The 71,137-nt window shown below is 54.0% G+C and overlaps 3 protein-coding genes across 5 annotated transcripts in view; all 3 read right to left on the reverse strand.

Annotated features, from left to right (window-relative positions):
• Positions 1-6,203: 6,203 nt before the first annotated feature.
• Positions 6,204-34,881, reverse strand: LOC148834079 (uncharacterized). The gene is made up of 12 exons (XM_088917805.1): positions 34,540-34,881; positions 32,796-32,907; positions 28,898-28,991; positions 27,249-27,303; positions 26,648-26,788; positions 15,397-15,557; positions 15,181-15,279; positions 14,668-14,813; positions 13,875-14,046; positions 11,310-11,422; positions 7,119-7,203; positions 6,204-7,009 (listed from the first exon to the last, which is right to left on the reverse strand). The coding sequence occupies exons 1-12, from the start codon at positions 34,655-34,657 to the stop codon at positions 6,953-6,955; spliced, it is 1,353 nt and encodes a 450-aa protein (XP_088773931.1). The 5' UTR covers positions 34,658-34,881; the 3' UTR covers positions 6,204-6,952.
• Positions 34,882-40,335: 5,454 nt separating this feature from the next.
• Positions 40,336-52,184, reverse strand: LOC148834080 (sulfotransferase 1C2-like). Its single transcript, XM_088917810.1, has 8 exons — positions 52,068-52,184; positions 51,441-51,711; positions 51,033-51,161; positions 47,909-48,006; positions 45,172-45,298; positions 43,374-43,468; positions 41,396-41,576; positions 40,336-40,775 (listed from the first exon to the last, which is right to left on the reverse strand). The coding sequence occupies exons 2-8, from the start codon at positions 51,640-51,642 to the stop codon at positions 40,663-40,665; spliced, it is 945 nt and encodes a 314-aa protein (XP_088773936.1). The 5' UTR covers positions 51,643-51,711; positions 52,068-52,184; the 3' UTR covers positions 40,336-40,662.
• A 17,932-nt stretch (positions 52,185-70,116) lies between these two features.
• The window catches only part of LOC148834081 (sulfotransferase 1C2-like), a 10,142-nt gene continuing 9,121 nt past the window's right edge, over positions 70,117-71,137 (reverse strand). For all 3 annotated transcript variants that reach the window (XM_088917813.1, XM_088917812.1, XM_088917811.1), the window contains exons 7-8: positions 70,912-71,092; positions 70,117-70,637 (exon numbers count right to left, since the gene is read on the reverse strand). In XM_088917813.1, the coding sequence (XP_088773939.1) occupies positions 70,525-70,637; positions 70,912-71,092 (294 nt within the window). In that variant the 3' untranslated portion in view covers positions 70,117-70,524. The remainder of the gene's footprint in view (positions 70,638-70,911; positions 71,093-71,137) is intronic.

The following is a 71,137-nucleotide window of genomic DNA, read 5'->3' on the forward strand; positions in this document are numbered from 1 at the left end:
TGAAGGCTGTCTCAGGGGTAGTGACAGTGTGTGTGTCTGATTGCTGTGAAGGCTGTCTCAGGGGTAGTGACAGTGTGTGTGTCTGATTGCTGTGAAGGCTGTCTCAGGGGTAGTGACAGTGTGTGTGTCTGATTGCTGTGAAGGCTGTCTCAGGGGTAGTGACAGTGTGTGTGTCTGATTGCTGTGAAGGCTGTCTCAGGGGTAGTGACAGTGTGTGTGTCTGATTGCTGTGAAGGCTGTCTCAGGGGTAGTGACAGTGTGTGTGTCTGATTGCTGTGAAGGCTGTCTCAGGGGTAGTGACAGTGTGTGTGTCTGATTGCTGTGAAGGCTGTCTCAGGGTAGTGACAGTGTGTGTGTCTGATTGCTGTGAAGGCTGTCTCAGGGTAGTGACAGTGTGTGTGTCTGATTGCTGTGAAGGCTGTCTCAGGGGTAGTGACAGTGTGTGTGTCTGATTGCTGTGAAGGCTGTCTCAGGGGTAGTGACAGTGTGTGTGTCTGATTGCTGTGAAGGCTGTCTCAGGGGTAGTGACAGTGTGTGTGTCTGATTGCTGTGAAGGCTGTCTCAGGGTAGTGACAGTGTGTGTGTCTGATTGCTGTGAAGGCTGTCTCAGGGGTAGTGACAGTGTGTGTGTCTGATTGCTGTGAAGGCTGTCTCAGGGGTAGTGACAGTGTGTGTGTCTGATTGCTGTGAAGGCTGTCTCAGGGTAGTGACAGTGTGTGTGTCAGATTGCTGTGAAGGCTGTCTCAGGGTAGTGACAGTGTGTGTGTCTGATTGCTGTGAAGGCTGTCTCAGGGGTAGTGACAGTGTGTGTGTCTGATTGCTGTGAAGGCTGTCTCAGGGGTAGTGACAGTGTGTGTGTCTGATTGCTGTGAAGGCTGTCTCAGGGTAGTGACAGTGTGTGTGTCTGATTGCTGTGAAGGCTGTCTCAGGGGTAGTGACAGTGTGTGTGTCTGATTGCTGTGAAGGCTGTCTCAGGGTAGTGACAGTGTGTGTGTCTGATTGCTGTGAAGGCTGTCTCAGGGGTAGTGACAGTGTGTGTGTCTGATTGCTGTGAAGGCTGTCTCAGGGGTAGTGACAGTGTGTGTGTCTGATTGCTGTGAAGGCTGTCTCAGGGGTAGTGACAGTGTGTGTGTCTGATTGCTGTGAAGGCTGTCTCAGGGTAGTGACAGTGTGTGTGTCTGATTGCTGTGAAGGCTGTCTCAGGGGTAGTGACAGTGTGTGTGTCTGATTGCTGTGAAGGCTGTCTCAGGGGTAGTGACAGTGTGTGTGTCTGATTGCTGTGAAGGCTGTCTCAGGGTAGTGACAGTGTGTGTGTCTGATTGCTGTGAAGGCTGTCTCAGGGGTAGTGACAGTGTGTGTGTCTGATTGCTGTGAAGGCTGTCTCAGGGGTAGTGACAGTGTGTGTGTCTGATTGCTGTGAAGGCTGTCTCAGGGTAGTGACAGTGTGTGTGTCTGATTGCTGTGAAGGCTGTCTCAGGGGTAGTGACAGTGTGTGTGTCTGATTGCTGTGAAGGCTGTCTCAGGGTAGTGACAGTGTGTGTGTCTGATTGCTGTGAAGACTGTCTCAGGGTAGTGACAGTGTGTGTGTCTGATTGCTGTGAAGGCTGTCTCAGGGGTAGTGACAGTGTGTGTGTCTGATTGCTGTGAAGGCTGTCTCAGGGTAGTGACAGTGTGTGTGTCTGATTGCTGTGAAGGCTGTCTCAGGGGTAGTGACAGTGTGTGTGTCCAGGCTGTGAAGGCTGTCTCAGGGTAGTGACAGTGTGTGTGTCTGATTGCTGTGAAGGCTGTCTCAGGGGTAGTGATAGTGTGTGTGTCCAGGCTGTGAAGGCTGTCTCAGGGTAGTGACAGTGTGTGTGTCTGATTGCTGTGAAGGCTGTCTCAGGGGTAGTGACAGTGTGTGTGTCCAGGCTGTGAAGGCTGTCTCAGGGGTAGTGACAGTGTGTGTGTCTGATCGCTGTGAAGGCTGTCTCAGGGGTAGTGACAGTGTGTGTGTCTGATTGCTGTGAAGGCTGTCTCAGGGTAGTGACAGTGTGTGTGTCTGATTGCTGTGAAGGCTGTCTCAGGGGTAGTGACAGTGTGTGTGTCTGATTGCTGTGAAGGCTGTCTCAGGGTAGTGACAGTGTGTGTGTCTGATTGCTGTGAAGACTGTCTCAGGGTAGTGACAGTGTGTGTGTCTGATTGCTGTGAAGGCTGTCTCAGGGGTAGTGACAGTGTGTGTGTCTGATTGCTGTGAAGGCTGTCTCAGGGTAGTGACAGTGTGTGTGTCTGATTGCTGTGAAGGCTGTCTCAGGGGTAGTGACAGTGTGTGTGTCTGATTGCTGTGAAGGCTGTCTCAGGGTAGTGACAGTGTGTGTGTCTGATTGCTGTGAAGGCTGTCTCAGGGGTAGTGACAGTGTGTGTGTCTGATTGCTGTGAAGGCTGTCTCAGGGGTAGTGACAGTGTGTGTGTCTGATTGCTGTGAAGGCTGTCTCAGGGGTAGTGACAGTGTGTGTGTCTGATTGCTGTGAAGGCTGTCTCAGGGGTAGTGACAGTGTGTGTGTCTGATTGCTGTGAAGGCTGTCTCAGGGGTAGTGACAGTGTGTGTGTCCAGGCTGTGAAGGCTGTCTCAGGGTAGTGACAGTGTGTGTGTCTGATTGCTGTGAAGGCTGTCTCAGGGTAGTGACAGTGTGTGTGTCCAGGCTGTGAAGGCTGTCTCAGGGTAGTGACAGTGTGTGTGTCTGATTGCTGTGAAGGCTGTCTCAGGGGTAGTGACAGTGTGTGTGTCCAGGCTGTGAAGGCTGTCTCAGGGTAGTGACAGTGTGTGTGTCTGATTGCTGTGAAGGCTGTCTCAGGGTAGTGACAGTGTGTGTGTCTGATTGCTGTGAAGGCTGTCTCAGGGTAGTGACAGTGTGTGTGTCTGATTGCTGTGAAGGCTGTCTCAGGGTAGTGACAGTGTGTGTGTCCAGGCTGTGAAGGCTGTCTCAGGGTAGTGACAGGGTGTGTGTCTGATTGCTGTGAAGGCTGTCTCAGGGGTAGTGACAGTGTGTGTGTCTGATTGCTGTGAAGGCTGTCTCAGGGGTAGTGACAGTGTGTGTGTCTGATTGCTGTGAAGGCTGTCTCAGGGGTAGTGACAGTGTGTGTGTCTGATTGCTGTGAAGGCTGTCTCAGGGGTAGTGACAGTGTGTGTGTCTGATTGCTGTGAAGGCTGTCTCAGGGGTAGTGACAGTGTGTGTGTCTGATTGCTGTGAAGGCTGTCTCAGGGGTAGTGACAGTGTGTGTGTCTGATTGCTGTGAAGGCTGTCTCAGGGGTAGTAACAGTGTGTGTGTCTGATTGCTGTGAAGGCTGTCTCAGGGTAGTGACAGTGTGTGTGTCTGATTGCTGTGAAGGCTGTCTCAAGGTAGTGACAGTGTGTGTGTCTGATTGCTGTGAAGGCTGTCTCAGGGGTAGTGACAGTGTGTGTGTCTGATTGCTGTGAAGGCTGTCTCAGGGGTAGTGACAGTGTGTGTGTCTGATTGCTGTGATGGCTGTCTCAGGGTAGTGACAGTGTGTGTGTCTGATTGCTGTGAAGGCTGTCTCAGGGGTAGTGACAGTGTGTGTGTGTGATTGCTGTGAAGGCTGTCTCAGGGGTAGTGACAGTGTGTGTGTCTGATTGCTGTGAAGGCTGTCTCAGGGGTAGTGACAGTGTGTGTGTCTGATTGCTGTGAAGGCTGTCTCAGGGTAGTGACAGTGTGTGTGTCTGATTGCTGTGAAGGCTGTCTCAGGGGTAGTGACAGTGTGTGTGTCTGATTGCTGTGAAGGCTGTCTCAGGGTAGTGACAGTGTGTGTGTCTGATTGCTGTGAAGGCTGTCTCAGGGGTAGTGACAGTGTGTGTGTCTGATTGCTGTGAAGGCTGTCTCAGGGTAGTGACAGTGTGTGTGTCTGATTGCTGTGAAGGCTGTCTCAGGGGTAGTGACAGTGTGTGTGTCTGATTGCTGTGAAGGCTGTCTCAGGGTAGTGACAGTGTGTGTGTCTGATTGCTGTGAAGGCTGTCTCAGGGTAGTGACAGTGTGTGTGTCTGATTGCTGTGAAGGCTGTCTCAGGGGTAGTGACAGTGTGTGTGTCTGATTGCTGTGAAGGCTGTCTCAGGGGTAGTGACAGTGTGTGTGTCCAGGCTGTGAAGGCTGTCTCAGGGGTAGTGACAGTGTGTGTGTCCAGGCTGTGAAGGCTGTCTCAGGGGTAGTGACAGTGTGTGTGTCTGATTGCTGTGAAGGCTGTCTCAGGGGTAGTGACAGTGTGTGTGTCTGATTGCTGTGAAGGCTGTCTCAGGGGTAGTGACAGTGTGTGTTTCTGATTGCTGTGAAGGCTGTCTCAGGGTAGTGACAGTGTGTGTGTCTGATTGCTGTGAAGGCTGTCTCAGGGGTAGTGACAGGGTGTGTGTCTGATTGCTGTGAAGGCTGTCTCAGGGGTAGTGACAGTGTGTGTGTCTGATTGCTGTGAAGGCTGTCTCAGGGGTAGTGACAGTGTGTGTGTCCAGGCTGTGAAGGCTGTCTCAGGGTAGTGACAGTGTGTGTGTCTGATTGCTGTGAAGGCTGTCTCAGGGGTAGTGATAGTGTGTGTGTCCAGGCTGTGAAGGCTGTCTCAGGGTAGTGACAGTGTGTGTGTCTGATTGCTGTGAAGGCTGTCTCAGGGGTAGTGACAGTGTGTGTGTCCAGGCTGTGAAGGCTGTCTCAGGGGTAGTGACAGTGTGTGTGTCTGATCGCTGTGAAGGCTGTCTCAGGGGTAGTGACAGTGTGTGTGTCTGATTGCTGTGAAGGCTGTCTCAGGGGTAGTGACAGTGTGTGTGTCTGATTGCTGTGAAGGCTGTCTCAGGGGTAGTGACAGTGTGTGTGTCTGATTGCTGTGAAGGCTGTCTCAGGGGTAGTGACAGTGTGTGTGTCTGATTGCTGTGAAGGCTGTCTCAGGGGTAGTGACAGTGTGTGTGTCTGATTGCTGTGAAGGCTGTCTCAGGGGTAGTGACAGTGTGTGTGTCTGATTGCTGTGAAGGCTGTCTCAGGGGTAGTGACAGTGTGTGTGTCTGATTGCTGTGAAGACTGTCTCAGGGTAGTGACAGTGTGTGTGTCTGATTGCTGTGAAGGCTGTCTCAGGGTAGTGACAGTGTGTGTGTCTGATTGCTGTGAAGGCTGTCTCAGGGGTAGTGACAGTGTGTGTGTCTGATTGCTGTGAAGGCTGTCTCAGGGTAGTGACAGTGTGTGTGTCTGATTGCTGTGAAGGCTGTCTCAGGGTAGTGACAGTGTGTGTGTCCAGGCTGTGAAGGCTGTCTCAGGGTAGTGACAGGGTGTGTGTCTGATTGCTGTGAAGGCTGTCTCAGGGGTAGTGACAGTGTGTGTGTCTGATTGCTGTGAAGGCTGTCTCAGGGGTAGTGACAGTGTGTGTGTCTGATTGCTGTGAAGGCTGTCTCAGGGGTAGTGACAGTGTGTGTGTCTGATTGCTGTGAAGGCTGTCTCAGGGGTAGTGACAGTGTGTGTGTCTGATTGCTGTGAAGGCTGTCTCAGGGTAGTGACAGTGTGTGTGTCTGATTGCTGTGAAGGCTGTCTCAGGGGTAGTGACAGTGTGTGTGTCTGATTGCTGTGAAGGCTGTCTCAGGGTAGTGACAGTGTGTGTGTCTGATTGCTGTGAAGGCTGTCTCAGGGGTAGTGACAGTGTGTGTGTCTGATTGCTGTGAAGGCTGTCTCAGGGGTAGTGACAGTGTGTGTGTCTGATTGCTGTGAAGGCTGTCTCAGGGGTAGTGACAGTGTGTGTGTCTGATTGCTGTGAAGGCTGTCTCAGGGGTAGTGACAGTGTGTGTGTCTGATTGCTGTGAAGGCTGTCTCAGGGTAGTGACAGTGTGTGTGTCTGATTGCTGTGAAGGCTGTCTCAGGGGTAGTGACAGTGTGTGTGTCTGATTGCTGTGAAGGCTGTCTCAGGGGTAGTGACAGTGTGTGTGTCTGATTGCTGTGAAGGCTGTCTCAGGGGTAGTGACAGTGTGTGTGTCTGATTGCTGTGAAGGCTGTCTCAGGGGTAGTGACAGTGTGTGTGTCTGATTGCTGTGAAGGCTGTCTCAGGGTAGTGACAGTGTGTGTGTCTGATTGCTGTGAAGGCTGTCTCAGGGGTAGTGACAGTGTGTGTGTCTGATTGCTGTGAAGGCTGTCTCAGGGTAGTGACTCCAGACAGCAGAGGTACTGTAGCCGAGGAGTCAAGCTCTGTGTCACTTGCAAGGTCTTTATTTTGTTAAAAAAAAATAAGGACAGGTTTCACAGGCAGTGGTAACTCGCACAGACAATTCTGCCACAAAAAAAAGAACTACATTCCCCATGATGCCCCATGAGCAACTGTCCACACTTGCAAACAGGAAGTACAGCCCGGCAGAGTGGGAGTTGTAGTTCCTCGATGAGCAGGACATCATGGAGAGTCACAGGGCAGACAGGACATAAGCTCCACATTGAAATCTCCAGCCGGTCTGACGCGGGGACAGGCTGCCTCTCGAGGCCCCCTCTAGTGCTGGAGTGTGAGGAACGGGTGTTAGTCGGGGCTGGGGGCCGTGGGGGGGGGGAGGGGGCTGTAGTGTTTTTTAACCCAGGAAAATAAGAAGTTACGTTCGGAGAGAGGTTAACAAAGAACAAAGCATTTCCCATGATTCACGTGAACGGCTTGCAGAGGAAGGCATCGTGGGGGATCTGGTTCCTGCAGCACTGTGAAAGGGGGAGGGCTCCACCTCCAGAGCATGCTGGGACAGCGAGGTCACCCCTGCGGGCACAGACCTGTGCATCCTGGGAAATGTAGTTTTTTTTTAAATCCAAGTTAGAAATTCCAACGGGGGGGGGGGGGGGGGAGATAGGGACAGTAAGTCTGCACAGAACTACAACTACCAGAAGTCCTTCTCGAGACTGAGCGCCAGGCTGGACGACGACGGCGGCAGACTCTTGGGCTCGGGGCGGTGCTGGGTGGACCGTATCTTCAGTCCATGTCGTGGTCACACACGCTCTGCCGCAGGTAGTCTTCGTACAGCTTCCGCTGGGGGGGAGAGCGAGAGGCTGTCACAGGCGGCCCATCTGGGTTACGGACTACAAAACCCGCACACGGACTACAACTCCCAGCAGGCTCCCCGGCACTGGCTCCTTACCTTCCTGTCCTTGACAACTTCCTGCACGTACTCCAGCTTCTCCTGGATCTGCTTCTTCTGCTTCCCAGAGAGAGTGGGGCGTGTGCTGAGGGAGAGAGAGACAGGTCAACAGAGAGAGAGGGAGAGAGAGACATTGCCCTATACGGCAGTGAAGTGTGGGGTCCCCTCGCAGACCAGGAGTACACTCAATGGGACAAACACCCCACAGAAACTCTGCACATGGAGATCTGTAGAAACATCCTCTGTGTGCAGAGAAAAACTCCTAACAACGGGTGCAGGGCCGAATTAGGCCAGTACCCACTATTGATAAACATACAGAAGAGAGTATTCAAGTATTGGCTACACCTAAAAAACAGCGACCAAAATTCCTACCACCACAGAGCCCTGCTGAGCCAAGAGCTGAGCCCAAAACACAGCCCCCTGAGCCAGCTGGTCCTGAGGCTCACCGACCTGAGCCACACCGACACTAACCAGCCTCAGGACAACACTGCAACAACACAAGACACACAACACTGCCTCACACACGGACACACGAGCTGAGCCCAAAACACAGCCCCCTGAGCCAGCTGGTCCTGAGGCTCACCGACCTGAGCCACACCGACACTAACCAGCCTCAGGACAGCACTGCTAGAGCACCACAACCCAGACTCAACCACATCACAGCACAACACACACAACACACAACCAGCCTCAGGACAGCACTGCTAGAGCACCACAACCCAGACTCCACCACATCACAGCACAACACACAACACACAACCAGCCTCAGGACAGCACTGCTAGAGCACCACAACCCAGACTCCACCACATCACAGCACAACACACACAACACACAACCAGCCTCAGGACAGCACTGCTAGAGCACCACAACCCAGACTCCACCACATCACAGCACAACACACACAACACACAACCAGCCTCAGGACAGCACTGCTAGAGCACCACAACTCAGACTCCACCACATCACAGCACAGATCAAACAGCAATATCTCACACACTGGGACACACACACACAACACACAACATAAACTGGAATGCTACAGAGCTATAAACAGACAATACACACTAGCTGAATATTTGACCAAGATAAGAAACAACAAACAGAAACAGACCCTGACGAAGTACAGGCTCAGTGACCACAGCCTGGACACACACACTGGACACAGGCAGACCTGGCTGTCCAGAGAGGACAGGCTCAGTGACCACAGCCTGGACACAGGCAGACCTGGTTGTCCAGAGAGGACAGGCTCAGTGACCACAGCCTGGACACACACACTGGACACAGGCAGACCTGGCTGTCCAGAGAGGACAGGCTCAGTGACCACAGCCTGGACACACACAATGGACACAGGCAGACCTGGCTGTCCAGAGAGGACAGGCTCAGTGACACAGCCTGGACACACACAATGGACACAGGCAGACCTGGCTGTCCAGAGAGGACAGGCTCAGTGACACAGCCTGGACACACACACTGGACACAGGCAGACCTGGCTGTCCAGAGAGGACAGGCTCAGTGACCACAGCCTGGACACACACACTGGACACAGGCAGACCTGGCTGTCCAGAGAGGACAGGCTCAGTGACCACAGCCTGGACACACACAATGGACACAGGCAGACCTGGCTGTCCAGAGAGGACAGGCTCAGTGACACAGCCTGGACACACACAATGGACACAGGCAGACCTGGCTGTCCAGAGAGGACAGGCTCAGTGACACAGCCTGGACACACACACTGGACACAGGCAGACCTGGCTGTCCAGAGAGGACAGGCTCAGTGACCACAGCCTGGACACACACACTGGACACAGGCAGACCTGGCTGCCCAGAGAGGACAGGCTGTGCTCCCACTGCCAGCGGGGAGAAATAGAGACAGAGGTGCACTTCCTACTGCACCGGGACAGATACTCTGGGATTAGAGAAACATTCTTCCCTAAACTCAGAAATCTAGTCCCAGAGTTCCCACACCTGCCAGAATCACAACGGGTCCCAATCCTACTGGGAGAGGGAGGAGGGAACTCAGTTGATCTGGCAGCCCAGTGTGTGATCTCCTGTCCCAGCCTGAGGAACAGTGAGCCTGTCTCCCAATAATAATAATACAGTGTGTGATCTCCTGTCCCAGCCTGAGGAACAGACAGCGAGCCTGTCTCTCAATAATAATAATACAGTGTGTGATCTCCTGTCCCAGCCTGAGGAACAGACAGTGAGCCTGTCTCTCAATAATAATAATACAGTGTGTGATCTCCTGTCCCAGCCTGAGGAACAGACAGTGAGCCCGTCTCTCAATAATAATAATACAGTGTGTGATCTCCTGTCCCAGCCTGAGGAACAGACAGTGAGCCTGTCTCTCAATAATAATAATACAGTGTGTGATCTCCTGTCCCAGCCTGAGGAACAGACAGTGAGTCTGTCTCTCAATAATAATAATACAGTATGTGATCTCCTGTCCCAGCCTGAGGAACAGTGAGCCTGTCTCTCAATAATAATAATACAGTGTGTGATCTCCTGTCCCAGCCTGAGGAACAGACAGTGAGCCTGTCTCTCAATAATAATAATACAGTGTGTGACCTCCTGTCCCAGCCTGAGGAACAGACAGTGAGCCTGTCTCTCAATAATAATAATACAGTGTGTGATCTCCTGTCCCAGCCTGAGGAATAGTGAGTCTGTCTCCCAATAATGCTCCAGCCGCCTACAGTACATGTCAATATTTTATAATATGTCTTTGTTGTAAATGTCTGTAATATGTCTGTAGATTTTATTTTACTTTTATTTTTTGTTGTGTTTAATGTAAATATCATTATTTTTATTTGCTTTGGCAACACTGATTGTACCCATCGGTCATGCTAATAAAGCACCTTGAACTGAATTGAATTGACAGACAGGTCAGCAGAGGGGAGAGAGAGAGAGACACAGACAGGTCAGCAGAGGGAGAGAGAGAGAGAGAGACACAGACAGGTCAGCAGAGGAGAGAGAGAGAGAGAGAGAGAGAGAGAGAGAGAGAGAGAGAGACAGAGACAGACAGGTCAGCAGAGGGAGGGAGAGAGAGAGAGAGAGAGAGAGAGAGAGAGAGAGAGAGAGACAGGTCAGCAGAGGGAGAGAGAGGGAGAGGGTTCATACAGAGACACTGAGGCTTGAGGTTTAGAAAGACCCCACAGAAGGACGTCACCACAAACACAGCCCCCAACAACACTGAACACCACCGCCCCCAAACTTCCAGACCTCCCAGGACCCGGTCCACATCTCCCAGCTGGACGGTCCGTGAGCCCTTCAGAACTTTCCGAACTTCTGCACAAACGGGACCCTAAATGTGACCGGCTCTTCACCCGGGTCACAGAGACCGAGCCGAGCGCCCGATGAAGAGGTTCTGCTCTCTCAGGCGCTCATCCGCCTGCCTGCGTGGGGAAGGGGCGCGGGCCTGCGCATCAGGAGATCCTAGACTGGCTCTGGGGCTCAGGACCTGCGCCTGGGGCTGGAGGGTTGCTGGTTCAAATCCCGCGGCCCAGCAGAGGAATCCCCCTCCGTTGGGGCCCCTGAGCGAGGCCCCTGAACCCCAGCTGCTCCAGGGGCGCTGTATAAGTGTCTGACCCTGCGCTCTGACCCCCAGCTCCTCTCTCCCTGTGTGTGTGTGTGTGTGTCTCCTGGAGAGCGAGCTGGGGGTCTGTGAGAAGACAGATTCCTCACACCGGAGACTGGAGAGGCCGATACAGCGATCCGATTGGATCCAAACCGCGATACTGCCACCACCCTCCTGGGCGGGGCGGAGATCGTCCCGCCGCCCCGCCCGGCCCGAGGAGCGATGTCCCCCGGGCGGGGCGGAGATCGTCCCGCCGCCCCGCCCGGCCCGAGGAGCGCCTGGGGCCCTCAGGACCCTCCACGAGCGAGGCCCGGCGCGGGCACTAACCCCACTGCTGAGGGCCACACCCGACCCGCACTGCTGACTCCTGTGACCCCCTTCCCTGCGCCGGTGACCCCAGAGCCTCACGCACGTCCTCCCACCAGCGGCACCCGGCGCTGGATCACTTTGATCACTGAAGGAATGAAAAAGCGCCTCCTGTGCCTTGCACGTTTAATCGGGCTCGCTTGACTGATTTTGACGACTTCGACGAAGATCCGATCGCATCCGAGGTCGCGTTTCTGCAAACCGCCCGGCCCTGCTGCGACGCCGAGCGAGACTCGGACACACGGGGACTCACCGGAGACACCACCGCGACACCAGCAGCAGAACGAAGGAGACCACAACCAGAGCACCACAGCAACACAGCTGAGACTGGACGGACAGGGCGCTGACCAGCCTGTCCACTGGAGCCTGAGGACACAGGGAGGACCGGGACCTCAGTGACCGTCAGACAACACGATCCGAATAATACAGTGTGTGATCTCCTGTCCCAGCCTGAGGAACAGACAGTGAGCTTGTCTCTCAATAATAATAATACAGTGTGTGATCTCCTGTCCCAGCCTGAGGAACAGACAGTGAGCCTGTCTCTCAATAATAATAATACAGTGTGTGATCTCCTGTCCCAGCCTGAGGAACAGACAGTGAGCCTGTCTCTCAATAATAATAATACAGTGTGTGATCTCCTGTCCCAGCCTGAGGAACAGACAGTGAGCCTGTCTCTCAATAATAATAATACAGTGTGTGATCTCCTGTCCCAGCCTGAGGAACAGACAGTGAGCCTGTCTCTCAATAATAATAATACAGTGTGTGATCTCCTGTCCCAGCCTGAGGAACAGACAGTGAGCCTGTCTCTCAATAATAATAATACAGTGTGTGATCTCCTGTCCCAGCCTGAGGAACAGACAGTGAGCCTGTCTCTCAATAATAATAATACAGTGTGTGATCTCCTGTCCCAGCCTGAGGAACAGACAGTGAGCCTGTCTCTCAATAATAATAATACAGTGTGTGATCTCCTGTCCCAGCCTGAGGAACAGACAGTGAGCCTGTCTCTCAATAATAATAATACAGTGTGTGATCTCGGTCCCAGCCTGAGGAACAGACAGTGAGCCTGTCTCTCAATAATAATAATACAGTGTGTGATCTCCTGTCCCAGCCTGAGGAACAGACAGTGAGCCTGTCTCTCAATAATAATAATACAGTGTGTGATCTCCTGTCCCAGCCTGAGGAACAGTGAGCCTGTCTCTCAGTAATAATAATACAGTGTGTGATCTCCTGTCCCAGCCTGAGGAACAGACAGTGAGTCTGTCTCTCAATAATAATAATACAGTGTGTGATCTCCTGTCCCAGCCTGAGGAACAGTGAGCCTGTCTCTCAATAATAATAATACAGTGTGTGATCTCCTGTCCCAGCCTGAGGAACAGACAGTGAGCCTGTCTCTCAATAATAATAATACAGTGTGTGATCTCCTGTCCCAGCCTGAGGAACAGACAGTGAGCCTGTCTCTCAATAATAATAATACAGTGTGTGATCTCCTGTCCCAGCCTGAGGAACAGACAGTGAGCCTGTCTCTCAATAATAATAATACAGTGTGTGATCTCCTGTCCCAGCCTGAGGAACAGACAGTGAGCCTGTCTCTCAATAATAATAATACAGTGTGTGATCTCCTGTCCCAGCCTGAGGAACAGACAGTGAGCCTGTCTCTCAATAATAATAATACAGTGTGTGATCTCCTGTCCCAGCCTGAGGAACAGACAGTGAGCCTGTCTCTCAATAATAATAATACAGTGTGTGATCTCCTGTCCCAGCCTGAGGAACAGTGAGCCTGTCTCTCAATAATAATACAGTGTGTGATCTCCTGTCCCAGCCTGAGGAACAGACAGTGAGCCTGTCTCTCAGTAATAATAATACAGTGTGTGATCTCCTGTCCCAGCCTGAGGAACAGACAGTGAGCCTGTCTCTCAATAATAATAATACAGTGTGTGATCTCCTGTCCCAGCCTGAGGAACAGACAGTGAGCCTGTCTCTCAATAATAAAAATACAGTGTGTGATCTCCTGTCCCAGCCTGAGGAACAGACAGTGAGCCTGTCTCTCAATAATAATAATACAGTGTGTGATCTCCTGTCCCAGCCTGAGGAACAGTGAGCCTGTCTCCCAATAATAATAATACAGTGTGTGATCTCCTGTCCCAGCCTGAGGAACAGACAGTGAGCCTGTCTCTCAATAATAATAATACAGTGTGTGATCTCCTGTCCCAGCCTGAGGAACAGACAGTGAGCCTGTCTCTCAATAATAATAATACAGTGTGTGATCTCCTGTCCCAGCCTGAGGAACAGTGAGCCTGTCTCTCAATAACAATAATACAGTGTGTGATCTCCTGTCCCAGCCTGAGGAACAGTGAGCCTGTCTCTCAATAACAATAATACAGTGTGTGATCTCCTGTCCCAGCCTGAGGAACAGTGAGCCTGTCTCCCAATAATAATAATACAGTGTGTGATCTCCTGTCCCAGCCTGAGGAACAGTGAGCCTGTCTCTCAATAATAATAATACAGTGTGTGATCTCCTGTCCCAGCCTGAGGAACAGACAGTGAGCCCGTCTCTCAATAATAATAATACAGTGTGCGATCTCCTGTCCCAGCCTGAGCAACAGACAGTGAGCCTGTCTCTCAATAATAATAATACAGTGTGTGATCTCCTGTCCCAGCCTGAGGAACAGACAGTGAGCCTGTCTCTCAGTAATAATAATACAGTGTGTGATCTCCTGTCCCAGCCTGAGGAACAGAAGAGAGGAAAGACAGGAGGAGAGGGAGAGGGAGACAGGCAGCAGGAGGAGAGGAAAGAGAAAGAAAGTTCCGCCACACCCACCAGGTAGAGAGACAGCGTCTCCGTGCCGGACTCCCCCAGCGTGATGTCCAGGAGCTCTCGGGACACACTCGACAGGACCAGGGTGGCCAGCAGCAACAGGGGAACCGCAAAGCCCAGCAGCCCCAAAACACAGCCCTGACAGCGCGCCCTGCGGTTATACAGCGCGTTCTCCCTGAGAGAGACAGACAGGTTAACACACACACAGCCCTGACAGCGAGCCCTGCGGTTATACAGCGCGTTCTCCCTGAGAGAGACAGACAGGTTAACACACACACAGCCCTGACAGCGAGCCCTGCGGTTATACAGCGCGTTCTCCCTGAGAGAGACAGACAGGTTAACACACACACAGCCCTGACAGCGCGCCCTGCGGTTATACAGCGCGTTCTCCCTGAGAGAGACAGACAGGTTAACACACACACAGCCCTGACAGCGCGCCCTGCGGTTATACAGCGCGTTCTCCCTGAGAGAGACAGACAGGTTAACACACACACAGCCCTGACAGCGCGCCCTGCGGTTGTACAGCGCGTTCTCCCCGAGAGAGACAGACAGGTTAACACACACACAGCCCTGACAGCGCGCCCTGCAGTTATACAGTGCGTTCGCCCACTCTCTCTCCAGCGCGTTCGGAGTGGGCTCAGTACCTGTCTGTCTGTCTGCGGGAGCGTGGGCTCGGTAACTGTCTGTCTGTCTGCAGGAGCGTGGGCTCGGTACCTGTCTGTCTGCAGGCGCCCCCTGACGGCGGAGGCGATGAGCTCGCAGTCTCTCTCCAGCGCGTTCAGACTGGGCTCAGTACCTGTCTGTCTGCAGGCGCTCCCTGACCGCGGAGGCGATGAGCTCGCAGTCTCTCTCCAGCGCGTTCAGAGTGTTCTGCACAGTCTGGTTGATCGTCTTCTCGATGGTGCGACAGACCTCATCAATCTGGTTCACACAGCGACTGGGCTGGAGAGACAGACAGGCAGCGGAAGAGGGAGAGAGAGACAGGCAGGCAGGCAGCAGGAGAGCAGGAGAAAGACAGGCATTTAGTTCAGGGGTAGTGTTGGGTTCAGGTGTACAGTGTTGGGGTTCAGTCCATACAGTGTCTGAGTTCAGGTGTATAGTGTTGGGTTCAGGTGTACAGTGTTGGGGTTCGGTCTATACAGTGTCTGAGTTCAGGTGTATAGTGTTGGGTTCAGGTGTACAGTGTTGGGGTTCAGTCCATACAGTGTCTGAGTTCAGGTGTATAGTGTTGGGTTCAGGTGTACAGTGTTGGGGTTCGGTCTATACAGTGTCTGAGTTCAGTCTATACAGTGTCTGAGTTCAGGGGTACCTTGTTGGGGTTCGGGACGTAGATAGTGGGCATGTCGAACCCACACTTGTTGAGTCCTGGTCTCTTGCACAGCTCCTGGACGATCTGCATCATGACTCTCTGAAACCCAGAGAGAGAGACAGGTCTGAGCAGGAGCACCCGTCTCTCTCTCTCTCAGACACACAGCAGGAGCACCCGTCTCCCTCCTGAGAGACGCCTGTCTGTCTCTCTCGGTACCTGTCTGTCGCTCTCGGCCCCAGCCTCGTCGGCCTTGCTCAGGAAGAACCGCAGTTTGTCCCCCTGGGTCTCGTTCAGATTCTCCACGATGTTCAGAGTACGCTTGCACAGCGCCTGGCCCATCGGGTCGAAGAAGACCAGAACCAGGTCACACAGCTCGCCTGCAGCAAGGGACAGCAGAGACGGACAGGTACTGACTCAGCCACAGCAGGGCCTGCTCTGCACACACACAGGACAGCAGAGACGGACAGGTACAGACCCAGCCACAGCAGGGCCTGCTCTGCACACACACAGGACAGCAGAGACGGACAGGTACAGACCCAGCCACAGCAGGGCCTGCTCTGCACACACACAGGACAGCACAGACAGACAGGTACTGACCCAGCCACAGCAGGGCCTGCTCTGCACACACACAGGACAGCACAGACAGACAGGTACTGACCCAGCCACAGCAGGGCCTGCTCTGCACACACACAGAACAGCAGAGACGGACAGGTACTGACCCAGCCACAGCAGGGCCTGCTCTGCACACACACAGGACAGCAGAGACAGACAGGTACTGACCCAGCCACAGCAGGGCCTGCTCTGCACACACACAGGACAGCACAGACAGACAGGTACTGACCCAGCCACAGCAGGGCCTGCTCTGCACACACACAGGACAGCACAGACAGACAGGTACTGACCCAGCCACAGCAGGGCCTGCTCTGCACACACACAGGACAGCAGAGACGGACAGGTACAGACCCAGCCACAGCAGGGCCTGCTCTGCACACACACAGGACAGCAGAGACGGACAGGTACAGACCCAGCCACAGCAGGGCCTGCTCTGCACACACACAGGACAGCAGAGACGGACAGGTACTGACTCAGCCACAGCAGGGCCTGCTCTGCACACACACAGGACAGCAGAGACGGACAGGTACAGACCCAGCCACAGCAGGGCCTGCTCTGCACACACACAGGACAGCAGAGACAGACAGGTACTGACCCAGCCACAGCAGGGCCTGCTCTGCACACACACAGGACAGCAGAGACAGACAGGTACTGACCCAGCCACAGCAGGGCCTGCTCTGCACACACACAGGACAGCAGAGACGGACAGGTACTGACCCAGCCACAGCAGGGCCTGGTCTGCACACACACAGGACAGCAGAGACGGACAGGTACTGACCCAGCCACAGCAGGGCCTGCTCTGCACACACACAGGACAGCACAGACGGACAGGTACTGACCCAGCCACAGCAGGGCCTGCTCTGCACACACACAGGACAGCACAGAGAGACAGGTACTGACCCAGCCACAGCAGGGCCTGCTCTGCACACACACAGGACAGCACAGACAGACAGGTACAGACCCAGCCACAGCAGGGCCTGCTCTGCAAACACACAGGACAGCAGAGACGGACAGGTACAGACCCAGCCACAGCAGGGCCTGCTCTGCACACACACAGGACAGCAGAGACGGACAGGTACTGACCTAGCCACAGCAGGGCCTGCTCTGCACACACACAGGACAGCACAGAGAGACAGGTACTGACCCAGCCACAGCAGGGCCTGCTCTGCACACACACAGGACAGCAGAGACAGACAGGTACTGACCCAGCCACAGCAGGGCCTGCTCTGCACACACACAGGACAGCACAGAGAGACAGGTACTGACCCAGCCACAGCAGGGCCTGCTCTGCACACACACAGGACAGCACAGACAGACAGGTACTGACCCAGCCACAGCAGGGCCTGCTCTGCACACACACAGGACAGCAGAGACAGACAGGTACTGACCCAGCCACAGCAGGGCCTGCTCTGCACACACACAGGACAGCACAGAGAGACAGGTACTGACCCAGCCACAGCAGGGCCTGCTCTGTACACACACAGGACAGCACAGACAGACAGGTACTGACCCAGCCACAGCAGGGCCTGCTCTGTACACACACAGGACAGCAGAGACAGACAGGTACTGACCCAGCCACAGCAGGGCCTGGTCTGCACACACACAGGACAGCAGAGACAGACAGGTACTGACCCAGCCACAGCAGGGCCTGCTCTGCACACACACAGGACAGCACAGACAGACAGGTACTGACCCAGCCACAGCAGGGCCTGCTCTGCACACACACAGGACAGCACAGACAGACAGGTACTGACCCAGCCACAGCAGGGCCTGCTCTGTACACACACAGGACAGCAGAGACAGACAGGTACTGACCCAGCCACAGCAGGGCCTGGTCTGCACACACACAGGACAGCAGAGACAGACAGGTACTGACCCAGCCACAGCAGGGCCTGCTCTGCACACACACAGGACAGCACAGACAGACAGGTACTGACCCAGCCACAGCAGGGCCTGCTCTGCACACACACAGGACAGCACAGAGAGACAGGTACTGACCCAGCCACAGCAGGGCCTGCTCTGCACACACACAGGACAGCACAGAGAGACAGGTACTGACCCAGCCACAGCAGGGCCTGCTCTGTACACACACAGGACAGGAGAGAGAGACAGACAGGTAGTGACCCAGCCACAGCAGGGCCTGGTCTGTACACCCACAGGACAGAAGAGACAGACAGGTACTGACCCAGCCACAGAAGGGCCTGCTCTGCACACACACAGGACAGCAGAGACAGACAGGTACTGACCCAGCCACAGCAGGGCCTGCTCTGCACACACACAGGACAGGAGAGACAGACAGGTACTGACCCAGCCACAGCAGGGCCTGCTCTGCACACACACAGGACAGCAGAGACAGACAGGTACTGACCCAGCCACAGCAGGGCCTGCTCTGCACACACACAGGACAGGAGAGATAGACAGGTACTGACCCAGCCACAGCAGGGCCTGCTCTGCACACACACAGGACAGCACAGAGAGACAGGTACTGACCCAGCCACAGCAGGGCCTGGTCTGCACACACACAGGACAGCAGAGACAGACAGGTACTGACCCAGCCACAGCAGGGCCTGCTCTGCACACACACAGGACAGCAGAGACAGACAGGTACTGACCCAGCCACAGCAGGGCCTGCTCTGCACACACACAGGACAGCAGAGACAGACAGGTACTGACCCAGCCACAGCAGGGCCTGCTCTGCACACACACAGGACAGCAGAGACAGACAGGTACTGACCCAGCCACAGCAGGGCCTGCTCTGCACACACACAGGACAGCAGAGACAGACAGGTACTGACCCAGCCACAGCAGGGCCTGCTCTGCACACACACAGGACAGCAGAGACAGACAGGTACTGACCCAGCCACAGCAGGGCCTGCTCTGCACACACACAGGACAGCAGAGACAGACAGGTACTGACCCAGCCACAGCAGGACCTGCTCTGCACACACACAGGACAGCAGAGACGGACAGGTACTGACCCAGCCACAGCAGGGCCTGCTCTGCACACACACAGGACAGCAGAGACGGACAGGTACTGACTCAGCCACAGCAGGGCCTGCTCTGCACACACACAGGACAGCAGAGACGGACAGGTACAGACCCAGCCACAGCAGGGCCTGCTCTGCACACACACAGGACAGCACAGACAGACAGGTACTGACCCAGCCACAGCAGGGCCTGCTCTGCACACACACAGGACAGCACAGAGAGACAGGTACTGACCCAGCCACAGCAGGGCCTGCTCTGCACACACACAGGACAGCACAGAGAGACAGGTACTGACCCAGCCACAGCAGGGCCTGCTCTGCACACACACAGGACAGCAGAGACAGACAGGTACTGACCCAGCCACAGCAGGGCCTGGTCTGCACACACACAGGACAGCAGAGACAGACAGGTACTGACCCAGCCACAGCAGGGCCTGCTCTGCGCACACACACAGGACAGCACAGACAGACAGGTACTGACCCAGCCACAGCAGGGCCTGCTCTGCGCACACACACAGGACAGCACAGAGAGACAGGTACTGACCCAGCCACAGCAGGGCCTGCTCTGCACACACACAGGACAGCAGAGACAGACAGGTACTGACCCAGCCACAGCAGGGCCTGCTCTGCACACACACAGGACAGCACAGACAGACAGGTACTGACCCAGCCACAGCAGGGCCTGCTCTGCACACACACAGGACAGCAGAGACAGACAGGTACTGACCCAGCCACAGCAGGGCCTGCTCTGCACACACACAGGACAGCAGAGACAGACAGGTACTGACCCAGCCACAGCAGGGCCTGCTCTGCACACACACAGGACAGCAGAGACAGACAGGTACTGACCCAGCCACAGCAGGGCCTGGTCTGCACACACACAGGACAGCACAGACGGACAGGTACTGACCCAGCCACAGCAGGGCCTGCTCTGCACACACACAGGACAGCAGAGACGGACAGGTACTGACCCAGCCACAGCAGGGCCTGCTCTGCACACACACAGGACAGCACAGAGAGACAGGTACTGACCCAGCCACAGCAGGGCCTGCTCTGCACACACACAGGACAGCACAGACAGACAGGTACAGACCCAGCCACAGCAGGGCCTGCTCTGCAAACACACAGGACAGCAGAGACGGACAGGTACAGACCCAGCCACAGCAGGGCCTGCTCTGCACACACACAGGACAGCAGAGACGGACAAGTACTGACCTAGCCACAGCAGGGCCTGCTCTGCACACACACAGGACAGCACAGAGAGACAGGTACTGACCCAGCCACAGCAGGGCCTGCTCTGCACACACACAGGACAGCAGAGACAGACAGGTACTGACCCAGCCACAGCAGGGCCTGCTCTGCACACACACAGGACAGCACAGAGAGACAGGTACTGACCCAGCCACAGCAGGGCCTGCTCTGCACACACACAGGACAGCACAGACAGACAGGTACTGACCCAGCCACAGCAGGGCCTGCTCTGCACACACACAGGACAGCAGAGACAGACAGGTACTGACCCAGCCACAGCAGGGCCTGCTCTGCACACACACAGGACAGCAGAGACAGACAGGTACTGACCCAGCCACAGCACGGCCTGCTCTGCACACACACAGGACAGCAGAGACAGACAGGTACTGACCCAGCCACAGCAGGGCCTGCTCTGCACACACACAGGACAGCAGAGACAGACAGGTACTGACCCAGCCACAGCAGGGCCTGCTCTGCACACACACAGGACAGCAGAGACAGACAGGTACTGACCCAGCCACAGCAGGGCCTGCTCTGCACACACACAGGACAGCAGAGACAGACAGGTACTGACCCAGCCACAGCAGGACCTGCTCTGCACACACACAGGACAGCAGAGACAGACAGGTACTGACCCAGCCACAGCAGGGCCTGCTCTGCACACACACAGGACAGCAGAGACGGACAGGTACAGACCCAGCCACAGCAGGGCCTGCTCTGCACACACACAGGACAGCAGAGACGGACAGGTACAGACCCAGCCACAGCAGGGCCTGCTCTGCACACACACAGGACAGCAGAGACGGACAGGTACTGACCCAGCCACAGCAGGGCCTGCTCTGCACACACACAGGACAGCAGAGACGGACAGGTACTGACCCAGCCACAGCAGGGCCTGCTCTGCACACACACAGGACAGCACAGACAGACAGGTACTGACCCAGCCACAGCAGGGCCTGGTCTGCACACACACAGGACAGCACAGACAGACAGGTACTGACCCAGCCACAGCAGGGCCTGCTCTGCACACACACAGGACAGCAGAGACGGACAGGTACAGACCCAGCCACAGCAGGGCCTGCTCTGCACACACACAGGACAGCAGAGACGGACAGGTACAGACCCAGCCACAGCAGGGCCTGCTCTGCACACACACAGGACAGCAGAGACGGACAGGTACTGACCCAGCCACAGCAGGGCCTGCTCTGCACACACACAGGACAGCAGAGACGGACAGGTACTGACTCAGCCACAGCAGGGCCTGCTCTGCACACACACAGGACAGCAGAGACGGACAGGTACAGACCCAGCCACAGCAGGGCCTGCTCTGCACACACACAGGACAGCAGAGACAGACAGGTACTGACCCAGCCACAGCAGGGCCTGCTCTGCACACACACAGGACAGCACAGACAGACAGGTACTGACCCAGCCACAGCAGGGCCTGCTCTGCACACACACAGGACAGCACAGAGAGACAGGTACTGACCCAGCCACAGCAGGGCCTGCTCTGCACACACACAGGACAGCACAGAGAGACAGGTACTGACCCAGCCACAGCAGGGCCTGCTCTGCACACACACAGGACAGCAGAGACAGACAGGTACTGACCCAGCCACAGCAGGGCCTGCTCTGCACACACACAGGACAGCACAGACGGACAGGTACTGACCCAGCCACAGCAGGGCCTGGTCTGCACACACACAGGACAGCAGAGACGGACAGGTACTGACCCAGCCACAGCAGGGCCTGCTCTGCACACACACAGGACAGCAGAGACAGACAGGTACTGACCCAGCCACAGCAGGGCCTGCTCTGCACACACACAGGACAGCACAGAGAGACAGGTACTGACCCAGCCACAGCAGGGCCTGCTCTGCACACACACAGGACAGCAGAGACAGACAGGTACTGACCCAGCCACAGCAGGGCCTGCTCTGCACACACACAGGACAGCAGAGACAGACAGGTACTGACCCAGCCACAGCAGGGCCTGCTCTGCGCACACACACAGGACAGCACAGACAGACAGGTACTGACCCAGCCACAGCAGGGCCTGCTCTGCACACACACAGGACAGCACAGAGAGACAGGTACTGACCCAGCCACAGCAGGGCCTGCTCTGCACACACACAGGACAGCACAGACAGACAGGTACTGACCCAGCCACAGCAGGGCCTGCTCTGCACACACACAGGACAGCAGAGACAGACAGGTACTGACCCAGCCACAGCAGGGCCTGGTCTGCACACACACAGGACAGCACAGACGGACAGGTACTGACCCAGCCACAGCAGGGCCTGCTCTGCACACACACAGGACAGCAGAGACGGACAGGTACTGACCCAGCCACAGCAGGGCCTGCTCTGCACACACACAGGACAGCACAGAGAGACAGGTACTGACCCAGCCACAGCAGGGCCTGCTCTGCACACACACAGGACAGCACAGACAGACAGGTACAGACCCAGCCACAGCAGGGCCTGCTCTGCAAACACACAGGACAGCAGAGACGGACAGGTACAGACCCAGCCACAGCAGGGCCTGCTCTGCACACACACAGGACAGCAGAGACGGACAGGTACTGACCTAGCCACAGCAGGGCCTGCTCTGCACACACACAGGACAGCACAGAGAGACAGGTACTGACCCAGCCACAGCAGGGCCTGCTCTGCACACACACAGGACAGCAGAGACAGACAGGTACTGACCCAGCCACAGCAGGGCCTGCTCTGCACACACACAGGACAGCACAGAGAGACAGGTACTGACCCAGCCACAGCAGGGCCTGCTCTGCACACACACAGGACAGCACAGACAGACAGGTACTGACCCAGCCACAGCAGGGCCTGCTCTGCACACACACAGGACAGCAGAGACAGACAGGTACTGACCCAGCCACAGCAGGGCCTGCTCTGCACACACACAGGACAGCAGAGACAGACAGGTACTGACCCAGCCACAGCACGGCCTGCTCTGCACACACACAGGACAGCACAGAGAGACAGGTACTGACCCAGCCACAGCAGGGCCTGCTCTGTACACACACAGGACAGCACAGACAGACAGGTACTGACCCAGCCACAGCAGGGCCTGCTCTGTACACACACAGGACAGCAGAGACAGACAGGTACTGACCCAGCCACAGCAGGGCCTGGTCTGCACACACACAGGACAGCAGAGACAGACAGGTACTGACCCAGCCACAGCAGGGCCTGCTCTGCACACACACAGGACAGCACAGACAGACAGGTACTGACCCAGCCACAGCAGGGCCTGCTCTGCACACACACAGGACAGCACAGACAGACAGGTACTGACCCAGCCACAGCAGGGCCTGCTCTGTACACACACAGGACAGCAGAGACAGACAGGTACTGACCCAGCCACAGCAGGGCCTGGTCTGCACACACACAGGACAGCACAGACAGACAGGTACTGACCCAGCCACAGCAGGGCCTGCTCTGCACACACACAGGACAGCACAGAGAGACAGGTACTGACCCAGCCACAGCAGGGCCTGCTCTGCACACACACAGGACAGCACAGACAGACAGGTACTGACCCAGCCACAGCAGGGCCTGCTCTGTACACACACAGGACAGGAGAGAGAGACAGACAGGTAGTGACCCAGCCACAGCAGGGCCTGGTCTGTACACCCACAGGACAGAAGAGACAGACAGGTACTGACCCAGCCACAGCAGGGCCTGCTCTGCACACACACAGGACAGCAGAGACAGACAGGTACTGACCCAGCCACAGCAGGGCCTGCTCTGCACACACACAGGACAGGAGAGATAGACAGGTACTGACCCAGCCACAGCAGGGCCTGCTCTGCACACACACAGGACAGCACAGACAGACAGGTACTGACCCAGCCACAGCAGGGCCTGCTCTGCACACACACAGGACAGGAGAGATAGACAGGTACAGACCCAGCCACAGCAGGGCCTGCTCTGCACACACACAGGACAGCACAGAGAGACAGGTACTGACCCAGCCACAGCAGGGCCTGGTCTGCACACACACAGGACAGCAGAGACAGACAGGTACTGACCCAGCCACAGCAGGGCCTGCTCTGCACACACACAGGACAGCAGAGACAGACAGGTACTGACCCAGCCACAGCAGGGCCTGCTCTGTACACACACAGGACAGCAGAGACAGACAGGTACTGACCCAGCCACAGCACGGCCTGCTCTGCACACACACAGGACAGCAGAGACAGACAGGTACTGACCCAGCCACAGCAGGGCCTGCTCTGCACACACACAGGACAGCAGAGACAGACAGGTACTGACCCAGCCACAGCAGGGCCTGCTCTGCACACACACAGGACAGCACAGACAGACAGGTACTGACCCAGCCACAGCAGGGCCTGCTCTGCACACACACAGGACAGCACAGAGAGACAGGTACTGACCCAGCCACAGCAGGGCCTGCTCTGCACACACACAGGACAGCACAGAGAGACAGGTACTGACCCAGCCACAGCAGGGCCTGCTCTGCACACACACAGGACAGCAGAGACAGACAGGTACTGACCCAGCCACAGCAGGGCCTGCTCTGCACACACACAGGACAGCACAGACGGACAGGTACTGACCCAGCCACAGCAGGGCCTGGTCTGCACACACACAGGACAGCAGAGACGGACAGGTACTGACCCAGCCACAGCAGGGCCTGCTCTGCACACACACAGGACAGCACAGACAGACAGGTACTGACCCAGCCACAGCAGGGCCTGCTCTGCACACACACAGGACAGCACAGAGAGACAGGTACTGACCCAGCCACAGCAGGGCCTGCTCTGTACACACACAGGACAGGAGAGAGAGACAGACAGGTAGTGACCCAGCCACAGCAGGGCCTGGTCTGTACACCCACAGGACAGAAGAGACAGACAGGTACTGACCCAGCCACAGCAGGGCCTGCTCTGCACACACACAGGACAGCAGAGACAGACAGGTACTGACCCAGCCACAGCAGGGCCTGCTCTGCACACACACAGGACAGGAGAGATAGACAGGTACTGACCCAGCCACAGCAGGGCCTGCTCTGCACACACACAGGACAGCACAGACAGACAGGTACTGACCCAGCCACAGCAGGGCCTGCTCTGCACACACACAGGACAGGAGAGATAGACAGGTACTGACCCAGCCACAGCAGGGCCTGCTCTGCACACACACAGGACAGCACAGAGAGACAGGTACTGACCCAGCCACAGCAGGGCCTGGTCTGCACACACACAGGACAGCAGAGACAGACAGGTACTGACCCAGCCACAGCAGGGCCTGCTCTGCACACACACAGGACAGCAGAGACAGACAGGTACTGACCCAGCCACAGCAGGGCCTGCTCTGCACACACACAGGACAGCAGAGACAGACAGGTACTGACCCAGCCACAGCAGGGCCTGCTCTGCACACACACAGGACAGCAGAGACAGACAGGTACTGACCCAGCCACAGCAGGGCCTGCTCTGCACACACACAGGACAGCAGAGACAGACAGGTACTGACCCAGCCACAGCAGGGCCTGCTCTGCACACACACAGGACAGCAGAGACAGACAGGTACTGACCCAGCCACAGCAGGACCTGCTCTGCACACACACAGGACAGCAGAGACAGACAGGTACTGACCCAGCCACAGCAGGGCCTGCTCTGCACACACACAGGACAGCAGAGACAGACAGGTACTGACCCAGCCACAGCAGGGCCTGCTCTGCACACACACAGGACAGCACAGACAGACAGGTACTGACCCAGCCACAGCAGGGCCTGCTCTGCACAGACAGACAGGTACAGACCCAGCCACAGCAGGGCCTGCTCTGCACACACACAGGACAGCAGAGACAGACAGGTACTGACCCACCACAGCAGGGCCTGCTCTGCACACACACAGGACAGCAGAGACAGACAGGTACTGACCCAGCCACAGCAGGGCCTGCTCTGCACACACACAGGACAGCAGAGACAGACAGGTACTGACCCAGCCACAGCAGGGCCTGCTCTGTACACACACAGGACAGGAGAGAGAGACAGACAGGTAGTGACCCAGCCACAGCAGGGCCTGGTCTGTACACCCACAGGACAGAAGAGACAGACAGGTACAGACCCAGCCACAACAGGGCCTGGTCTGTACACCCACAGGACAGGAGAGACAGACAGGTACTGACCCAGCCACAGCAGGGCCTGCTCTGCACACACACAGGACAGCACAGACAGATAGGTACTGACCCAGCCACAGCAGGGCCTGCTCTGCACACACACAGGACAGCAGAGACAGACAGGTACTGACCCAGCCACAGCAGGGCCTGCTCTGTACACACACAGGACAGGAGAGAGAGACAGACAGGTAGTGACCCAGCCACAGCAGGGCCTGGTCTGTACACCCACAGGACAGAAGAGACAGACAGGTACAGACCCAGCCACAACAGGGCCTGGTCTGTACACCCACAGGACAGGAGAGACAGACAGGTACTGACCAAGCCAGAGCAGGGCCTGGTTGCACACACACAGGACAAGAGAGATAGACAGGTACTGACCAAGCCACAACAGGGTCTGGTCTGTACACACACAGAACAGTAGAGAGAGACAGACAGGTACTGACCCAGCCACAGCAGAGCCTGGTCCACATCAAAGGGATACTTCATGTCTCCATCTACAAGTCCTGGAGTGTCAACAAAGGTCACCAGACTGAAGCGTTTCTGTCTGGAGGTAGAGATCTCTGTACTGAGGTACTCTGACACCCCTGCAGACAGAGAGAGGGGTTAATACACACACAGTGACTGGACACTCCAGTACAATAACACTGCACTGAGAGAGAGAGGGGTTAATACAGACACACTGACTGGACACTCCAGTACATTAACACTGCACTGAGAGAGAGGGGGGTTAATACAGACACACTGACTGGACACTCCAGTACATTAACACTGCACTGAGAGAGAGAGGGGTTAATACAGACACACTGACTGGACACTCCAGTACATGAACACTGCACTGAGAGAGAGAGGGGGGTTAATACAGACACACTGACTGGACACTCCAGTACATGAACACTGCACTGAGAGAGAGAGGGGTTAATACAGACACATCCCTCAGTCTCCTCTACACAAGTAATCAGTGAGCAAGGAATTGTGGGGGCTGGAGTCTCAGCCACACCCGAACCCCAGAGTTCCCCCCCAGAGAACCCCAAGATCCAGACTGACCTTTGAACTCCTGCAGGGGCTTGAAGTGGGGATAGAGGTGAAGGGTCGCGTTTCCCTGCCAACGAGAGGAACAGAGATCTCAGAGAGGGGAGAGGGGAGAGGGGAGAGGGGAGAGGGGAGAGGGGAGAGCTGGAGTGGACAGAGGGAGGGAGAGGAGAGAGCTGGAGTGGACAGAGGAGGGAGAGGAGAGAGCTGGAGTGGACAGAGGAAGGGAGAGGAGGAGAGAGCTGGAGTGGACAGAGGAAGGGAGAGGAGAGAGCTGGAGTGGACAGAGGGAGGGAGAGGAGGAGAGAGCTGGAGTGGACAGAGGAAGGGAGAGGAGAGAGCTGGAGTGGACAGAGGGAGGGAGAGGAGGAGAGAGCTGGAGTGGACAGAGGGAGGGAGAGGAGGAGAGAGCTGGAGTGGACAGAGGGAGGGAGAGGAGGAGAGAGCTGGAGTGGACAGAGGGAGGGAGAGGAGGAGAGAGCTGGAGTGGACAGAGGGAGGAGAGGAGGAGAGAGCTGGAGTGATCAGAGGGAGGAGAGGAGGAGAGAGCTGGAGTGGACAGAGGAGGGAGAGGAGAGAGCTGGAGTGGACAGAGGGAGGGAGAGGAGGAGAGAGCTGGAGTGGACAGAGGGAGGGAGAGGAGGAGAGAGCTGGAGTGGACAGAGGGAGGGAGAGGAGGAGAGAGCTGGAGTGGACAGAGGAGGGAGAGGAGAGAGCTGGAGTGGACAGAGGAGGGAGAGGAGAGAGCTGGAGTGGACAGAGGGAGGGAGAGGAGGAGAGAGCTGGAGTGGACAGAGGGAGGGAGAGGAGAGAGCTGGAGTGGACAGAGGGAGGGAGAGGAGAGAGCTGGAGTGGACAGAGGAGGGAGAGGAGAGAGCTGGAGTGGACAGAGGAGGGAGAGGAGAGAGCTGGAGTGGACAGAGGGAGGGAGAGGAGGAGAGAGCTGGAGTGGACAGAGGGAGGAGAGGAGGAGAGAGCTGGAGTGGACAGAGGGAGGGAGAGGAGGAGAGAGCTGGAGTGGACAGAGGGAGGGAGAGGAGGAGAGAGCTGGAGTGGACAGAGGGAGGGAGAGGAGGAGAGAGCTGGAGTGGACAGAGGGAGGGAGTGGAGGAGAGAGCTGGAGTGGACAGAGGAGGGAGAGGAGAGAGCTGGAGTGGACAGAGGGAGGGAGAGGAGGAGAGAGCTGGAGTGGACAGAGGGAGGAGAGGAGGAGAGAGCTGGAGTGGACAGAGGGAGGGAGAGGAGAGAGCTGGAGTGGACAGAGGGAGGGAGAGGAGGAGAGAGCTGGAGTGGACAGAGGGAGGAGAGGAGGAGAGAGCTGGAGTGGACAGAGGAGGGAGAGGAGAGAGCTGGAGTGGACAGAGGGAGGGAGAGGAGGAGGAGAGAGCTGGAGTGGACAGAGGGAGGAGAGGAGGAGAGAGCTGGAGTGGACAGAGGGAGGGAGAGGAGGAGAGAGCTGGAGTGGACAGAGGGAGGGAGAGAGACACTGACCGCGAGGGACTGGACAGACAGCAACAAGACGAGCCTCAGGAGAGGCAGGAGGAAACGGTTTCTGACGCGTGTCAAACCAGCAGGAAAGGCTCTCGGAGCGTGGGCAGGAAGCAGGAAGCGCCACTCTACACCAAGAGTGCAAGAGGACAGCACAGCACAGCCGCAGGACTCACAGTGAGAGACTCTCTCTTGCGCCCACTAGTGACGAAAGTGAAGCCCTGCGTCTCTATGGCAACACCAGTGCGCTGGATGTGCTCCTCTATATACCTGCAGAGAGAGAGACGCTTGAGCCAGGCAGCCCCACAACCCAGACTCCACAACACACACAACACACAACCAGCCTCAGGACAGCACTGCCAGAGCACCACAACCCAGACTCCACCACACCACAGCACAACACACACAACACACAACCAGCCTCAGGACAGCACTGCCAGAGCACCACAACCCAGACTCCACCACACCACAGCACAACACACAACACACAACCAGCCTCAGGACAGCACTGCCAGAGCACCACAACCCAGACTCCACCACACCACAGCACAACACACACAACACACAACCAGCCTCAGGACAGCACTGCCAGAGCACCACAACCCAGACTCCACCACACCACAGCACAACACACACAACACACAACCAGCCTCAGGACAGCACTGCTAGAGCACCACAACCCAGACTCCACCACATCACAGCACAACACACACAACACACAACCAGCCTCAGGACAGCACTGCTAGAGCACCACAACCCAGACTCCACCACATCACAGCACAACACACACAACACACAACCAGCCTCAGGACAGCACTGCTAGAGCACCACAACCCAGACTCCACCACACCACAGCACAACACACACAACACACAACCAGCCTCAGGACAGCACTGCTAGAGCACCACAACCCAGACTCCACCACACCACAGCACAACACACACAACACACAACCAGCCTCAGGACAGCACTGCTAGAGCACCACAACCCAGACTCCACCACATCACAGCACAACACACAACACACAACCAGCCTCAGGACAGCACTGCTAGAGCACCACAACCCAGACTCCACCACATCACAGCACAACACACAACACACAACCAGCCTCAGGACAGCACTGCTAGAGCACCACAACCCAGACTCCACCACATCACAGCACAACACACACAACACACAACCAGACCCAGGACAGCACTGCCAGAGCACCACAACCCAGACTCCACCACATCACAGCACAACACACACAACACACAACCAGACCCAGGACAGCACTGCCAGAGCACCACAACCCAGACTCCACCACACCACAGCACAACACACACAACACACAACCAGACCCAGGACAGCACTGCCAGAGCACCACAACCCAGACTCCACCACATCACAGCACAACACACACAACACACAACCAGCGTCAGGACAGCACTGCTAGAGCACCACAACTCAGACTCCACCACATCACAGCACAACACACACAACACACAACCAGCCTCAGGACAGCACTGCTAGAGCACCACAACCCAGACTCCACCACATCACAGCACAACACACACAACACACAACCAGCCTCAGGACAGCACTGCTAGAGCACCACAACCCAGACTCCACCACATCACAGCACAACACACACACAACACACAACCAGCCCCAGGACAACACTGCCAGAGCACCACAACACAGACTCCACCACATCACAGCACAACACACACAACACACAACCAGACCCAGGACAGCACTGCCAGAGCACCACAACCCAGACTCCACCACATCACAGCACAACACACAACCAGCCTCAGGACAGCACTGCTAGAGCACCACAACCCAGACTCCACCACATCACAGCACAACACACACAACACACAACCAGCCCCAGGACAACACTGCCAGAGCACCACAACTCAGACTCCACCACATCACAGCACAACACACACAACACACAACCAGCCTCAGGACAGCACTGCTAGAGCACCACAACCCAGACTCCACCACATCACAGCACAACACACACAACACACAACCAGCCTCAGGACAGCACTGCCAGAGCACCACAACCCAGACTCCACCACATCACAGCACAACACACACAAAACACAACCAGCCTCAGGACAGCACTGCTAGAGCACCACAACCCAGACTCCACCACATCACAGCACAGATCAAACAGCAATATCTCACACACTGGGACACACACACACAACACACAACATAAACTGGAATGCTACAGAGCTCTAAACAGACAATACACACTAGCCGAATATTTGACCAAGATAAGAAACAACAAACAGAAACAGACCCTGACGAAGTACAGGCTCAGTGACCACAGCCTGGACACACACACTGGACACAGGCAGACCTGGCTGTCCAGAGAGGACAGGCTCAGTGACCACAGCCTGGACACAGGCAGACCTGGCTGTCCAGAGAGGACAGGCTCAGTGACCACAGCCTGGACACACACACTGGACACAGGCAGACCTGGCTGTCCAGAGAGGACAGGCTCAGTGACCACAGCCTGGACACAGGCAGACCTGGCTGTCCAGAGAGGACAGGCTCAGTGACCACAGCCTGGACACACACACTGGACACAGGCAGACCTGGCTGTCCAGAGAGGACAGGCTCAGTGACACAGCCTGGACACACACACTGGACACAGGCAGACCTGGCTGTCCAGAGAGGACAGGCTCAGTGACCACAGCCTGGACACACACACTGGACACAGGCAGACCTGGCTGTCCAGAGAGGACAGGCTCAGTGACCACAGCCTGGACACACACACTGGACACAGGCAGACCTGGCTGTCCAGAGAGGACAGGCTCAGTGACACAGTCTGGACACAGACACTGGACACAAGAAGACCTGGCTGCCCACAGAGGACAGGCTCAGTGACCACAGCCTGGACACAGGCAGACCTGGTTGTCCAGAGAGGACAGGCTCAGTGACCACAGCCTGGACACACACACTGGACACAGGCAGACCTGGCTGTCCAGAGAGGACAGGCTCAGTGACACAGTCTGGACACAGACACTGGACACAGGAAGACCTGGCTGCCCACAGAGGACAGGCTCAGTGACCACAGCCTGGACACAGGCAGACCTGGCTGTCCAGAGAGGACAGGCTGTGCTCCCACTGCCAGCGGGGAGAAATAGAGACAGAGGTGCACTTCCTACTGCACCGGGACAGATACTCTGGGATTAGAGAAACATTCTTCCCGAAATTCAGAAATCTAGTCCCTGAGTTCTCACACCTGCCAGAGTCACAACGGGTCCCAATCCTACTGGGAGAGGGAGGAGGGAACTCAGTTGAACTGGCAGACCAGTATGTGATCTCCTGTCCCAGCCTGAGGAACAGACAGTGAGCCTGTCTCTCAATAATAATAATACAGTGTGTGATCTCCTGTCCCAGCCTGAGGAACAGACAGTGAGCCTGTCTCTCAATAATAATAATACAGTGTGTGATCTCCTGTCCCAGCCTGAGGAACAGACAGTGAGCCTGTCTCTCAATAATAATAATACAGTGTGTGATCTCCCGTCCCAGCCTGAGGAACAGACAGTGAGTCTGTCTCTCAGTAATAATAATACAGTGTGTGATCTCCTGTCCCAGCCTGAGGAACAGACAGTGAGCCTGTCTCTCAGTAATAATAATACAGTGTGTGATCTCCTGTCCCAGCCTGAGGAACAGACAGTGAGCCTGTCTCTCAATAATAATAATACAGTGTGTGATCTCCTGTCCCAGCCTGAGGAACAGTGAGCCTGTCTCTCAATAATAATAATACAGTGTGTGATCTCCTGTCCCAGCCTGAGGAACAGACAGTGAGCCTGTCTCTCAGTAATAATAATACAGTGTGTGATCTCCTGTCCCAGCATGTCTCTAATACTGCTCTGTGTGTTGTGTGTCGAGTGTGAGAGTCCTGTGATGTGTCTGTACTGTAAATGTCTGTAGATGAACCACACACTGACACTGAGAGGTCACAATACACACACAGTGGGGCTAAAGCACAGGGAGAAGACATCAGGACAGAAGGAGAGTCAGACAGACAGGTGGGGACAGAGAGAGGGACAGTGTTACCAGTGTTACCAGTTTATGAAGGAACTCTTCCCAGCTGAGTGATTCCCCATCAGCATCACTGTGATCTTCTTCCTGGGGGGCAGGAGAGACACCCCCACAGACTGGGCAACAGAGATCAAACCTGGAGGAGACACAGGTTAACACACTGGCTGGACTGGGAGCTGGATCAGTTCTGAACTGGGATTATAATCAGACTCCACTGACACTGACAGAGCAGTCTGAGACTCTCCAGGCTGGACTGGACTGACTGAACTGGGAGCTGGATTAGTTCTGAACTGGGATTATAATCAGACTCCACTGACACTGACAGAGCAGTCTGAGACTCTCCAGGCTGGACTGGACTGACTGGACTGGGAGCTGGATTAGTTCTTCACTGGGATTATAATCAGACTCCACTGACACTGACAGAGCAGTCTGAGACTCTCCAGGCTGGACTGGACTGACTGGACTGGGAGCTGGATTAGTTCTTCACTGGGATTATAATCAGACTCCACTGACACTGACAGAGCAGTCTGAGACTCTCCAGGCTGGACTGGACTGACTGGACTGGGAGCTGGATTAGTTCCGAACTGGGATTATAATCAGACTCCACTGACACTGACAGAGCAGTCTGAGACTCTCCAGGCTGGACTGGACTGACTGGACTGGGAGCTGGATTAGTGATGAACTGGGATTATAATCAGACTCCACTGACACTAACAGAGCAGTCTGAGACTCTCCAGGCTGGACTGGACTGACTGGACTGGGAGCTGGATTAGTTCCGAACTGGGATTATAATCAGACTCCACTGACACTGACAGAGCAGTCTGAGACTCTCCAGGCTGGACTGGACTGACTGGACTGGGAGCTGGATTAGTTCTTCACTGGGATTATAATCAGACTCCACTGGCACTGACAGAGCAGTCTGAGACTCTCCAGGCTGGACTGGGAGCTGGATCAGTGATGAACTGGGATTATAATCAGACTCCACTGACACTGACAGAGCAGTCTGAGACTCTCCAGGCTGGACTGGACTGACTGGACTGGGAGCTGGATCAGTGATGAACTGGGATTATAATCAGACTCCACTGACACTGACAGAGCAGTCTGAGACTCTCCAGGCTGGACTGGACTGACTGGACTGGGAGCTGGATGAGTTCTGAACTGGGATTATAATCAGACTCCACTGACACTGACAGAGCAGTCCAAGACTCTCCAGGCTGGACTGGACTGACTGGACTGGGAGCTGGATTAGTTCTTCACTGGGATTATATTCAGACTCCACTGACACTGACAGAGCAGTCTGAGACTCTCCAGGCTGGACTGGACTGACTGGACTGGGAGCTGGATTAGTTCTGAACTGGGATTATAATCAGACTCCACTGACACTGACAGAGCAGTCTGAGACTCTCCAGGCTAGACTGGACAGACTGGACTGGGAGCTGGATTAGTTCTTCACTGGGATTATATTCAGACTCCACCGACACTGACAGAGCAGCCTGAGACTCTCCAGGCTGGACTGGACTGACTGGACTGGGAGCTGGATTAGTTCTGAACTGGGATTATAATCAGACTCCACTGACACTGACAGAGGAGTCGGAGACTCTCCAGGCTGGACTGGGCTGACTGGACTGGGAGCTGGATTAGTTCTTCACTGGGATTATAATCAGACTCCACTGACACTGACAGAGCAGTCTGAGACTCTCCAGGCTGGACTGGACTGACTGGACTGGGAGCTGGATCAGTGATGAACTGGGATTATAATCAGACTCACCGCTCTCGGCCTCGGTGTACAGCTGGTGACAGTCCCTCAGGATGCGCTCGTTACAGGTGACGCTGCCCGCCATCGAGTCGGCGTTGGCGGCGCTTCTGGACTTGACTTTCCCGGACATGACTCTCAGTGAGAAAAAAAACACGTCACAGAAGCTTAAACCCAGAGGTGAGCAGAAAACAATCAATCCGGAATAGCACGCAGTGCCTTCTTCCCCCGCAGACGCTGAGAGGCAGGGACACTAGCCTCCTCTTCCTCCGCGGACTTTTGAATCGACCCGGTCCGGCTCCACACACCGGCCACGTCAACAACACGCACCCGGCGCCCCAGGCTGCCGCCCGCCCTGTCGGGAAATGTAGTTCGGGAACTCGATGCCGGCGTTTGCCTCTCTGTGGTCCGCGGGGTTCAGAAAACTACAACTCCCAAGATCCCTCCCTCTTCCCTCCCCTTCTCACGGACCTCCCGCGGAGCTCATTCATCCTTTGCCGGACACGTCATCCAGACACGCCTGTGGTGACGTCGCCTCCTTCAACGTGCGTGAGAGACGCCGACACCGCCTTCGTAAAAAATATAAACTTTTTTTTCCTAGCGCCTTGGAAAGTGGCTTCTCAGAGCGCTTCCGATTCAGATAGAAACAGCGCCCGTTGAGAGCAGGGGCAGAATCACACAGTTACACGCAGGGCTTTGATAGAAACTGTATTGACCCCGTGAGGAACATCAGGCTGGGGGGCTCTCTGATACCCCTGGGGTACAGCTCCTGAGTGTTGGGGTGCAGCTCCAGAGTGTCGTCAGTCTTGGGGGACAGACAGGAGAGCAGAATTAGACGATGTGAAAGAGCTCAGGCTGGGGGGCTCTCTGACACCCCTGGGGTACAGCTCCTGAGTGTTGGGGCGCAGCAGGAGAAGTCCAAACTCTGAGAACTGTCTGAGAGCAGCTCAGACAGGTACTGAGGCGCCGAGCCGTGCCTGACAGGAGTCTGACAGGTGAGCAGGAGGAGCTGGGCGTCCACACGGAGCCCGACAGGAAGCCAGTGCAGGGGCTCCAGGACAGGAGTGATGGGATCTGGGGCTCGTTCGGGCGGATTCAGACTCTGGGCGGACTGGGGCTCGTTCAGGCGGATTCAGACTCTGGGCGGACTGGGGCTCGTTCAGGCGGATTCAGACCCTGGGCAGACTGGGGCTCGTTCAGGGCAGATTCAGACTCTGGGCAGACTGGGGCTCGTTCAGGCGGATTCAGACTCTGGGCGGACTGGGGCTCGTTCAGGCGGATTCAGACTCTGGGCAGACTGGGGCTCGTTCAGACGGATTCAGACTCTGGGCGGACTGGGGCTCGTTCAGGCGGATTCAGACTCTGGGCAGACTGGGGCTCGTTCAGGGCAGATTCAGACTCTGGGCAGACTGGGGCTCGTTCAGGGGGGATTCAGACTCTGGGCGGACTGGGGCTCGTTCAGGCGGATTCAGACTCTGGGCGGACTGGGGCTCGTTCAGGCGGATTCAGACTCTGGGCGGACTGGGGCTCGTTCAGGTGGATTCAGACTCTGGGCGGACTGGGGCTCGTTCAGGTGGATTCAGACTCTGGGCGGACTGGGGCTCGTTCAGGCGGATTCAGACTCTGGGCGGACTGGGGCTCGTTCAGGCGGATTCAGACCCTGGGCGGACTGGGGCTCGTTCAGGCGGATTCAGACTCTGGGCGGACTGGGGCTCGTTCAGGTGGATTCAGACTCTGGGCGGACTGGGGCTCGTTCAGGTGGATTCAGACTCTGGGCGGACTGGGGCTCGTTCAGGCGGATTCAGACTCTGGGCGGACTGGGGCTCGTTCAGGCGGATTCAGACCCTGGGCGGACTGGGGCTCGTTCAGGCGGATTCAGAGACCCCGCGAGTGGAGGGCTACAGCGGTCAGCGCAGGAGAAGACGAGGGTGTCGGTCAGCTGTCCAGCCCCCGTTAGCGATCACACACGACGCAGTCTGGCGACGTTTCTGAGGCCGAGGAGAGATGTGGTGACAAGGCGCTGCGCCTGGGGGTCGAACATCAAGCCTGAATCCAGCCTCACCCCCACGTTCGTCAGTATAATAATAATAATAATAATAACAATAATAATAATGGCTCACACTTATATAGCGCCTGTCTGGACACCCCAGTCAGAGCGCTGTACAGGTCATGGGGATCCCCTCCACCCCCACCCGTGTGTACCCCACCTGGATGAGGCTCCAGTCCTCTCCCACACAGCAGCTCTCAGAGCGATGAGGACAGGTCAGAGAGGGGGGTTATTAGGAGGCCATGATTGATGAGGGCCAATGGGAAATTTGGGAGTCTGAATTACACCCCGACTCTTCTCGAGAGACGCCCTGAGATTGTTCATGACCACGGAGAGTCAGGACCTCGGCTTGACGTCTCACCCGAAGCACGGCGCCTGTTTGCAGTGTAGTGCAGCGCCCTCCCCAGGCAGGCTCTAGAGCGCGGAGCGGCCCTCAGTCCGGTCCCAGTGCAGGACGACGGACTTCACGAGTCCCATGTACACAGTCCCAAGACGAGAAGCCGAGGTCAAAGACCCAGGAGCTCTCCAAGCCCACGGGTCGCATTTCACTTCTAACGGCCATGTTCACACTTATCAGTGTGTCAGTGCGTCTGTGTGTCAGTGCGCCAGTGCGCCAGTGTGTCAGTGCGTCTGTGTGTCAGTGCGCCAGTGCGCCGGTGCGTCAGTGCGTCTGTGTGTCAGTGTGCCGGTGCGCCGGTGCGCCGGTGCGCCGGTGCGTCGGTGCGTCTGTGCGCCGGTGCGCCGGTGCGCCGGTGCGCCGGTGCGCCTGTGCGCCTGTGCGTCAGTGCGCCGGTGCGTCAGTGCATCTGTGCGTCAGTGCGCCAGTGCGCCTGTGCGTCAGTGCGTCTGTGCGCCAGTGCGCCAGTGCGTCAGTGCGTCAGTGCGTCTGTGTGTCAGTGCGTCGGTGTGTCAGTGGGTTGGTGAGTCAGTGAGTGTGTGTGTCAGTGGGTCAGTGCGTCGGTGTGTCAGTGCGTCTGTATGTCAGTGAGTCAGTGAGTCAGTGAGTGTGTGTGTCAGTGTGTCAGTGCGTCTGTGTGTCAGTGTGCCAGTGCGCCGGTGCGCCGGTGCGTCGGTGCGTCTGTGTGTCGGTGCGTCTGTGCGTCGGTGCGCCAGTGCGTCAGTGCGTCTGTGTGTCAGTGCGTCGGTGTGTCAGTGGGTTGGTGAGTCAGTGAGTGTGTGTGTCAGTGGGTCAGTGCGTCGGTGTGTCAGTGCGTCTGTATGTCAGTGAGTCAGTGAGTCAGTGAGTGTGTGTGTCAGTGTGTCAGTGTGTCAGTGGGTCAGTGTGTCAGTGGGTCGGTGAGTCAGTGAGTGTGTGTGTCAGTGTGTCAGTGGGTCAGTGGGTCGGTGTGTCAGTGGGTCGGTGAGTGTGTGTGTCAGTGTGTCAGTGTGTCGGTGGGTCGGTGGGTCGGTGTGTCAGTGGGTCGGTGAGTCAGTGAGTGTGTGTGTCAGTGTGTCAGTGGGTCGGTGTGTCAGTGCGTCTGTATGTCGGTGAGTCAGTGAGTCAGTGAATGTGTGTGTCAGTGTGTCAGTGGGTCAGTGGGTCGGTGTGTCAGGATGGTGGTGGGAGACTGTTTTGGGGAACATGTCAGGATCACCCCCCCCCCAACGACAGACCCCTGTCCTCCTGTCACGGCCCTGAGCTGAGAGGGTTTTCAAGTGGATTTCTCCTCTTTCTCCAGGTGCTGCCAATGAATTCGTCAATGAATTCTCATCCTCTGGCTTCTTCAGGGACAAGTGAAGGTTTATCCCTGCTGAAAGAGAAGAAGCAGTGGAGCTGCTTGTTTTGTGAGCCGGGGAAGAGCAGTGATCAGGAATATTAATACTGATACTAATACTGATACTGATACTAATACTGATACTGATAATGATACTAGTACTGATACTGATAGTGATACTGATGCTGTACTAATACTGATACTGTACTAATACTGATACTGATAGTGATACTAGTACTAGTGCTGGGCGATAATTCGATAACGATAATTATCGCGATATAATTTTCCTCGATATAATTTTAACAAAAGTGCGCTATATGTTCGATATGCATGTTTATGCTTTGCGCCTGATATGCGCGTGCGCACACAATACTGCGCGACCGCGGGCGTGTTGCCGACGCGGTGCTGTTGACCCACACGGCGGAGGCTGACAGGACTGTAGTCAGAGTGGAGAAGCGAGCGACACTGAAGGGCCAGCTCGAAGAGCTGTTTCATTTACCAATTAACTGTCTGGTTTCTTCAGCTTTCACTGAGGAGGAAAAATCTGCCTTTAAACTTGAAAGAAATAATGATTTGACATTTATCGTGATGATTATCGATATCGACTGATATGAAAATGTTTATCGTGATAATGTTTTTGGCCATACCACCCAGCCCTAACTAGTACTGATACTGATAGTGATCCTGATTCTCATACTACTACAACTAATACTTGTACTGATAGTGATACTACTACTAATACTAGTACTGATACTGATACTACAACTGATACTGATACTCATACTGATACTCATACTACTACTACTAATACTGATACTCATACTACTACTAATACTAATACTGATATTAATATTGATACTGATACTAACACTGATGCTGATACTGAAACTAATTCTAGTACTAGTACTGATACTGATACTGAAACTAATTCTAGTACTAGTACTGATGCTGATACTGATACTGAAACTAATTCTAGTACTGATACTGACACTGAAACTAATTCTAGTACTAGTACTGATGCTGATACTGAAACTAATTCTAGTACTAGTACTGATGCTGATACTGAAACTAATTCTAGTACTAGTGCTGATACTGAAACTAATTCTAGTACTGATACTGACACTGAAACTAATTCTAGTACTGATACTGATACTGAAACTAATTCTAGCACTAGTACTGATGCTGATACTGAAACTAATTCTAGTACTGATACTGATGCTGATACTGAAACTAATTCTAGTACTGATACTGATACTGAAACTAATTCTAGCACTAGTACTGATACTGAAACTAATTCTAGTACTAGTACTGATACTGATACTGAAACTAATTCTAGTACTAGTGCTGATACTGACACTGAAACTAATTCTAGTACTGATACTGATACTGAAACTAATTCTAGCACTAGTACTGATGCTGATACTGAAACTAATTCTAGTACTGATACTGATGCTGATACTGAAACTAATTCTAGTACTAGTACTGATACTGACACTGAAACTAATTCTAGTACTGATACTGATACTGAAACTAATTCTAGCACTAGTACTGATGCTGATACTGAAACTAATTCTAGCACTAGTACTGATGCTGATACTGAAACTAATTCTAGTACTGATACTGATGCTGATACTGAAACTAATTCTAGTACTGATACTGATACTGAAACTAATTCTAGCACTAGTACTGATGCTGATACTGAAACTAATTCTAGTACTGATACTGATGCTGATACTGAAACTAATTCTAGTACTGATACTGACACTGAAACTAATTCTAGCACTAGTACTGAAGCCGATACTGATACTAATCCAGCTGAGACAGCGATGCTGCCGAGCGAGGGAAAGATCGTCTCAGATTCCACACTCTCTCCTCACGACCTCTCTGACCTTCCAGAGCCCTGGGCTCCTGGAGGAGCTCGGACAGGGCGCTGCCGAGGAATGTCGTCCTGTTGTACCCCAGGAGTTGTACTCTTGTGCGATGGCTGTACACCCTGTGTGTTTCTGAGCTCCTGATGTGCCACACAAATTCACAAACTACAGATTCAAAATCTTTCTCCTGCTATTTATTGTGAAGGATTTTTTTTTAGAAAAGTAATTAAAAAAGAAAAAACACAGCTGTAAAACTTCAGGGCTGCTGCTGCGTGGAGACGTGACTTGTGCCCAGCAGCTGTGGAACAGCCTTCACATTTATTTCAGACAGAGCTAGAGGACCACAACTCCAGGGATCATGGGAGATGTAGTCTCTCGAAGAGCCTGGCCGCTCAGAGCATTGCAAAGGGGCGCCGACGTCTCGCTGCTCATGGGACTTGTAGTTCCTGGCTGGCTTCATTCTGCAGGCCTCCCAAGTCCCCACAGCCAGGGGGCGCCAGACCGCTCACAGCTCCGTGCGGAAGGTGAGGGAGGGGTCAGCCATCAGGCGGCGATACTCCTCCTCGAATCTCTCATTCTGGGAGACGGTGAAGACATTCTTCCAGTCCCCCACCGTCCCTGAGAGAGAGAGGGGTCAATACACACACACTGACTGGACACTCCAGTACATTAACACTGCACTGAGAGAGAGAGAGGGGTTAATACAGACACACTGACTGGACACTCCAGTACATTAACACTGCACTGAGAGAGAGAGAGGGGTTAATACACACACACTGACTGGACACTCCAGTACATTAACACTGCACTGAGAGAGAGGGGTTAATACACACACTGACTGGACACTCCAGTACATTAACACTGCACTGAGAGAGAGAGGGGTTAATACACACACACTGACTGGACACTCCAGTACATTAACACTGCACTGAGAGAGAGAGGGGTTAATACACACACACTGACTGGACACTCCAGTACATGAACACTGCACTGAGAGAGAGAGGGGTTAATACAGACACACTGACTGGACACTCTAGTACATTAACACTGCACTGAGAGAGAGGGGTTAATACAGACACACTGACTGGACACTCCAGTACATTAACACTGCACTGAGAGAGAGGGGTTAATACAGACACACTGACTGGACACTCCAGTACATTAACACTACACTGAGAGAGAGAGGGGTTAATACAGACACACTGGAGTGTCGCTGTTGTCAATTTAGAAGAACAGACCTTTCCTCATGAATGGAGACACTGATTGGTTGAAGATGACAGGGGGCACAGTGCTGTAGTTGGCCATTGGATTATCCTTCATGCTGCTAAAAGATGTGTGGTCCACAATCCTGTCAATCTGACTTTGGTCCAGCCCCTTTCCCAGGAATCTGGCCAGTCGAGCGATCTCTCTTGCAGGGTCCTTGGCAGACAGAGGTAAACAACACAGAAAAAATATTATATATATATGTATTACACCCCTACTCTTACTGACAGTGTCCTGGGATCTGTACTGACCAGCGGACTGGACACCCCTACTCTTACTGACAGTGTCCTGGGGTCTGTACTGACCAGCGGACTGGACACCCCTACTCTTACTGACAGTGTCCTGGGATCTGTACTGACCAGCGGACTGGACACCCCTACTCTTACTGACAGTGTCCTGGGATCTGTACTGACCAGCGGACTGGACACTCCTACTCTTACTGACAGTGTCCTGGGATCTGTACTGACCAGTGGACTGGACACTCCTACTCTTACTGACAGTGTCCTGGGATCTGTACTGACCAGTGGACTGGACACCCCTACTCTTACTGACAGTGTCCTGGGATCTGTACTGACCAGTGGACTGGACACCCCTACTCTTACTGACAGTGTCCTGGGATCTGTACTGACCAGCGGACTGGACACCCCTACTCTTACTGACAGTGTCCTGGGATCTGTACTGACCAGCGGACTGGACACCCCTACTCTTACTGACAGTGTCCTGGGATCTGTACTGACCAGCGGACTGGACACCCCTACTCTTACTGACAGTGTCCTGGGATCTGTATTGACCAGCGGACTGGACACCCCTACTCTTACTGACAGTGTCCTGGGATCTGTACTGACCAGCGGACTGGACACCCCTACTCTTACTGACAGTGTCCTGGGATCTGTACTGACCAGCGGACTGGACACCCCTACTCTTACTGACAGTGTCCTGGGATCTGTACTGACCAGCGGACTGGACACCCCTACTCTTACTGACAGTGTCCTGGGGTCTGTACTGACCAGCGGACTGGACACCCCTACTCTTACTGACAGTGTCCTGGGATCTGTACTGACCAGCGGACTGGACACCCCTACTCTTACTGACAGTGTCCTGGGGTCTGTACTGACCAGCGGACTGGACACCCCTACTTTTACTGACAGTGTCCTGGGGTCTGTACTGACCAGCGGACTGGACACCCCTACTCTTACTGACAGTGTCCTGGGATCTGTACTGACCAGCGGACTGGAGACCCCTACTCTTACTGACAGTGTCCTGGGATCTGTACTGACCAGCGGACTGGAGACCCCTACTCTTACTGACAGTGTCCTGGGATCTGTACTGACCAGCGGACTGGACACCCCTACTCTTACTGACAGTGTCCTGGGATCTGTACTGACCAGCGGACTGGACACCCCTACTCTTACTGACAGTGTCCTGGGATCTGTACTGACCAGCGGGCTGGACACCCCTACTCTTACTGACAGTGTCCTGGGATCTGTACTGACCAGCAGTCAGGACACCCCTACTCTTACTGACAGTGTCCTGGGATCTGTACTGACCAGCGGACTGGACACCCCTACTCTTACTGACAGTGTCCTGGGGTCTGTACTGACCAGCGGACTGGACACCCCTACTCTTACTGACAGTGTCCTGGGATCTGTACTGACCAGCGGACTGGACACCCCTCACTCACCTCTCTCTCACCTGTCTTTCTCTTTCTCCTGTCTCCGTCTCACTCACTGGTCTCTCTCTCACCTGTCCCTGTCTCACTCACTCATCTCTCTCTCACTTGCCTGTCTCTCTCTCACTCACTGGTCTCTCTCTCACTTGCCTGTCTCTCTCTCTCTCACTCATCTGTCTCTCACTTGCCTGTCTCTCTCTCACTTGCCTGTTTCTCTCTCTCTCACCTGCCTGTCTCTCTCTCTCTCTCTTTCTCTCTCACTTGCCTGTCTCTCTCTCACTCACCTCCTTCATGTCCTCGTAAAAGAGGTAGAGTATCTGGTGCTTCTGTCTGTCTCTCCACCAGCCCATGACGTGATCGAACCAGGAGCCCCAGGGCACTGAACACAGGACAGACAAGAGAGAGGAAGAGAGGGACAGGAGAGATGGGTATATTCTACTATAAAGACATGTCATTTATTGCATTTAATATATGTTTCTCACTCTGCAGTATACTGTACTGTATACATCTGTGTCTCACTCTGAACTGTACTATAATGTAGTATACTGTACTGTATAGATGTGTGTCTCACTATACTGTACTATAGTGTGGTATACTGTACTGTATAGATGTGTGTCTCACTATACTGTGATATAGTGTGGTATACTGTACTGTATACATCTGTGTCTCACTATACTGTACTATAGTGTGGTATTCTGTACTGTATAGATGTGTGTCTCACTATACTGTACTAGGGTGTGGTATTCTGTACTGTATACATCTCTGTCTCACTATACTGTACTATAGTGTGGAATACTGTACTGTATAGATCTGTGTCTCACTATACTGTACTATAGTGTGGTATTCTGTACTGTACAGATGTGTCTCACTATACTGTACTATAGTGTGGTATACTGTACTGTATAGATGTGTGTCTCACTATACTGTGATATAGTGTGGTATTCTGTACTGTATAGATGTGTGTCTCACTATACTGTACTAGGGTGTGGTATTCTGTACTGTATACATCTCTGTCTCACTATACTGTACTATAGTGTGGAATACTGTACTGTATAGATCTGTGTCTCACTATACTGTACTATAGTGTGGTATTCTGTACTGTACAGATGTGTCTCACTATACTGTACTATAGTGTGGTATACTGTACTGTATAGATGTGTGTCTCACTATACTGTGATATAGTGTGGTATACTGTACTGTATAGATGTGTGTCTCACTATACTGTGATATAGTGTGGTATACTGTACTGTATACATCTGTGTCTCACTATACTGTGATATAGTGTGGTATTCTGTACTGTATAGATGTGTGTCTCACTATACTGTACTAGGGTGTGGTATACTGTACTGTATACATCTCTGTCTCACTATACTGTACTATAGTGTGGTATTCTGTACTGTATAGATATGTGTCTCACTATACTGTACTATAGTGTGGTATTCCATACTGTATAGATCTGTGTCTCACTATACTGTACTATAGTGTGGTATTCTGTACTGTACAGATGTGTCTCACTATACTGTACTATAGTGTGGTATACTGTACTGTATAGATCTGTGTCTCACTATACTGTGATATAGTGTGGTATACTGTACTGTATACATCTGTGTCTCACTATACTGTGATATAGTGTGGTATACTGTACTGTATAGATCTGTGTCTCACTATACTGTGATATAGTGTGGTATTCTGTACTGTATAGATGTGTGTCTCACTATACTGTACTATAGTGTGGAATACTGTACTGTATAGATCTGCGTCTCACTATACTGTACTATAGTGTGGTATTCCATACTGTATAGATCTGTGTCTCACTATACTGTACTATAGTGTGGTATTCTGTACTGTACAGATGTGTCTCACTATACTGTGATATAGTGTGGTATACTGTACTGTATACATCTGTGTCTCACTATACTGTGATATAGTGTGGTATACTGTACTGTATAGATCTGTGTCTCACTATACTGTGATATAGTGTGGTATACTGTACTGTATAGATCTGTGTCTCACTATACTGTGATATAGTGTGGTATACTGTACTCTCCTATATGAAGCTACACTGTACAACACAGACTCTACCCTCTCCAGCCAGAAAACTGTCGAAATACTCTTCCCAGCTGCCAGGATCCGCGATCATCAGGTTCATCCGCTGGAAGTGGTAGTAGGACACCATGCAGTCCTTGGCATTGCGAGCAACATACACTGCCTGAGAGAGAGACAGGTTAATACACACACACACTGCCTGAGAGAGAGACAGGTTAATACACACACACACTGCCTGAGAGAGAGAAGGGTTAATACACACACACTGCCTGAGGGAGAGACGGGCTAATACACACACACTGCCTGAGAGAGAGACGGGCTAATACACACACATACTGCCTGAGAGAGAGACGGGCTAATACACACACACACACACACTGCCTGAGAGACAGAGAGGGGTTAATACACACACACTGCCTGAGAGAGACGGGTTAATACACACACACTGCCTGAGGGAGAGACGGGCTAATACACACACACTGCCTGAGGGAGAGACGGGCTAATACACACACACACTGCCTGAGAGAGAGACGGGTTAATACACACACACTGCCTGAGAGAGAGACGGGCTAATACACACACATACTGCCTGAGAGAGAGACAGGCTAATACACACACACACTGCCTGAGAGAGAGAGAGGGGTTAATACACACACACTGCCTGAGAGAGACGGGTTAATACACACACACTGCCTGAGGGAGAGACGGGCTAATACACACACACACTGCCTGAGAGAGAGAGAGGGGTTAATACACACACACTGCCTGAGAGAGACGGGTTAATACACACACACTGCCTGAGGGAGAGACGGGCTAATACACACACACACTGCCTGAGAGAGAGACGGGTTAATACACACACACTGCCTGAGGGAGAGACGGGTTGATACACACTCACTGCCTGAGGGAGAGACAGGTTAATACACATACACTGCCTGAGAGAGACGGGTTAATACACACACACTGCCTGAGGGACAGATGGGTTAATACACACACACTGCCTGAGGGAGAGAGGGGTTAAGACACACACACACTGCCTGAGAGAGAGACGGGTTAATACACACACACTGCCTGAGGGAGAGACGGGCTAATACACACACACTGCCTGAGGGAGAGATGGGTTAATACACACACACTGCCTGAGAGAGAGACGGGTTAATACACATACACTGCCTGAGAGAGACGGGTTAATACACACACTGCCTGAGGGAGAGACGGGTTAATACACACACACACTGCCTGAGAGAGAGACGGGTTAATACACACACACTGCCTGAGGGAGAGACAGGTTAATACACACACACTGCCTGAGAGAGAGAGACGGGTTAATACACACACACTGCCTGAGAGAGAGAGGGGTTAATACAGACACACTGACTGGACACTCCAGTACATTAACACTGCACTGAGAGAGAGAGAGGAGTTAATACAGACACACTGACTGGACACTCCAGTACATTAACACTGCACTGAGAGAGAGAGGGGTTAATACACACACACTGACTGGACACTCCAGTACATTAACACTGCACTGAGAGAGAGAGGGGTTAATACAGACACACTGACTGGACACTCCAGTACATTAACACTGCACTGAGAGAGAGAGGGGTTAATACACACACACTGACTGGACACTCCAGTACATTAACACTGCACTGAGAGAGAGAGAGGGGTTAATACAGACGCACTGACTGGACACTCCAGTACATTAACACTGCACTGAGAGAGAGAGGGGTTAATACACACACACTGACTGGACACTCCAGTACATTAACACTGCACTGAGAGAGAGAGAGAGAGGGGTTAATACAGACACACTGACTGGACACTCCAGTACATTAACACTGCACTGAGAGAGAGAGGGGTTAATACAGACACACTGACTGGACACTCCAGTACATTAACACTGCACTGAGAGAGAGAGGGGTTAATACACACACACTGACTGGACACTCCAGTACATTAACACTGCACTGAGAGAGAGAGAGGGGTTAATACAGACGCACTGACTGGACACTCCAGTACATTAACACTGCACTGAGAGAGAGAGGGGTTAATACACACACACTGACTGGACACTCCAGTACATTAACACTGTACTGAGAGAGAGAGAGAGGGGTTAATACAGACACACTGACTGGACACTCCAGTACATTAACACTGCACTGAGAGAGAGAGGGGTTAATACAGACACACTGACTGGACACTCCAGTACATTAACACTGCACTGAGAGAGAGAGGGGTTAATACAGACACACTGACTGGACACTCCAGTACATTAACACTGCACTGAGAGAGAGAGAGGGGTTAATACAGACACACTGACTGGACACTCCAGTACATTAACACTGCACTGAGAGAGAGAGGGGTTCATACAGACACACTGACTGGACACTCCAGTACATTAACACTGCACTGAGAGAGAGAGGGGTTAATACACACACACTGACTGGACACTCCAGTACATTAACACTGCACTGAGAGAGAGAGGGGTTAATACAGACACACTGACTGGACACTCCAGTACATTAACACTGCACTGAGAGAGAGGGGTTCATACAGACACACTGACTGGACACTCCAGTACATTAACACTGCACTGAGAGAGAGAGGGGTTAATACACACACACTGACTGGACACTCCAGTACATTAACACTGCACTGAGAGAGAGAGGGGTTAATACAGACACACTGACTGGACACTCCAGTACATTAACACTGCACTGAGAGAGAGAGGGGTTAATACAGGCAGTTAATAGTCTCTATTTCTCACCTTGCAGTCATTGTCCCAGAAAGACTGGGGCACCAGCTGAATGGGCAGGTGTGTCTTTATCATTCTGGGAGATGGAAGAGTCTTCAGTATGTCCAGTGCTGAACAGAGACAGACAGGTCAATCCGCTACAGCACAGTGACACTGCACTGAGACGCACAGAGAGACAGACAGGTCAATCCCCTACAGCACAGTGACACTGCACTGAGACGCACAGAGAGACAGACAGGTCAATCTCCTACAGCACAGTGACACTGCATTGAGACGCACAGAGAGACAGACAGGTCAGTCCCCTACAGCACAGTAGATAGATAGATACTTTATTGATCCCGTGAGGGAAATTGCAGTGCAACAGCAGCTTAACACACACAACACAGCCACAGTGTGACGAATTATATAATAATAGTACAATACATACAATACAATACAAGAGTTACTCACAGTCTGGACGCACAAGAACAAACTAGAACAGAACAGTACACAGAAAATCGTATCACACATATGAATATAAATATAGATGTAGCTATAGATATAAATATAAATGTATTGCACAGGTCCCTGGCATATATTGCACAAAAAGTGGTTGTAAACGGGAAAAAGAAAAAGAAAGAGAACAGATGTAGCAGTAGATGTGTAGATGCGTTTAGTCCAGAAACAGGTCACTGTCGATGTTGCCTCTGCCCAGACGCAAGGTGGATGCGTTGTACAGTCTTATGGCAGAAGGCAAGAATGACCTCCTGTAGCGCTCCCTGTCGCACCGTGGATGAATCAGTCTATTGCTGAACGTGCTCTTCATTCCTGCAAGCCTGTCATAGAGGGGATGGGAGAAGTTGTCCATGATGGCCTCTAGTTTGGACATCATTCTCCTCTCAGCCACTACCTCCAGGGGGTCCAGGTCAAACCCAATGACAGAGCTTGCTCTCCTGATGAGCTTGTTCAGCCTTTTGGAATCTACTGCTCTAATCCCAGAGCCCCAGCACACCACTGTGTAGAAAATGGCACTCGCTACCACCGACTGATAGAACACATGGAGCATCTTACTACACACATTGGAGGACCTGAGCCTCCTCATGAAGTAGAGTTGGCTCTGTCCCTTCTTGTAGATGGCCTCGGTGTTCTTAGACCATCCCAGTCGATCGTCGATGTGCACTCCCAGGTCCTGGTACGAGCCCACCATCTCCACGCCACTCCCATGGATGTAGACAGGAGTAGGTTTGACCCCCTTCCTCCTGAAATCTGCCACCAGCTCCTGCGTCTTTGTTACGCTCAGTTCCAAGCGCTTCTCCCCACACCACTCCACAAGCTGCCGACACACCCCACAGTCGCAGAGTCGTCTGAGAACGCCTGCAGGTGGCACGACTCTGAGGTGTACTTGAAGTCCGAGGTGCAGAGGGTGAAGAGGAACGGAGAAAGAACCGTCCCCTGAGGAGCCCTGTGTTGCTCACCACCTGTTCAGACACACAGTCCTGAAGTCTCACAGACTGTGGTCTGCCTGTCAGGTAGTCAGTGATCCACGAGGTCGTGGAGGCATCGACTTGCATCTCCTCCAGCTTCCTCCCTAGCAGTGAGGGCTGGATGGTATTGAAGGCACTGGAGAAGTCGAAACACATGATCCTCACGGTGTTGCCAGCCCTGTCCAGGTGTGAGTAGGCCCTTTGCAGCATGTAGATGATCGCATCCTCCACACCAACACTGGGCTGGTAGGCGAACTGTAGGGTGTCCAGTGATGAGCTGACCAGGGGTCTCAGGTGGGACAAGACCAGCCTCTCCAGTGTCTTCATGATGTGAGAAGTCAGTGCAACTGGTCTGTAGTCGCTGGGGACAGAGGGGCGCCCTTTCTTCGGTACCGGGACCAGGCACGATGTCTTCCAGAGCACCGGGACTCTCTCCAAGCGCAGGCTCAGGTTGAACAGTCGCTGGAGCACTCCGCTCAGCTGATCAGCACAGGCCCTCAGAACTCTGGGACAGACGTCATCTGGTCCTGTGGCCTTACCCTGGTGCAGCCTCTACAGCTCCCTCTTCACCTGGTCAGCCTGGCCTGGGGGGTGGTGCTCATAGCGCTGTAGGTGCTGCAGGTGTTCATGGCGGAGGTGTTGGAGAGTGGCAGCTGTGGGGGATGGGTGGGTGAGTAGCCGTCGGGGGTTGTGGCTGTAGTGGATCCATGTTTGTGGGGGGATGGGGGAGGTGTTGGGCAGTCGCAGCTGTGAAGGCTTAGGGAGCGTGTGGCTGTGGGGGGATGGGTGTTGCGCCACAGAGGACCCAGAATCAAACCTGTTAAAGAACTGGTTCAACTCGTTGGCCATCTCCAGGTTCCCTTCTGTTGCACCCCCAGCCTGTTTGAAGCCAGTGATCTCTCTCATGCTGCTCCATACATCCCTCACCCTATTCCTTTCCAGCTTGTCCTCCACCTTCCTCCTGTAGGCGTCCTTGCTCTCTCTTAGCTTCTGCTTTAGCTCCCTCTGTACACGCTTGACCTCTTCCTTATCTCCCCTCCTAAAGGCTCTCTTCTTGTCATTCAGAAGAGCCTGCAGCTCGCTGGTGATCCAGGGTTTGTTATTGGAAAAGCAGTGTACGTCTTTGGTGGGGATGGTGTTGTCACAGTGTCAACACCACACAGTGTCACAGTGACACTGCACTGAGACGCACAGAGAGACAGACAGGTCAATCCCTTACAGCACAGTGACACTGCACTGAGACGCACAGAGAGACAGACAGGTCAATCCCTTACAGCACAGTGACACTGCACTGAGACGCACAGAGAGACAGACAGGTCAATCCCTTACAGCACAGTGACACTGCACTGAGACGCACAGGGAGACAGACAGGTCAATCCCTTACAGCACAGTGACACTGCACTGAGACGCACAGGGAGACAGACAGGTCAATCCCCTACAGCACAGTGACACTGCACTGAGACGCACAGGGAGACAGACAGGTCAATCCCTTACAGCACAGTGACACTGCACTGAGACGCACAGGGAGACAGACAGGTCAATCCCCTACAGCACAGTGACACTGCACTGAGACGCACAGGGTGACAGACAGGTCAATCCCCTACAGCACAGTGACACTGCACTGAGACGCCCAGAGACAGACAGGTTAAACACACAGAGAGGCAGACAGGTACCGCAGGGGAACGGCGCAGGGGGGTTGAGCTCCAGAAAGGGGGCTCTGTTGTGAGATGGGGCGCGGAAGCAGTGAGTCAGGTCCCCCTGGCTGAGCACAGCGTCTACCATCTCCACCACCCACGTCGTACCTGAGAGAGAGACAGGCACAGGAGACGGAGGGGGTTACTACAGGCACACGGACACAGAGAGACAGAGAGGCAGGTAGAGACAGACACACAGACAGACAGGCAGGCAGAGAGACAGACAGACAGGTAGACAGAGAGACAGACAGACAGAGAGAGAGACAAGTAGACAGAGAGACAAACAGACAGGTAGACAGAGAGACAGACAGGTACATACAGGCAGACAGACAGACAGGTACAGACAGGTACAGTCAGACAGGCAGACAGGCAGACAGGCAGACTGACCAGCTTTGGGGTAGGTGGCGATGAGGATGTCGTCAGGTCGAGCAGAGAAGTCTTGCACCTCTGCCCAGCGCTTCGTCACCGAAGGACCCAGGGGCAACCCCTCCCAGATCACTGTTCTCTCCCGACCTTCGACCTCTGCCCTCTGACCCCCCGGGGCCTGCCCAGGGTCCCCACTGACAGGAGGCACTGCGGCGGACTCCATCACTGGCTGTGGGATTCTGGAGCAGGCTGGGATGTCTTCTCGGGGGGCAGCAGGGGCTCAGGTGTAAATCTGCAGGGAAGCAGAGTTAAAACTGAAGTCAGGATGCAAACTTTACACAGAGAGGGGTGGGAGGGGGGAACAAGCTGTCAGGCTACGTTTTTCAAGCTGATACCCTGACTGCTCTCCAGACACAGCTGGGTGAGACACTCCAGTCAGGACAGGAGACACTACTGTACACAGAGAGGGGTGGGAGTGGGGAGCAAGCTGATACCCTGACTGCTCTCCAGACACAGCTGGGTGAGACCCTCAGATTAATTAGCTATGAAGTATTGAGCAGGCTAGACAGGCAGAAAGACTCCTCTGGTTCGAGACTGTGCTGCACTGTGCTGTTCTACGCTCCTGGAAGCTGAAAGCAGTTGGCTTACCGTGCAGTCTGTCTGTATCGCAGGCTCAGTGTCTCTGCTCCGAAGGGTCTCTGCAGGCCGATCTCTGGCTCCTCTCTGTCTCTTGTGCTGGAGGGAGAAGAGGGTTATTGTGTGTGTGAGAGAGAGAGGGGTCAGAGTTTATGTGTGTCTGAGAGAGAGGGGAGGAGTCTGTGTGTGTGTAAGAGAGGGGGGGGGGTGGAGTCTCTGTGTGTGTGTCTGTGTGTGAGAGAGAGAGGGGTGAAGTCTGTGTGTGAGAGAGAGGGGTGAAGTCTGTGTGTCACAGGGGTCAGAGTTAATGTGTGTGTGTGTGAGAGAGAGAGAGAGAGTGGTCTGTGTGTGTGTAGGGGCTGCAGCTGAGCCTGGCACTGCTGGAGCAGGACTGTCAGACCTGGGCACTGCTGGGGCAGGACTGTCAGACCTGGGCACTACTGGGGCAGGACTGTCAGACCTGGGCACTGCTGGGGCAGTACTGTCAGACCTGGGCACTACTGGGGCAGGACTGTCAGACCTGGGCACTGCTGGGGCAGGACTGTCAGACCTGGGCACTGCTGGGGCAGGAATGTCAGACCTGGGCACTGCTGGGGCAGGAATGTCAGACCTGGGCACTGCTGGAGCAGGACTGTCAGACCTGGGCACTGCTGGGGCAGTACTGTCAGACCTGGGCACTGCTGGAGCAGCACTGTCAGACCTGGGCACTGCTGGGGCAGGACTGTCAGACCTGGGCACTGCTGGGGCAGGACTGTCAGACCTGGGCACTGCTGGAGCAGGACTGTCAGACCTGGGCGCTGCTGGGGCAGCACTGTCAGACCTGGGCACTGCTGGAGCAGCACTGTCAGACCTGGGCACTGCTGGGGCAGGACTGTCAGACCTGGGCACTGCTGGGGCAGGACTGTCAGACCTGGGCACTGCTGGAGCAGGACTGTCAGACCTGGGCACTGCTGGGGCAGGACTGTCAGACCTGGGCACTGCTGGGGCAGGACTGTCAGACCTGGGCACTGCTGGGGCAGCACTGTCAGACCTGGGCACTGCTGGGGCAGGACTGTCAGACCTGGGCACTGCTGGAGCAGCACTGTCAGACCTGGGCACTGCTGGGGCAGCACTGTCAGACCTGGGCACTGCTGGAGCAGGACTGTCAGACCTGGGCACTGCTGGAGCAGCACTGTCAGACCTGGGCACTGCTGGGGCAGGACTGTCAGACCTGGGCACTGCTGGGGCAGTACTGTCAGACCTGGGCACTGCTGGAGCAGCACTGTCAGACCTGGGCACTGCTGGGGCAGCACTGTCAGACCTGGGCACTGCTGGGGCAGTACTGTCAGACCTGGGCACTGCTGGAGCAGTACTGTCAGACCTGGGCACTGCTGGAGCAGGACTGTCAGACCTGGGCACTGCTGGAGCAGGACTGTCAGACCTGGGCACTGCTGGGGCAGCACTGTCAGACCTGGGCACTGCTGGGGCAGGACTGTCAGACCTGGGCACTGCTGCAGCAGGACTGTCAGACCTGGGCACTGCTGGAGCAGGACTGTCAGACCTGGGCACTGCTGGGGCAGGACTGTCAGACCTGGGCACTGCTGGAGCAGCACTGTCAGACCTGGGCACTGCTGGGGCAGGACTGTCAGACCTGGGCACTGCTGGAGCAGGACTGTCAGACCTGGGCACTGCTGGGGCAGGAATGTCAGACCTGGGCACTGCTGGAGCAGGACTGTCAGACCTGGGCACTGCTGGAGTAGCACTGTCAGACCTGGGCACTGCTGGGGCAGCACTGTCAGACCTGGGCACTGCTGGGGCAGGACTGTCAGACCTGGGCACTGCTGGGGCAGTACTGTCAGACCTGGGCACTGCTGGGGCAGCACTGTCAGACCTGGGCACTGCTGGGGCAGGACTGTCAGACCTGGGCACTGCTGGGGCAGTACTGTCAGACCTGGGCACTGCTGGAGCAGCACTGTCAGACCTGGGCACTGCTGGGGCAGGACTGTCAGACCTGGGCACTGCTGGGGCAGGACTGTCAGACCTGGGCACTGCTGGAGCAGGACTGTCAGACCTGGGCACTGCTGGGGCAGGACTGTCAGACCTGGGCACTGCTGGGGCAGGACTGTCAGACCTGGGCACTGCTGGGGCAGCACTGTCAGACCTGGGCACTGCTGGGGCAGGACTGTCAGACCTGGGCACTGCTGGAGCAGGACTGTCAGACCTGGGCACTGTTGGAGCAGCACTGTCAGACCTGGGCACTGCTGGGGCAGCACTGTCAGACCTGGGCACTGCTGGGGCAGGACTGTCAGACCTGGGCACTGCTGGGGCAGCACTGTCAGACCTGGGCACTGCTGGAGCAGCACTGTCAGACCTGGGCACTGCTGGGGCAGGACTGTCAGACCTGGGCACTGCTGGAGCAGCACTGTCAGACCTGGGCACTGCTGGAGCAGCACTGTCAGACCTGGGCACTGCTGGGGCAGGACTGTCAGACCTGGGCACTGCTGGGGCAGCACTGTCAGACCTGGGCACTGCTGGAGCAGGACTGTCAGACCTGGGCACTGTTGGAGCAGCACTGTCAGACCTGGGCACTGCTGGGGCAGGAATGTCAGACCTGGGCACTGCTGGGGCAGGACTGTCAGACCTGGGCACTGCTGGAGCAGCACTGTCAGACCTGGGCACTGCTGGGGCAGGACTGTCACACCTGGGCGCTGCTGGGGCAGGACTGTCAGACCTGGGCACTGCTGGGGCAGGACTGTCAGACCTGGGCACTGCTGGAGCAGCACTGTCAGACCTGGGCACTGCTGGGGCAGGACTGTCAGACCTGGGCACTGCTGGGGCAGGACTGTCAGACCTGGGCACTGCTGGAGTAGCACTGTCAGACCTGGGCACTGCTGGGGCAGCACTGTCAGACCTGGGCACTGCTGGAGTAGCACTGTCAGACCTGGGCACTGCTGGGGCAGCACTGTCAGACCTGGGCACTGCTGGAGCAGCACTGTCAGACCTGGGCACTGCTGGGGCAGGACTGTCAGACCTGGGCACTGCTGGAGTAGCACTGTCAGACCTGGGCACTGCTGGGGCAGCACTGTCAGACCTGGGCACTGCTGGAGCAGCACTGTCAGACCTGGGCACTGCTGGGGCAGGACTGTCAGACCTGGGCACTGCTGGAGTAGCACTGTCAGACCTGGGCACTGCTGGGGCAGCACTGTCAGACCTGGGCACTGCTGGGGCAGCACTGTCAGACCTGGGCACTGCTGGAGCAGGACTGTCAGACCTGGGCACTGCTGGGGCAGGACTGTCAGACCTGGGCACTGCTGGGGCAGGACTGTCAGACCTGGGCACTGCTGGAGCAGGACTGTCAGACCTGGGCACTGCTGGGGCAGCACTGTCAGACCTGGGCACTGCTGGGGCAGGACTGTCAGACCTGGGCACTGCTGGAGCAGGACTGTCAGACCTGGGCACTACAGCACTGCACTGCCAGCCCATCTGGACCCAGAACAGTGTTCATGAGAGAGAGATGGGGGAGGGGTCAGGGTGCGTGAGAGAGACAGACAGGGGCGGAGTCAGTGTGTGAGAGAGAGATATGGGGGCGGAGTCAGGGTGCGTGAGAGAGAAAGACAGGGGCAGAGTCAGTGTGTGTGTGTGACAGACAGAGCTGCACTCAGTGTGTGTGTGTGTTTGTGTGTGTGTGACAGACAGAGCTGTAGTCAGCGTGTGTGTGTGTGTGACAGACAGAGCTGTAGTCAGCGTGTGTGTGTGACAGACAGAGCTGTAGTCAGCGTGTGTGTGTGCGTGACAGACAGAGCTGCACTCAGTGTGTGTGTGTGCGTGACAGAGATACGATTGCGTGTGAACAGGACAAGATTGCGTGAGGAGAGAGGAGAGGGGGAGAGAGATCAGCTCACAGACAGACCTGGCTGTCCAGAGAGGACAGGCTCAGGGACACAGCCTGGACACACACACTGGACACAGGCAGACCAGGCTGTCCAGAGAGGACAGGCTCAGTGACACAGCCTGGACACACACACTGGACACAGGCAGAGCTGGCTGTCCAGAGAGGACAGGCTCAGTGACCACAGCCTGGACATACACACTGGACACAGGCAGACCTGGCTGTCCAGAGAGGACAGGCTCAGTGACACAGCCTGGACACACACACTGGACACAGGCAGACCTGGCTGTCCAGAGAGGACAGGCTCAGTGACCACAGCCTGGACACACACACTGGACACAGGCAGACATGGCTGTCCAGAGGACAGGCACAGGGACACAGCCTGGACACACACACTGGACACAGGCAGATCTGGCTGTCCAGAGAGGACAGGCTCAGTGACATAGCCTGGACACACACACTGGACACAGGCAGACCTGTCTGTCCAGAGAGGACAGGCTCAGTGACCACAGCCTGGACACACACACTGGACACAGGCAGACATGGCTGTCTAGAGAGGACAGGCTCAGGGACACAGCCTGGACACACACACTGGACACAGGCAGACCTGGCTGTCCAGAGAGGACAGGCTCAGTGACATAGCCTGGACACACACACTGGACACAGGCAGACCTGGCTGTCCAGAGAGGACAGGCTCAGTGACACAGCCTGGACACACACACTGGACACAGGCAGACATGGCTGTCCAGAGAGAACAGGCTCAGGGACACAGCCTGGACACAGGCAGACCTGGCTGTCCAGAGAGGACAGGCTCAGTGACCCAGCCTGGACACACACACTGGACACAGGCAGACCTGGCTGTCTAGAGACGACAGGCTCAGTGACCACAGCCTGGACACACACACTGGACACAGGCTACCCTGGCTGTCCAGAGACGACAGGCTCAGTGACCACAGCCTGGACACACACACTGGACACAGGCAGACCTGGCTGTCCAGAGAGGACAGGCTCAGTGACCACACCCTAGACACACACACTGAACACAGCAGAATGCGGTCTGTCAGAGAGAGCAGACTCAGGCATGCAGGTCTGACAGGTCTGACAGAGTGCCAGTGTCTTCCTCCAGTGTACAGCAAATGAAACTAATCTGGTTCTGCAAGTTCACACTGCGTCAGAGGCAGGGAGACACTTCGAGACCATGGTCAGCAGATGTCACACAACCTGAGAGTGTCCCTGTGAGCTGTGTCTCTGTGTGGGACAGTAATAGAGATCAGTGCTGTAAGAGAGCTGTGTCTCTGTGTGGGACAGTAATAGAGATCAGTGCTGTAAGAGAGCTGTGTCTCTGTGTGACAGTAATAGAGATCAGGGCTGTAAGAGAGCTGTGTCTCTGTGGGACAGTAATAGAGATCAGTGCTGTAAGAGAGCTGTGTCTCTGTGTGGGACAGTAATAGAGATCAGTGCTGTAAGAGAGCTGTGTCTCTGTGTGGGACAGTAATAGAGATCAGGGCTGTAAGAGAGCGGTGTCTCTGTGTGACAGTAATAGAGATCAGGGCTGTAAGAGAGCTGTGTCTCTGTGTGGGACAGTAATAGAGATCAGGGCTGTAAGAGAGCTGTGTCTCTGTGTGGGACAGTAATAGAGATCAGTGCTGTAAGAGAGCTGTGTCTCTGTGTGGGACAGTAATAGAGATCAGTGCTGTAAGAGAGCTGTGTCTCTGTGTGTGACAGTAATAGAGATCAGTGCTGTAAGAGAGCTGTGTCTCTGTGGGACAGTAATAGAGATCAGGGCTGTAAGAGAGCTGTGTCTCTGTGTGGGACAGTAATAGAGATCAGTGCTGTAAGAGAGCTGTGTCTCTGTGTGACAGTAATAGAGATCAGTGCTGTAAGAGAGCTGTGTCTCTGTGGGACAGTAATAGAGATCAGTGCTGTAAGAGAGCTGTGTCTCTGTGTGGGACAGTAATAGAGATCAGGGCTGTAAGAGAGCTGTGTCTCTGTGTGGGACAGTAATAGAGATCAGGGCTGTAAGAGAGCTGTGTCTCTGTGTGGGACAGTAATAGAGATCAGTGCTGTAAGAGAGCTGTGTCTCTGTGTGACAGTAATAGAGATCAGGGCTGTAAGAGAGCTGTGTCTCTGTGGGACAGTAATAGAGATCAGTGCTGTAAGAGAGCTGTGTCTCTGTGTGGGACAGTAATAGAGATCAGTGCTGTAAGAGAGCTGTGTCTCTGTGTGGGACAGTAATAGAGATCAGGGCTGTAAGAGAGCTGTGTCTCTGTGTGGGACAGTAATAGAGATCAGTGCTGTAAGAGAGCTGTGTCTCTGTGTGGGACAGTAATAGAGATCAGTGCTGTAAGAGAGCTGTGTCTCTGTGTGGGACAGTAATAGAGATCAGTGCTGTAAGAGAGCTGTGTCTCTGTGGGACAGTAATAGAGATCAGTGCTGTAAGAGAGCTGTGTCTCTGTGTGGGACAGTAATAGAGATCAGTGCTGTAAGAGAGCTGTGTCTCTGTGTGGGACAGTAATAGAGATCAGTGCTGTAAGAGAGCTGTGTCTCTGTGGGACAGTAATAGAGATCAGGGCTGTAAGAGAGCTGTGTCTCTGTGGGACAGTAATAGAGATCAGGGTTGTAAGAGAGCTGTGTCTCTGTGTGGGACAGTAATAGAGATCAGGGCTGTAAGAGAGCTGTGTCTCTGTGTGGGACAGTAATAGAGATCAGTGCTGTAAGAGAGCTGTGTCTCTGTCTGGGACAGTAATAGAGATCAGTGCTGTAAGAGAGCTGTGTCTCTGTGTGGGACAGTAATAGAGATCAGTGCTGTAAGAGAGCTGTGTCTCTGTGGGACAGTAATAGAGATCAGTGCTGTAAGAGAGCTGTGTCTCTGTGTGGGACAGTAATAGAGATCAGTGCTGTAAGAGAGCTGTGTCTCTGTGTGGGACAGTAATAGAGATCAGTGCTGTAAGAGAGCTGTGTCTCTGTGTGACAGTAATAGAGATCAGTGCTGTAAGAGAGCTGTGTCTCTGTGTGGGACAGTAATAGAGATCAGTGCTGTAAGAGAGCTGTGTCTCTGTGTGACAGTAATAGAGATCAGTGCTGTAAGAGAGCTGTGTCTCTGTGTGGGACAGTAATAGAGATCAGGGCTGTAAGAGAGCTGTGTCTCTGTCTGGGACAGTAATAGAGATCAGGGCTGTAAGAGAGCTGTGTCTCTCTGTGGGACAGTAATAGAGATCAGTGCTGTAAGAGAGCTGTGTCTCTGTGTGACAGTAATAGAGATCAGGGCTGTAAGAGAGCGGTGTCTCTGTGTGGGACAGTAATAGAGATCAGTGCTGTAAGAGAGCTGTGTCTCTGTGTGGGACAGTAATAGAGATCAGTGCTGTAAGAGAGCGGTGTCTCTGTGTGGGACAGTAATAGAGATCAGTGCTGTAAGAGAGCTGTGTCTCTGTGGGACAGTAATAGAGATCAGGGCTGTAAGAGAGCGGTGTCTCTGTGTGGGACAGTAATAGAGATCAGGGCTGTAAGAGAGCTGTGTCTCTGTGTGGGACAGTAATAGAGATCAGTGCTGTAAGAGAGCTGTGTCTCTGTGTGGGACAGTAATAGAGATCAGTGCTGTAAGAGAGCTGTGTCTCTGTGTGGGACAGTAATAGAGATCAGTGCTGTAAGAGAGCTGTGTCTCTGTGTGGGACAGTAATAGAGATCAGGGCTGTAAGAGAGCTGTGTCTCTGTGGGACAGTAATAGAGATCAGGGCTGTAAGAGAGCTGTGTCTCTGTGTGGGACAGTAATAGAGATCAGTGCTGTAAGAGAGCTGTGTCTCTGTGTGGGACAGTAATAGAGATCAGTGCTGTAAGAGAGCTGTGTCTCTGTGTGGGACAGTAATAGAGATCAGTGCTGTAAGAGAGCTGTGTCTCTGTGTGGGACAGTAATAGAGATCAGTGCTGTAAGAGAGCTGTGTCTCTGTGTGACAGTAATAGAGATCAGTGCTGTAAGAGAGCTGTGTCTCTGTGTGGGACAGTAATAGAGATCAGTGCTGTAAGAGAGCTGTGTCTCTGTGTGACAGTAATAGAGATCAGTGCTGTAAGAGAGCTGTGTCTCTGTGTGGGACAGTAATAGATATCAGGGCTGTAAGAGAGCTGTGTCTCTGTCTGGGACAGTAATAGAGATCAGGGCTGTAAGAGAGCTGTGTCTCTCTGTGGGACAGTAATAGAGATCAGTGCTGTAAGAGAGCTGTGTCTCTGTGTGACAGTAATAGAGATCAGGGCTGTAAGAGAGCGGTGTCTCTGTGTGGGACAGTAATAGAGATCAGTGCTGTAAGAGAGCTGTGTCTCTGTGTGGGACAGTAATAGAGATCAGTGCTGTAAGAGAGCTGTGTCTCTGTGTGGGACAGTAATAGAGATCAGTGCTGTAAGAGAGCTGTGTCTCTGTGGGACAGTAATAGAGATCAGGGCTGTAAGAGAGCGGTGTCTCTGTGTGGGACAGTAATAGAGATCAGGGCTGTAAGAGAGCTGTGTCTCTGTGTGGGACAGTAATAGAGATCAGTGCTGTAAGAGAGCTGTGTCTCTGTGTGGGACAGTAATAGAGATCAGTGCTGTAAGAGAGCTGTGTCTCTGTGTGGGACAGTAATAGAGATCAGTGCTGTAAGAGAGCTGTGTCTCTGTGTGGGACAGTAATAGAGATCAGGGCTGTAAGAGAGCTGTGTCTCTGTCTGGGACAGTAATAGAGATCAGGGCTGTAAGAGAGCTGTGTCTCTGTGTGGGACAGTAATAGAGATCAGTGCTGTAAGAGAGCTGTGTCTCTGTGGGACAGTAATAGATATCAGTGCTGTAAGAGAGCTGTGTCTCTGTGTGGGACAGTAATATAGATCAGGGCTGTAAGAGAGCTGTGTCTCTGTGTGGGACAGTAATAGAGATCAGTGCTGTAAGAGAGCTGTGTCTCTGTGTGGGACAGTAATAGAGATCAGGGCTGTAAGAGAGCTGTGTCTCTGTGTGACAGTAATAGAGATCAGGGCTGTAAGAGAGCTGTGTCTCTGTGGGACAGTAATAGAGATCAGTGCTGTAAGAGAGCTGTGTCTCTGTGTGGGACAGTAATAGAGATCAGTGCTGTAAGAGAGCTGTGTCTCTGTGTGGGACAGTAATAGAGATCAGTGCTGTAAGAGAGCTGTGTCTCTGTGTGGGACAGTAATAGAGATCAGGGCTGTAAGAGAGCTGTGTCTCTGTGTGGGACAGTAATAGAGATCAGTGCTGTAAGAGAGCTGTGTCTCTGTGTGGGACAGTAATAGATATCAGGGCTGTAAGAGAGCTGTGTCTCTGTGTGGGACAGTAATAGAGATCAGTGCTGTAAGAGCTGTGTCTCTGTGTGGGACAGTAATAGAGATCAGGGCTGTAAGAGAGCTGTGTCTCTGTGTGGGACAGTAATAGAGATCAGGGCTGTAAGAGAGCTGTGTCTCTGTGTGGGACAGTAATAGAGATCAGTGCTGTAAGAGAGCGGTGTCTCTGTGTGGGACAGTAATAGAGATCAGGGCTGTAAGAGAGCGGTGTCTCTGTGTGGGACAGTAATAGAGATCAGGGCTGTAAGAGAGCTGTGTCTCTGTGTGGGACAGTAATAGAGATCAGTGCTGTAAGAGAGCTGTGTCTCTGTGTGACAGTAATATAGATCAGTGCTGTAAGAGAGCTGTGTCTCTGTGTGGGACAGTAATAGAGATCAGGGCTGTAAGAGAGCTGTGTCTCTGTGGGACAGTAATAGAGATCAGTGCTGTAAGAGAGCTGTGTCTCTGTGTGTGACAGTAATAGAGATCAGGGCTGTAAGAGAGCTGTGTCTCTGTGTGGGACAGTAATAGAGATCAGTGCTGTAAGAGAGCTGTGTCTCTGTGTGTGACAGTAATAGAGATCAGGGCTGTAAGAGAGCTGTGTCTCTGTGTGGGACAGTAATAAGGATCAGTGCTGTAAGAGAGCTGTGTCTCTGTGGGACAGTAATAGAGATCAGTGCTGTAAGAGAGCTGTGTCTCTGTGTGGGACAGTAATAGAGATCAGTGCTGTAAGAGAGCTGTGTCTCTGTGTGGGACAGTAATAGAGATCAGGGCTGTAAGAGAGCTGTGTCTCTGTGGGACAGTAATAGAGATCAGTGCTGTAAGAGAGCTGTGTCTCTGTGTGGGACAGTAATAGAGATCAGGGCTGTAAGAGAGCTGTGTCTCTGTGTGGGACAGTAATAGAGATCAGTGCTGTAAGAGAGCTGTGTCTCTGTGTGGGACAGTAATAGAGATCAGGGCTGTAAGAGAGCTGTGTCTCTGTGTGGGACAGTAATAGAGATCAGGGCTGTAAGAGAGCTGTGTCTCTGTGTGGGACAGTAATTGATATCAGTGCTGTAAGAGAGCTGTGTCTCTGTGTGGGACAGTAATAGAGATCAGTGCTGTAAGAGAGCTGTGTCTCTGTGTGGGACAGTAATAGAGATCAGGGCTGTAAGAGAGCTGTGTCTCTCTGTGGGACAGTAATAGAGATCAGTGCTGTAAGAGAGCTGTGTCTCTGTGTGACAGTAATAGAGATCAGGGCTGTAAGAGAGCGGTGTCTCTGTGTGGGACAGTAATAGAGATCAGTGCTGTAAGAGAGCTGTGTCTCTGTGTGGGACAGTAATAGAGATCAGTGCTGTAAGAGAGCTGTGTCTCTGTGTGGGACAGTAATAGAGATCAGTGCTGTAAGAGAGCTGTGTCTCTGTGTGGGACAGTAATAGAGATCAGGGCTGTAAGAGAGCTGTGTCTCTGTGTGGGACAGTAATAGAGATCAGTGCTGTAAGAGAGCTGTGTCTCTGTGGGACAGTAATAGAGATCAGTGCTGTAAGAGAGCTGTGTCTCTGTGTGGGACAGTAATAGAGATCAGTGCTGTAAGAGAGCTGTGTCTCTGTGTGGGACAGTAATAGAGATCAGTGCTGTAAGAGAGCTGTGTCTCTGTGGGACAGTAATAGAGATCAGGGCTGTAAGAGAGCTGTGTCTCTGTGTGGGACAGTAATAGAGATCAGGGCTGTAAGAGAGCGGTGTCTCTGTGTGGGACAGTAATAGAGATCAGTGCTGTAAGAGAGCTGTGTCTCTGTGTGGGACAGTAATAGAGATCAGGGCTGTAAGAGAGCTGTGTCTGTGTGTGGGACAGTAATAGAGATCAGGGCTGTAAGAGAGCTGTGTCTCTGTGTGGGACAGTAATATAGATCAGGGCTGTAAGAGAGCTGTGTCTCTGTGGGACAGTAATAGAGATCAGTGCTGTAAGAGAGCTGTGTCTCTGTGGGACAGTAATAGAGATCAGTGCTGTAAGAGAGCTGTGTCTCTGTGTGGGACAGTAATAGAGATCAGTGCTGTAAGAGAGCTGTGTCTCTGTGTGGGACAGTAATAGAGATCAGTGCTGTAAGAGAGCTGTGTCTCTGTGTGGGACAGTAATAGAGATCAGGGCTGTAAGAGAGCTGTGTCTCTGTGTGACAGTAATAGAGATCAGTGCTGTAAGAGAGCTGTGTCTCTGTGTGGGACAGTAATAGAGATCAGGGCTGTAAGAGAGCTGTGTCTCTGTGTGTGACAGTAGTAGAGATCAGTGCTGTAAGAGAGCTGTGTCTCTTTGTGGGACAGTAATAGAGATCAGTGCTGTAAGAGAGCTGTGTCTCTGTGTGGGACAGTAATAGAGATCAGGGCTGTAAGAGAGCTGTGTCTCTGTGTGTGACAGTAATAGAGATCAGGGCTGTAAGAGAGCTGTGTCTCTGTGTGGGACAGTAATAGAGATCAGGGCTGTAAGAGAGCTGTGTCTCTGTGGGACAGTAATAGAGATCAGTGCTGTAAGAGAGCTGTGTCTCTGTGGGACAGTAATAGAGATCAGTGCTGTAAGAGAGCTGTGTCTCTGTGTGGGACAGTAATAGAGATCAGGGCTGTAAGAGAGCTGTGTCTCTGTGTGGGACAGTAATAGAGATCAGGGCTGTAAGAGAGCTGTGTCTCTGTGTGTGACAGTAGTAGAGATCAGTGCTGTAAGAGAGCTGTGTCTCTGTGTGGGACAGTAATAGAGATCAGTGCTGTAAGAAAGCTGTGTCTCTGTGTGGGACAGTAATAGAGATCAGTGCTGTAAGAGAGCTGTGTCTCTGTGTGTGACAGTAATAGAGATCAGTGCTGTAAGAGAGCTGTGTCTCTGTGTGACAGTAATAGAGATCAGGGCTGTAAGAGAGCTGTGTCTCTGTGTGGGACAGTAATAGAGATCAGGGCTGTAAGAGAGCTGTGTCTCTGTGTGTGACAGTAGTAGAGATCAGTGCTGTAAGAGAGCTGTGTCTCTGTGTGGGACAGTAATAGAGATCAGTGCTGTAAGAAAGCTGTGTCTCTGTGTGGGACAGTAATAGAGATCAGGGCTGTAAGAGAGCTGTGTCTCTGTGTGGGACAGTAATAGAGATCAGTGCTGTAAGAGAGCTGTGTCTCTGTGTGGGACAGTAATAGAGATCAGGGCTGTAAGAGAGCTGTGTCTCTGTGTGGGACAGTAATAGAGATCAGTGCTGTAAGAGAGCTGTGTCTCTGTGTGGGACAGTAATAGAGATCAGTGCTGTAAGAGAGCTGTGTCTCTGTGTGGGACAGTAATAGAGATCAGGGCTGTAAGAGAGCTGTGTCTCTGTGTGGGACAGTAATAGAGATCAGGGCTGTAAGAGAGCTGTGTCTCTGTGTGGGACAGTAATAGAGATCAGGGCTGTAAGAGAGCTGTGTCTCTGTGGGACAGTAATAGAGATCAGTGCTGTAAGAGAGCTGTGTCTCTGTGTGGGACAGTAATAGAGATCAGTGCTGTAAGAGAGCTGTGTCTCTGTGTGGGACAGTAATAGAGATCAGGGCTGTAAGAGAGCTGTGTCTCTGTGGGACAGTAATAGAGATCAGGGCTGTAAGAGAGCTGTGTCTCTGTGTGGGACAGTAATAGAGATCAGGGCTGTAAGAGAGCTGTGTCTCTGTGGGACAGTAATAGAGATCAGTGCTGTAAGAGAGCTGTGTCTCTGTGTGGGACAGTAATAGAGATCAGTGCTGTAAGAGAGCTGTGTCTCTGTGTGGGACAGTGTGTTACAGGCCTCCAAAAGAAAGGAATTAATAACTAAAGTAGCACTTACCTTCCTGTTTGTAGTGTGTATGAAGGCAGTAGGCCCTAGGCAAGAGAGGACAGTGTGAAAATGAGAAAGAAGGTATCTGTGTGACTGTTGAAGCTCTTGGTGCCTCACGCTACTCGTAATCTTCCCATGTCTGGTTGAACATGTCCAAGCCACACTCAGAGTCAGGGCCCAAAGTACGCCCTGGCCTACAGCCTCCGGCCTCCGGCCTGCTCCCACAGCGCCCTCTTGTGGCCTGGAGGGCAGCTGCTCTCTGCTTGTCCTGGGTGTCACGATAAGATACGATTGTATCGTCCCCTGAGGGAAATTCTCTCTGGACACCAGCACTCCTGTACATTTCAACAGAATGCACACATCAACAAAAGAAGAAAAGACACACACTGCACATTACTGTATGACAAAGACAAGACAAACACTGCACATACACGTAGAGTGTAACACAGCCCAGCCTGTAACAATTCTAACACAACACGGAGCACAGCGCACGCAGGGGGGCTGGAGGAGTCCCAGGTGCGTCTGTCCCCGACATTTGCGTCCACAGCTTTAATGGAGAGGGGACACAGGACTGTTTGCGTCTGTCGGACTGACACCTGGGGCACGGGAGCACGTTTGCCAGGAGGGAGACGTTGATATCGCGAGTCGAGGAGGTGGGAAGGGTCTGATGTCATTTTCCTGCCTGTTTGATGATGACGTTTTCAGACTGTCGCAGGGAGGGGTTCAGAGCTGTCTGCGGGAGGCGGGTGACGCCGTCCAGCCCTCGCCGCGAGGGAGGAAGCTGGAGGAGAAGCAGCTCGGTGCCTCCCTGACCTCCCTGACCTCCCTGACAGGCAGACCAGTCTGTGAGACTGCAGAACTGTGTGTCTGAACAGGTGGTGAGCAACACTGGGCTCCTCAGGGGACGGTTCTTTCTCCGTTCCTCTTCACCCTCTGCACCTCGGACTTCAAGTACACCTCAGAGTCGTGCCACCTGCAGGCGTTCTCAGACGACTCTGCGACTGTGGGGTGTGTCGGCAGCTTGTGGAGTGGTGTGGGGAGAAGCGCTTGGAACTGAGCGTAACAAAGACGCAGGAGCTGGTGGCAGATTTCAGGAGGAAGGGGGTCAAACCTACTCCTGTCTACATCCATGGGAGTGGCGTGGAGATGGTGGGCTCGTACCAGGACCTGGGAGTGCACATCGACGATCGACTGGGATGGTCTAAGAACATCGAGGCCATCTACAAGAAGGGACAGAGCCAACTCTACTACTTGAGGAGGCTCAGGTCCTCCAATGTGTGTAGTAAGATGCTCCATGTGTTCTATCAGCCGGCGGTGGGCCGGGACCCTGGGCTTAGAGCAAGCTCTGTCACTGGGGCTGGCCTGGACCCCCTGGAGGCAGTGGCTGAGAGGAGAATGGTGTCCAGACTAGAGGCCATCATGGACAGCGTCTCCCATCCCCTCCATGACAGGCTTGTGAGAATGAAGAGCAGGTCCAGCAGTAGCCTGATCCACCCGGGGCGCGACAGGGGGCTGCAGGAGGTCATTCTGCCTTCTGCCATCAGACTGTGCAACTCATCCACCTCGCGTCTGGGCAGAGGCAGCACTGACAGTGACCTGTTTCTGGACTGGACACATCCGCTCTTTTCCCATGTGCAACACACGCCAGCGACTTGTGCAAGACATTCATATTTGTAGTCATATTGTGTACTGTTCTGTTCCTTGTGTGTCCTGGACTGTGAGTAACTCTTCTTAGTGCAGTTCTCGCTGCACTGACTGTATTGTGTGTGTTGTATTATTATTGTTGTATCAGTCGTTAACTGGGGCTGTGTTGTCTGTGTGGAGCTGCTGTTTCCCTGCAATTTCCCTCACAGGATCAATAAAGTCTCTCTCTCTCTCTCTCTCTCTCTCTAGTTGTGTGTGTGTGTGTGTCACTCCAGTCACTCTCTGTGGTCATGAACAATCCCGGGGTGTCTTTATAAAAGAGTAGGGGTGTTACCCCGGTGTCCCCCTGGTCTTGACCAGTCCTGGCCTCCTAGTAACCCCTAATGACCTCTGACCTGTCCTCATCACTCTGAGAGCTGCTGTGTGTGAGCGCACTGGTGGGGCTCCACACTGCTGCTGCTGGAGGGGATCCCCACCACCAGCGGGGCGTCCAGAAAGGCGCTATATAAGTATAAGGATGTTATTAATGACCTCTGACCTGTCCTCATCGCTCTGAGAGCTGCTGTGTGGGGAGCAGACTGGAGACTCATCCAGGTGGGGGTACACACTGCTGGGGGTGGGGGGGATCCCCAGGACTCTGAAGCTCTTTGTGTGGTGAGTCCAGAAAGGCGCTACAGAAGTGTGAGGAATTAATGACAAGGAGGGGCCAGGCCAGAGAGAACAGGGAGACAGCATGGGCCTCTTCCTCCCCCTCTTCCTCTCTCCTCTTCCACCGCAGGTCCACAACGCACAGAAGAGCCCCAGCTCCTCGATCAGGTTATTGTGGAAATGGTTTTTATTTAGAAATGAGGCAGCTGGGGAGAAGTTGGGGGCCAGTTCATGAAATAAGATGGACATTACAGCCCCAGCACACAGGAGACTGACTGCAGCCCCTGCTGGAGCCCAGCGGTGACACTCTGAGGGGCTTCACTGTCTGGACTCAGAGACACTCAGGAGTCTGACTGCAGCTCCTCTCTCCTGCAGGTGACATCAGGTGCAGCTGGTCCTCCAGGCCTGTGGGGGGCAGTGTGACCCTGACTGTGTGTGAGAGTCAGTGTCTGGGCCTGTGGGGGGCAGTGTGACCCTGACTGTGTGTGAGAGTCAGTGTCTGGGCCTGTGGGGGTCAGTGTGACCCTGACTGTGTGTGAGAGTCAGTGTCTGGGGTGGGGGGTCAGACTGCAGCCCCTACAGACTCAGCCCTGAGCTCTGCTGGAGCCCAGCGGTGACACTCTGAGGGGCTTCACTGTCTGGACTCAGAGACACTCAGGAGTCTGACTGCAGCTCCTCTCTCCTGCAGGTGACATCAGGTGCAGCTGGTCCTCCAGGCCTGTGGGGGGCAGTGTGACCCTGACTGTGTGTGAGAGTCAGTGTCTGGGCCTGTGGGGGTCAGTGTGACCCTGACTGTGTGTGAGAGTCAGTGTCTGGGGTGGGGGGTCAGTGTGACCCTGACTGTGTGTGAGAGTCAGTGTCTGGGGTGGGGGGTCAGTGTGACCCTGACTGTGTGTGAGAGTCAGTGTCTGGGCCTGTGGGGGGCAGTGTGACCCTGACTGTGTGTGAGAGTCAGTGTCTGGGGTGGGGGTCAGTGTGACCCTGACTGTGTGTGAGAGTCAGTGTCTGGGGTGGGGGGTCAGTGTGACCCTGACTGTGTGTGAGAGTCAGTGTCTGGGCCTGTGGGGGTCAGTGTGACCCTGACTGTGTGTGAGAGTCAGTGTCTGGGCCTGTGGGGGGTCAGTGTGACCCTGACTGTGTGTGAGAGTCAGTGTCTGGGGTGGGGGGTCAGTGTGACCCTGACTGTGTGTGAGAGTCAGTGTCTGGGCCTGTGGGGGTCAGTGTGACCCTGACTGTGTGTGAGAGTCAGTGTCTGGGCCTGTGGGGGGTCAGTGTGACCCTGACTGTGTGTGAGAGTCAGTGTCTGGGCCTGTGGGGGGTCAGTGTGACCCTGACTGTGTGTGAGAGTCAGTGTCTGGGCCTGTGGGGGGTCAGTGTGACCCTGACTGTGTGTGAGAGTCAGTGTCTGGGGTGGGGGTCAGTGTGACCCTGACTGTGTGTGAGAGTCAGTGTCTGGGCCTGTGGGGGGTCAGTGTGACCCTGACTGTGTGTGAGAGTCAGTGTCTGGGCCTGTGGGGGGTCAGTGTGACCCTGACTGTGTGTGAGAGTCAGTGTCTGGGCCTGTGGGGGGCAGTGTGACCCTGACTGTGTGTGAGAGTCAGTGTCTGGGCCTGTGGGGGGTCAGTGTGACCCTGACTGTGTGTGAGAGTCAGTGTCTGGGCCTGTGGGGGGTCAGTGTGACCCTGACTGTGTGTGAGAGTCAGTGTCTGGGCCTGTGGGGGGCAGTGTGACCCTGACTGTGTGTGAGAGTCAGTGTCTGGGGTGGGGGGTCAGTGTGACCCTGACTGTGTGTGAGAGTCAGTGTCTGGGGTGGGGGGTCAGTGTGACCCTGACTGTGTGTGAGAGTCAGTGTCTGGGCCTGTGGGGGGCAGTGTGACCCTGACTGTGTGTGAGAGTCAGTGTCTGGGCCTGTGGGGGTCAGTGTGACCCTGACTGTGTGTGAGAGTCAGTGTCTGGGGTGGGGGGTCAGTGTGACCCTGACTGTGTGTGAGAGTCAGTGTCTGGGGTGGGGGGTCAGACTGCAGCCCCTACAGACTCAGCCCTGAGCTCTGCTGGAGCCCAGCGGTGACACTCTGAGGGGCTTCACTGTCTGGACTCAGAGACACACAGGAGTCTGACTGCAGCTCCTCTCTCCTGCAGGTGACATCAGGTGCAGCTGGTCCTCCAGGCCTGTGGGGGGCAGTGTGACCCTGACTGTGTGTGAGAGTCAGTGTCTGGGCCTGTGGGGGGCAGTGTGACCCTGACTGTGTGTGAGAGTCAGTGTCTGGGCCTGTGGGGGGCAGTGTGACCCTGACTGTGTGTGAGAGTCAGTGTCTGGGCCTGTGGGGGGTCAGTGTGACCCTGACTGTGTGTGAGAGTCAGTGTCTGGGCCTGTGGGGGGTCAGTGTGACCCTGACTGTGTGTGAGAGTCAGTGTCTGGGGTGGGGGGTCAGACTGCAGCCCCTACAGACTCAGCCCTGAGCTCTGCTGGAGCCCAGCGGTGACACTCTGAGGGGCTTCACTGTCTGGACTCAGAGACACACAGGAGTCTGACTGCAGGTTGTTTGAAATGTTACATGGAATTTTGGGAGCTGTAGTCTCTGAATCAGAGAGGACTGTGGGAGAGGAGAAGGTATTCTGGATGTTGTAGTCCCTCTGTTAGAAATGGAGACACTGAAAACAGTCAGAGGAGAACACAGCAGAGATCAGGGAGAGAGTACAGTACTGAACACTGAGACCCCAGCCAGACTGTCAGAGGAGAACACAGCAGAGATCAGGGAGAGAGTGCAGTACTGAACACTGAACACTGAGACCCCAGCCAGACTGAGAGTCAGAGGAGAACACAGCAGAGATATAAAATAGCTTTTATTGACTCTTCACGTGAGAGGTGCTGAGTATTGCAGGAATGATGGCGTGTTTCCAGTCCTGACGTCTGCAGAAAACTCCAACATTATAATCCTGGAGAACCTCACTCTCATCGTCGCCTCCGGTCTCTGAAAGAGGGTGCAGTATGTGTGGAATTAATGAGGTTCGCTGCAGCCTGCTGGTCTTTCTGTAGGAGGGAATTATGGGAGCTGTAGTCTCTGAATCAGAGAGGACTGTGGGAGAGGAGAAGGTATTCTGGATGTTGTAGTCCCTCTGTTAGAAATGGAGACACTGAAGACAGACACTGGTCTTCAAGACAGACGGACATCTCTGTCTCTACTCTTTCTCTCGGAATTGACACAGATGCAGGTCAGGAATGAGCAACAGCGAGCCCCTCAGATCCCACTCCGGAAAGGGATGTTGGTCCCAGACATCTGTCGCTCATAGTCTTCATCAAACATCTCAGACTGAGAGGGAGAGAAGTGATTGACCCAGTCACCCACCTCTCCTGGAGAGAGAGAGAGAGAGAGAGAGAGAGAGAGAGAGAGAGAGAGAGAGAGAGAGAGAGGTTAATACACTGACTGGACACTCCAGTACATTAACACTGCACTGAGAGAGAGAGGGGTTAATACACACACACTGACTGGACACTCCAGTACATTAACACTGCACTGAGAGAGAGAGGGGTTAATACACACACACTGACTGGACACTCCAGTACATTAACACTGCACTGAGAGAGAGAGGGGTTAATACACACACACTGACTGAGAGACACTGACCTTTCCTCATGAAGGGGGAGATAGAGGGGTCCATCACACTATGAGGGATGAAGGTGTAGTTGGTCATTGGATTCTCCTTCATGCTCTGGAAGGAAGTGAGGTCAACGATCTTGTCGATGACATCATCAGGCAGTGACCGACCCAGATACTCCATAATACGAACTACCTCACGCCGAGGATTCTGGGAATATACACACGATATACAGACAGGAGAGAGAGAAGGGGG

This window comes from Atractosteus spatula, chromosome 5 (genome assembly GCF_055471065.1).
Source record: "Atractosteus spatula isolate fAtrSpa1 chromosome 5, fAtrSpa1.hap1, whole genome shotgun sequence".
Classification (NCBI taxonomy): domain Eukaryota; kingdom Metazoa; phylum Chordata; class Actinopteri; order Semionotiformes; family Lepisosteidae; genus Atractosteus; species Atractosteus spatula.

Bases quoted from the DNA above. Each gene is read 5' to 3' on its own strand.
- LOC148834080 (XM_088917810.1), bottom strand. From the start codon at position 51,642: ATGGAGTCCGCCGCAGTGCCTCCTGTCAGTGGGGACCCTGGGCAGGCC. The intron at 48,007-51,032 runs GTACCTGTCTGC...GTCTCTGTTCAG, and splicing joins CCCTGCGCCGTTCCCCTGCG to CACTGGACATACTGAAGACT. The intron at 43,469-45,171 runs GTAGAGTCTGTG...TCCTGTGTTCAG, and splicing joins CAGTTTTCTGGCTGGAGAGG to TGCCCTGGGGCTCCTGGTTC.
- LOC148834079 (XM_088917805.1), bottom strand. From the start codon at position 34,657: ATGTCCGGGAAAGTCAAGTCCAGAAGCGCCGCCAACGCCGACTCGATG. The intron at 14,814-15,180 runs GTACCCCTGAAC...CTGTCTCTCCAG, and splicing joins ACGTCCCGAACCCCAACAAG to CCCAGTCGCTGTGTGAACCA. The intron at 7,010-7,118 runs GTAAGGAGCCAG...TCTCCCCCCCAG, and splicing joins AAGTTGTCAAGGACAGGAAG to CGGAAGCTGTACGAAGACTA.